This window comes from Ictidomys tridecemlineatus, chromosome 1 (assembly GCF_052094955.1).
Source record: "Ictidomys tridecemlineatus isolate mIctTri1 chromosome 1, mIctTri1.hap1, whole genome shotgun sequence".
NCBI classification, from domain to species: Eukaryota; Metazoa; Chordata; class Mammalia; order Rodentia; family Sciuridae; genus Ictidomys; species Ictidomys tridecemlineatus.
Window position 1 is genome coordinate 203631868 of NC_135477.1, and position 72089 is coordinate 203703956.

Consider the following 72089-nt stretch of genomic DNA (forward strand, 5'->3'; position numbering starts at 1 on the left):
TCATTTAAATTTTCCAAGCCACAGGTGGTGGTGATTTATTCACCTCAGAGTGAGAAACAAATTGTTAATTTCAAAAAGCAGATTGTAGATATTAAGAAATCATAGAGGGGGCTGGGGATGTGGCTCAAGCGGTAGCGCGCTCGCCTGGCATGCGTGCGGCCCGGGTTCGATCCTCAGCACCACATACCAACAAAGATGTTGTGTCCGCCGAGAACTAAAAAATAAATATTAAAAATCCTCTCTCTCTTTTTCTCTCTCTCTCTCTCCACTCTCTCTTTTAAAAAAAAAGAAATAATAGAGGTCAGTCAGGCACAGTTGTCTCATACACCTGTAATCTTAGCTACTAGAGAAGCTAACATGGAAAGAGTGAAAGTTTGAGGCCTGGCTGAGTAACTGAAGGAGATCCTGTCTCAGAATGATAACAAAGGCTGGGGATGTATCTCTGTTCTAAAGTGATTCAGCTTCAATTCCCAGTACTGAAGAAGATACATGAAAATGTAAACAAAGTGACAGTTCCTGAGACATAATACGACTAATAACTCTTTTAAAATTATATTTATTCTTACGTGATTGGTAATATTATGCTAAAAACATAACCCCAAAGAAGGAAAAATGCATGACTGTGGCCCTTTAAACATCTCCCTAATGTAAGAGGATTTTTTTTACATTCTTGTACCAGATCCACTTTATATTTATTTTCTTTTTGAGAAAGGGTCTTACTAAATTTTTCAGGTTGTCCTAGAACTTGAAATTCTTCCATCTCAGTCTCCTGAGTGGATGGGATTACATGCATGGCACACTGTTGCCTGGCTATGGGATTCACTTTAAAATTGTTAGAAGTACATATATTTACCATCTTAAAAGACTACAGTCTACGGTGATTAATTATCCTTTTACTTTCAATGTCATAAACTCTGCATTAGTATTAACTTACGCATATACAAAGTGCTTACCTTTTGCCAGGTGTTATAAAAATATCTATAAGTATGTCATATTCCTTCTCAAATGTGGAATATTTTAAAAAAAACATTACTTTAATGTAGAATAGGAATTATTAGGGACTGGAAAGGCTTCAAGAGAAGTAGAAGAAGAGTGGATGGATGTGACCATTACACTCCATATGTATATATGGAAATATTACATTAATCCCTTCCCAATATGTACTGTTTAATATGTGCCAATAAGTAAATCAATTTTAAAGGCATTACATATGCAAAGATGAATAAAATCCATTATTCCCTCTCCTTTAAGAGCAGGCACAGAATTCTGCAACCCTAGAGCACCACCTAGAAAGAGAACAGGGTTAGGGAATTATTCCCCAGCTTGAAAAGCCTTCAGGAGACCAGATCCCAATCTAGTTTACTGGGGCTGATGAGCAGAATTCTTAAAAGCACAGAAATGATTTCCACATGGATAGGATTGGAGACTTCTGTCTAACCACCTGTCTGGTATTGGCAGCCCCAAGCTGCTGCAGATGAGGTTCTTGTCCCAGTAGATTAGGAGATACAGAAGAACAAAAGGGAAGAAGAACCTGATGGATGCCATATGTGCCCCCAGAGGCTTTCCCACATCCTGTTCCTTCTTTCTTGGTCTCTGAAACCCATTTCTGTTTCTGATCCACTGTTCTGTGCTGCTGTCCACACTCAGGAGCCCTGCAGATTCACACCATCCTGGGTTGGGTTGGAAAGGCACAGGGTGGAGTGGTGCCCAGATCTTGAGCCTGGAATATGCCTTGGACAGGAACAGTTTTCTTTCTGTGCCTTTTCTTTCTAGACATTTAAGAAGTTTTGCAAATTCAATCAACATTATTTGTTCTATTATATATATATATATATATATATATATATATATATATATATAATATTTGTCTTAATTAGTTTTATGGATTGTGAGGGAATATTTCTCAATAACATTCTATCCCCTCTTCAAATAAAGAAAAAAATAAGTCATCATTTCATGAATTTATTCAGTTAGTTGTTAAGTAGGAGAGCAAAACCCTCAGTGAATGGGGCAACAGAAGACCCTTTTTTGTCCATTTGCCTCTAGGTTCAGACTGGACTTTTGCCTTCCTATTCCCTGTTACCAGCACTAGCTTCTTCTTTGGGCCCTGGCTACAATCCTATCCCTATCTTTCAGAATCCATTAGGTGAGTTCACACCACACCTATCATTGAAAGTACATAATTTTTTATGGAAAATTGAGATTTACTCATTCATCTTGTTTTATTTTTTAGAGTGAAAAACTAGAGGGCCATTATGAAAGGCAGAGGTTGGAACATGACAAAAGAGCCCCTCTCAAGAATGAAGAAACTTACTTCCATGCTGAGGATCCAAGGTGGCTGCATCCCTGCTCTATGTATGCCCTGTCCAGTCACCTTTCATTTGCCACTGTGGAGCTCTGGACTGTTCTGATGCTGAATGCCCTTAACTGCCTATGCCCCACCAGAAAATAGCTTGGAGATGTCATTGCCCACTCTTCATAGAAATGGAGGCTAGAAATTGACAATGGGGAAATGTAACAGGGGTTCATTTGATGCTTTCACTATATCCCTTGGGGCTTTGAAACTTACATTTTTTTTTGTCCAACCTTTTTCTCCCTGATCTTCTTTCTAATCTTTTTCCTATCTTTTTTTCCCTGATCTTCACCTTCCTGATCTCTTCTCCCTAATCTCATTTTCTCTGAATCACCTCTATAAAAGCTCCCTGATCCTGCTGATGTGCATAATCACAGCCTTTGGGACAGGAGACCCCTATGTTTCTCCTTTGCTAGCAAAGCAATAAACCTTTTTTTTCCTTTTTATCAATGAAGAAAGGGACTTAATTTTGATTTTTTAATTGAATGCATTTGGATAAATGGACTCTACTATTTTCCTGCCATTAGATGTGAAAAGACAAAGGCTCTTGATCTCCCATTCCTATTTACTGTTCTAGGTTTATTAAAAGGTGTTTTAAAAAATAGAGAAATATATCTAAAGCCAAAGATAATGTAGGAGATAGTGATAAATCATAAAGGGTATCTTTTAATCACTAAAGGCAACTGAAATTAAAATCATGTTGCTCAGACATAAGTTTTCATTGCCTAAAATAAAACTTTATCTCTCAATGACATCAAAACCCCCAAGTATATCCAAATATTTGAATGGGCAGATGTTGGAGCACCAGGGTACCAATGACAAGTGTTTCTAACTGATCCAAAGCAGAAATCGAGAGCTCAGAGTTTTGTTTATACTTCCCTGCATAATGGCACATAGAAATCACAGCTCTTCATACCTCACAAAGCAAAGATCTTCTCTTCCTTTTTCTATAATGGAGGGTGGTGTGCTGCAGCTGCAAACATCAGAATCTGGTTTGTGAAAAGAAAATAGAAAAGGCTTTGCCCTGTAGGCCCAGGTCATGTTGGCTGTGGTTTTTAATCTATTAGTACTGTGTGGTGTGGTTCCTTTCTGGGGGCTTCACCCGAGGGCTGGTTAGAACTGCACTTCTTCCACCTACTGAATCAGAATCTCTTTTTAAAGTATGGGTTGGTGATTCCTTTTTGCATTAGAGTTTGAGGTGCACTTTGCAAATTGGGTCCTGGGAGTTTGGAAACTGTCTGAGGAAAAATAAATATATGGAGAGTTCAACAGCTCAGATTGCTGAATCCAAATGGATGACAATAGACAAACAGTTATACTTGTATGTGCCCCTCCTTCCCAGGCACCTCTAGGCAGGGAGAGGGGCAGCAGTGGAGGTGGCCTGGACATTTAGCTCTGAGTCAATAGAACACATCTTTTTTCATTGTTGCTGCCAGTTTCATAGAGCAGAGGGGCCGAAGGCAGATGTGGGGCTGAGAGAAATGTTCAGGGCTATAGAGGGTGTGAGAGGGAGATGCTAGAGTAGTGGGAGGCTTATCTCAGCTCTGTTTGTCTGCAGATGTGCTAGGCTTTGGCTAGGGCTCAAAGCTGGCTCTGATACCTTCTAACTCTTGGGCACAGACAGTGTGTTTTGTTCTCTTTTTTCTATATTTTTTAGACTTTCTCTGAGGGTCTCTTGACATCTCTTTATCATTAGACCTCCTTCTTTGTTGGGGCCCCATCCTAGGTCTGGATAATGGGCTGGAAACTGGAATTGTAACATATCTTGGAGTAGCACAGCCTGGCTAAATCTGAATATGTATATTCCTGCTTCTGTTCCTATAAATTGCAACACTAGTGTAGGATGAGAGAAGGAAGACTAGCTGCCTTCTCAGTTTGGGTCAAACTATAATTAAATTTATTTTTTCTTTTTATATTGTTTTTTCTTATTTCAGATGCAAAAGCCAAATCCTCTCCATCTGAACACCAGCAAGGCCTCTGCCCTGGGGTGCCAGGAACTGGGAGGTTGAGACAGGAGAATCACAAATTCAGGACCTATATGAAGTGAGATTACATCTCAAAAGCAAAAATAAAATGATGATGACTGAAGACAAAATCACGAAATTTTAGAAAAATAATCTCTACTCTGTTATAATTTAGCAACTTGCCATCAAAGACAATACAAACTCCCAGTGTAAGAATTGTTCTGGAAAATCCACTTTTTCAAGACTGGGATTCTCATCCTGACTGGACACTAGAAGCATTCAAAAGAACTGATGGTATCTGGGCCCTGACCCACCAAAAATTGGTCTGAGGAGGCCAATATATAATTAGGGTTGAAAACACCTGCCGTATACTTCATCTGTTGATTGCAGTAGTATTTCTAGGGGCAAAAATTTGTCCTGGACAGTTTTGCAAAGCACTGCATGTGCAACTTGTCCTTCCAGGGCTGCTTTTCTTCCTTCCTTCCTTTCTTTCTTCTTTCTTATTTTTTGTTTTTGTCGTACTGGTGTTCAAATCCAGGGCCTCGTACATGCTAGGATCCCTTTACCACTGAGCCACATCCCCAGTGCCCAGGGCTTCTTCTGACCAGCTTGTCACTGAGAGATGACAGGAAGTTCATTTGCTTACCTTTATCTCTTCTTCCAGTTCTACTTTCAACACCACCTGCTGAAACTCCCCATTGTATTGTCAGCTCTTTTTTTCTTTTCTTTTTTTTTTTTTTTTTGAGAGAGAGAGAGAGAGAGAGAGAGAGAATTTTTTAAATATTTATTTTTCAGTGTTCAATGGACACAATATCTTTATTTTATATTTTATGTGGTGCTGAGGATCGAACCCAGTGCCCTGTGCATGCCAGGTGAGCATGATACTGCTTGAGCCACATCCCCAGCCCCCCTTTTTTAAAATTAATATTTTTTAGTTTTACATGGGCACAGTATCTTTATTTTGTTTATTTACTTTTATGTGGTGCTGAGGATCAAACCCAGTGTTTTTAAATTTTTTTTCCTTTTATGGCTCTATATCCTTGTGAGTTGGGAAAAAACAGCACCTTCTATTTTATGGAACTGTCTTTTTATTTTTGCATAAAAAACAACCTTCCTTTCTTTGTTGACAATCAGAATTATCTTTGATCATATATAATCAATTTCTCAGCTTACCAGGGATACATGTAGTGAAGTAAACCTCAGAGATGAATGTTTAGAATTATGTTATGACGCTAAAAGCAGTTGATAAGAGACACTTGGAAGAAATTCACGACAATGTGATCATCTTGTATAAATGATTCTTTCCTCCCCTATTTCATGTAAGAATGTCATTAGATGTAGTTAGCAATCTGTTAAATAGACTACCTTGTCAAACCCAAGACTGAGAACTGTTTCTTAGTCATTTTTACAGAAATTTGTACATAAACTGCCTTGCATTTGAGATGGGTTCATCAAATATTTAATTGAATTACTCATATTAATCAAACTGTAGATGAAGAGACACCCAAACCCTAAATTAACTATAAACCCTAAATGACATCCAGGTTCTTAAAGCTATCCAAAAATAGAGTAACATGAGTGTATTATCAAAAGGTAAATTTAACTTCCACAAAGTCTGCCCTTAGGGTGAGCACCATACATGACATCCTAGGGGACTTTCTACAGGATACTTCCCCATTCCTGCACCATTGGTCAAAGTAGAAGGACAGCAAGTTTGGATAAGTTTAGTATGTTATATACCACAGACCTGAATGAGAGACCCATCTAAGAAAACTTTACCTAAATAGACCTGGGGAAGTAAAACATTGGCTTTCCTAAATTGAGAACTTCTTAGAAAACAGGTGCTATATTGAGTTCTTTATAAATAGCAAGCCTCACTATTACCCACCACTTGGAGATGAAGAAAGTTGAGAAAACTGAGGTGTAGAACATTAAGTAACTTCTCCAAGGTCTCCCAGCTCAGGAGTGGTAGTGCTGGAATTTGAACTCAGGCTGTCTGGCTCCAGACTCGTTATCTCTCCACTATGCTACCTCTCCAAATATATTATTAAACTTTCTTTCTCTTATGTAATAAATTAAGACTTTTCCTATTTTTTTTCACTGCCACCTAGAAATCATTTGTCTTGTATTCCATTCCTAGCTCATTGGACAAACTTATTCATAAAACCCATTCTTAAATACTACACTCTGTTGACAAGAATCCTAAATAACAAGAAATAAATAAAGAATCAATAAATAGATAGATTCAAACTGAAGTGTGGTTGAATACAGGAAAACCCCTGGACAATGATTCTTTCCAAGAGTGCATGGGGCTCAATGTTCATAGCAACTCAATTCATGATAGCTAAGACATGAAACCAACCTAGATGCCCTTCCATAGAAGAATGAATTGAGCTTTGTACCGGGTGAGACATAAGGATTTAATTTCATTTGCTACATATGAATTTCCAGTTTTCCCAGAACCATTTGTTGAAGAGACTATCTTTTCTCCACAAATGTTTTTGGTGACTGTGTCTAGTATGAAATAACTGTGCTCATGTGGGTTTGTTTCTGTGTCTCCTATTCTGTACCATTGGCCAACATGTCTGTTATGGTGCCAATACCATGCTGTTTTTGTTACTATGGATTTGTAGTATAGTTTAAGGTCTAATATTGTGATGCCTCCTGCTTCACTCTTCTTGCTAAGAATTGCTTTGGCTCTTCTGGGTCCCTTATTTTTCCAAATGAATTTCATGATTGCTTTTTCTACTTCTATGAAGAATTTCATTGGGATTTTAATAGGAATTGCATTAAATGTGTATAACACTTTTTGTAGTATGGTCATTTTGACTATACTAGTTCTGCCTATCCAAGAATGGGAGATCTTTCCTTCTTCTAAGGTCTTCTTCAATTTCTTTCTTTAGTGTTATATAGTTTTCACTGTAGAGGTCTTTCACCTATTTTGTTGCATTCATTCCCAAATATTTTTTGTGAGTCTATTTCAAATGGGGTAGTTTTCCTAATTTCTCCTTGAGTGGATTCATCACTGATGTATTATGGGTGTTAATTTTTTATCCTCTTACTTTGCTGAATTCATTTATGAGTTCTACAGATTTTCTGGTGGAATTTTTTGTGTCTTCTAAATTTAGAATCATGTCATTGGCAAATAGGGATAGTGAGTTCTTCTTTTCCTATTCATATCTCTTTAATTTCTTTCATCTAATTGCTCTGGCTAGTTTCCTGGACTATGTTGAAGAGAAGTGATTTAAAAAAAAGCATTCTTGTATTGTTATAGTTTTATTTTTAAATACTTTTAAAAAGTTGTAGTTGGACACAATATCTTTATTTTATTTATTTATTTTTATGTGGTGTTGAGGATTGAACCCAGTGCCTCACATGTGCAAGACAAGTGCTCTACCACTGAGCCACAATCCCAGCCCCTTTTTCTGGTTTTTTAGAGGAAATTTTTCAATTATTCTCCATTTAGAATTATGCAGGTCTTGGGTTTAGCATATACAGCTTTTACAAAGTTGAAGTATGTTCCTACTATCCCTAGTTTTTCTAGTGTTTTGAACATGAAGAAGTGCTGTATTTTGTCAAATGCTTTGTCTGCATCTATTGAAATGATCATATGATTCTTGTCTTTAAGTCTGTTGATGTGATGAATTACATTTATTGATATCTGTATGTTGAACCAACCTTGAATCCCTGTGGTGAACCCCACTTGATTGTGATGCACTATCTTTTTACTGTTTTTGTATGCAATTTGCCAGAATTTTACTGAGAATTTTTGCATCTATATCCATCAGAGATATTGGACAGAAGTTTTCTTTCCTCCATGTGCCTTTGTCTGGTTTTGGTATAGGGTGATATTAGCCTCATTTAAAACGAGTTTGGAGTGGTTCTTCTTTTTCTATTTCATGGAATAACTTAAGGAGTATTGGTATTAATTCTTTTTTGAAGATCTTGTAGAACTCAGTTGAGAATCCATCTGGTCCTGGGATTTTCTTGGTTGGTAGGCTTTTGATGGCATATTGTATTTCATTGCTTGAAACTGATCTGTTTAAATTGGGTATGTCCTCCTGATTCAATTTGAATAGGTCATATGTCTCCAGAAATTTGTTGATGTCTTTAAAATTTCTTTTTTTATTTTCTATTTCTATTAAACCCTGAACCTACTAGAAAAAAAAGGAAGGTCCAACTCTTCACCTTGTTGACTTAGAAACTGACTTTCTTAAGAAGACTGCTAAAGTATTAAGAAGTAAAATCAAGAATTAATAAATGTGATGGATTCAAACTAAAAAGCTTTCTCTCAGCAAAGGAAACAATCAGTAACATGAAGAGAAAGCCCACAGAATTAAAGAAAATCTTTACCACATGCACCTCAGATAGAACATAAATCACCAGGATATATAAAGAATTCAAAAAGCTTAACATAAAAAAAAAACCCACACACAAACAACCTAATCAACAAATGGGCTAAGGAATGGAACCAGATGATTCACAGAAGAAAAAATACAATCGATCAAAAAATATAAGAAATAGTGTTCACTATCAGTAGCAGTTAGAGAAATGCAAATCAAAACTAAGATTTCGTCTCACTCTATTCAGAATGACAAGTATTAAGGATAAAAGCAATAATAAATAATGGTGAGGATGTAGGGGAAAAGGTACACTCATACATTGCTGGTGGGAATGCAAATTGGTGGAACCATAATGCAAGGCAGTATGGAGATTTCTCAGAAAACTTGAAATGGAACCACCATTTAACCCATCTATCCTACTCCTCATTATATATCCAAAGTACTTAAAATCAGTATGCTACAATAATACAGCCACATCAATGTTTATAACAGCTCAATTCACAATAGCCAAACTGAGGAACCAACCTAGATGTCCTTCAACAGATGAATGGATAAAGAAAATTTGGTATATATACACAGTAGAATATTACTGAGACTTAAATAAGAATGAATTATGGCATTTGCCAGTAAATGGGTGGCTCTGTAGACTATCATGCTAAGGGAAATAAGCCAGTTTAAAAAAAAAAAACAAAGGTCAAATGTTTTCTCTGATATGTGGATGCTAATTCACAATAAGGGGGTGGGGGCTAGGGAAGATCAGATGAAATTGAGGTTAGACAGAGGAGAGTGAAGGGAGAAGAGGGAATATGGGAGTAGAAATGGTAGTAGAATGAATTAGACATTATTGCCCTGTGTGCATATACAATTACACGACCAGTGCAATTCTATATTGTGTACAACCAGAAGAGGGAGGAGTTCTCCCTTAATGTATGATGTGTCAAAATGTGTTTTACTGTGAAGTATAGCTAATTAAAACAAATAAAATGAAAACAGATGAATGAATGAAGATAATGTGGTATATATACACAATGTAATATTACTCAGCCACAAAGAATGAAATTACGGCATTTGACAGTAAATGGATGGCTCTGTAGAATGCTAAAGGAAATAAACCAATTCCAAAAACAAAAGGCCAAATGTTGTCTCTGATATGTGGATGCTGACTCACAATAAGTGTGAGAATGAGGGAAGGGCTGGAGGTTTATTGCATTGGACAGTGAAGAATGGGGAAAGAGAGGAGGGATGGTAATGGAAAAGATAGTAGAATGAATTAGACATACCTTTCATACGTTCATATATGAACACATGACTAGTGTAACTCTACATTATGTACAATCATAGAATGAGATGTTATACTCCACATTTGTATAATATGTCAAAATACATTCTACTGTCATGTATAACTAAAAAGAACAAATAAAGAATAAAGAGATCAAAAAAATTTTTTAAAGTGCATGTGGAAACACATGACTGACTTAATTCCAATGCAAATTCCTTGAGGCAGAGACCATCTCTACTTTGTACTTTGGTATCTGCAGTTGGCAAGTGGGTGGCACACAGTAGTATCAATATTTTGTGAAGAATAAACAAGATGCCATGGCACATGCATGTAATTTCAATGGCTCAGGAGGCTGAGGCAGGAGGAATGTGAATTCAAAGCCAGCCTCAACAATTTAGCTGGGCTCTAAGTAACTCAGTGAGAAAGGGCTAGGGAGGTGATTCAATTGTTAAACACCCCTGAATTCAATTCCTGGTACCAAAAAAAAAGAGAATTAAACAAATGAATAAATTAGGAAGTGTTTATATAAGCCATTTCTCATGTTTGCCAACTTTAATGAAGAGTGATTTTTCTTCACCATTTGGTTATTCCAAATGTAAACTTATAGAAGAAAAATTTCCCTCATTTCAAAGGATGGTGGTTACTCTAACAGCCCTTAATCAGAAGCCTGTCTTAGTGATTGCAACTGAACTTATTCACACATTTTTCAACCTTATTGGAACATAGAGTGTTTATAGAGTGACAGGAGGCACTGTTTAATCTGAAGATTATGTTGAGTCACCTGAGTTATGCTGCGGGGAGATTGATGGTACCAGAAAATTGAATACAGCACATTTCAAAGTTAGTGTAGAAATTGTGATAGGTTGGTATCAATAAATAATTAGAGGATGACATTTCATTTCATGGGTTTGTGTCAGCAACAAATTATAAAATGTCAACACTTTCTTATTTGGTATTGTAAAACACCAGATGTCAGATTAATAGTTATATAAACATTTTATTCATTTTCCAAAAAAAAATCTTATACTTGAGTCATAAATAATAGACAATACACTTATTTTGTACAACTCAGTCCTTTTTAATAACAAAGAAATTGATGATTTCTTTGATAATTCCAGAATTCAAATTCCACTGTAAGTAGCTGAATCGGATACATTCCGTGATATATTTGTTAGAAATATTTGCATTTCCCATACGTCAGTGCACAGCGCCTAATCATTTGAGCACTCATATCTGACCCCAACATCTAGATAATGTCAGAAACACATGGTAATTAGAGACCCAATACTTCTTATTTAATATATTATATGACTATAGAATTTAATTCAAATATGACTGGATGATCTCTACCCTTTTATTAACTTTTTCATGTAATTTTCCAAATGTTCTCAATTTTTTTTCACCCTTGGTTTATTTTATTTGGATTTAGCCTGACACGGTTTGATGGGACTCTTGATAATTGGGTATCATAGGTAAAAATAATCCAGGTGGCCTAGGACATATTCTAGAGTTACCTGTGCTCTAAATGCACAGGTGAATGAACAGAAGGGGTCCTTCTTAGCATGAGCTGTCACATTCCTTCTTTCTTTCCTCTTCCTAACACCTTTCTTTTTTTTTTTTCCAACAGAGGGATATGGTGACCCGGTGGAGTAAGGGCTTATTGATAAGAAAAATGAAAAGTAGCAGAGTTTGAGGGCTGGGGTTATGCTCAGTGGCAGAGGGCTTCCCTCGCACATGTGAAACAGGGTTCAATCCTCAGCACCACACAGGAAATAAATAAATGCAATAAATATACTGTGTCCATGTATAACTAAAATATATTTTTAAAAGCTATCAGAGTTTGATTTCAGTAGTTAATGAGTAAAGGTATAGCTTTTACAATGTGCTTTTAGTTTATCTATGTAAAAGGCTATATAGATTGAAAATGATGTTCAGTTAATCTAAAAGAGAAAAAAGGAAAAAAGGGCTAGTTTGAAACCATCCTAATGACTCCATGTGACAAACTTACCTTCATTTTTGTCTTACTGTGATTGATTTAGACTTCATCAGTATTACTTTTCAATGAAACTTGAAGCTTCAAGACTTCTACAGACAATAAATTCTATTCAGAAAATAAGTATCTTGGGATGTGCTTGGTCATTTTAAAAATTCTAAAATATCCTTATATACATGTTCTTTGTCCAAAGTATGAAGTAGGGCTGAAGATGCAACTCAGTGGAAGAGTGTTTCCTAGCATGTGCCAGACCATAGTTCAATCCTCAGTATGGCAACAAATAAAATAAGGTAGATTTGATAGATAAATACAGCTTTATAAAAATCATTCTATGGGCCTGAGGATATAGGTCAGTTGGTAGACTGCCTGCTTCACTTGCACAAGGCCCTGCGTTCAATCCCCAGAACCACCAAAAGAAAAAAAAAAGTAAAACTTTCTATGAATGTAAACATCATCAATTAAAACAAAAAGCAGGGCTGGGCTGGGGTTTTGTCTCAGCTATACAGCACTTGCTTAGAAGGTGTGAGGCACTGGGTTTGATTCTTAACACCACATGTAATATAAAATAAAGTTTCATTACCAACTAAAAAATACATTAAGTTATTTATAAAAAGGAATTTGCTTACAAAATTATATTCTACATAATTTTTAAAAGGATACAATAAACATCCTTGGTAAGCATCTACCAGGTAACTCTTCCAGACCATTGCAGACCTGGCCCTGTAAGAATCTGTAAGTTAATAATTCAATCAGTTGCTGTTATTCAGTCAATAAATACTCAGCAAATGTGTATGTGCACAGAGCTTTGATATGTTGTAAGAGAGACAAATAGGAGTGATAATTTAAATATTTTTATAGTTATAGATGGACAGCATAAATTTATTTTATTTATTTATTTTTATGTTGTGCTGAGGATCGAACCCAGTGCCTCACACAGGTGAGGCAAGTTCTCTGCCACTGAGCTCCAGCCCCAGCCTGAGTAATAAATTTTTGACTGTCAAGGAACTTAATCTTAGTAGTAGCTGAGACCCAACATAAACAACCAAAATTACCCTAAAGGCAAAATGACACAGGAAAAGCACAAAACAGATGCAATGGGAGACAGAGGAAGAAGAAAATGACAGTAGACAAGACACAATCACAAAATAAGAGGACCAGAATGAGATGACAACCCATTCACCCTTGGCACTGGGATTTCAGCACCACACTCAAACCAAGGGGAGGAGCTCAGAGCACCTCAGCTAAGTGCTAAGTTCTGTCTTCCACTTAAATCACCTGCCACCTTCATCCTCAAGCTCTCGAAGAGTTTTAGGGGTAAATTAATTGAGATAAGCCATACACTTGCTAATTTCAGGTATCTTGAGTTTATAAAAAAATATTTTTATGTATTGTAATTTAATTGATGCATTTTATTTCTCATCATTTCAGCCAATATGCCTAATAGTATGTCCAGTGTACTTTAAGGAGCTGGCCAAGGACAAGCAGACAGTTGTGATGTATGGAAGACTAGCATTGGAGCAATACAGGCTGGCCACCAATTTGGGGGAAACAGAAAAATAAACGTTTTCCTTCTAGGGACTCCATCTCAGTTAAGTTGTTTTGGTATCCAAGGGACCAAGAGAAAGGAGCAGCAACAATGACATACAGTAGCTATGGCTGTTGATAAGCCATGAATCTCATCCAGAGTACATGCAGACATGCAGCAGGGACCAGTGTTACTAGCACACTCTTTGTTCTCTCCCCTATTTACCCAAGTATTTTCAATGAGATAAATCTTTATCTGCTCAATTTCAGACACTGCTGCAAAATTCCTCTACCCTTGGAGCTCAATTGCGTGTTAAAAAGGAAGATGCAGCTGGGTGTGGTGTAATCCCAGAGGCTCAGGGGTCTGAGGCAGGAGGATTGCAAGTTCAAAGCCAGCCTCAGCAAAAGTGAGGTGCTAAGCAATTCAGTGAGACCTTGTTTCTAAATAAAATACACTAGGGCTGGAAATAGGCCAAGTGCCCCTGAGTTCAGTCTCTGGTCCCCCCTCCAAAAGGAAAATGCAAATGGAATTGACAATTACCAAAATTATTAAAGCCAATGGGTCAAGATGACTAATGTTCTCTTACATAGAAGCAGCAGCAGGGATTAGCAAATCAGTATATCAAGAAATCAACTGTTTTAAAAGAAAAGAGAATCTTCTTTTGTCTCATTTCATGCTTGCATTATTGCTCATTCTATTTTCCTTAAGAGGCTCAAGAACTCTCTTATCATTTTTCCAATGGTGTGTGCATTCTGTGGCAGAATATCAAGACTAAAATCACTTTTTTTCTTTTTTTAATTTATTTTTCGTTGTTGATAGACCTTTGTTTTATTTATTTATATGTGGTGCTGAAAACTGAACTAAGTGCCTCACACATGCCAGAAAAGTTGACTACCACTGATCCCCAGCCCCAGCCCCTGAGATCATTTTATTATATATGTAATACTAAGTAGAATGTCAACTGTATCAATTTATTAAAGGGGAAGTTTTCTGTTTTAAGGTACAAAATTAAATTCAACAAAACATACACAAAGCACCAGATAAGCATTGGGAATTCAGGACCCTTCAGAGTTTTCCCCACTTCTCAAGCACTAACAATTTATTCTCCTTAGCAAGCAGGCTGATCTCTTCCCCAAGCTAGTAAGAAAGTGGTATATTTTATCTGTAGGTAACTCATTTGCAACAAAGATAGCTCACTCATTTCTATTGTAGCTTAACTTGCCACTAACATAGACACAGACATACCATTCTTTACCAGTGTTGCTTCCTTGGAAGGCTCTTAGACAATTGAATTGTTTCCTCCATGAATTACATTATAATTTCATCAATGAGTTCAATGATCATTTTTGAAATGACAACAATTGGAGATTTTAATTTTTTAATTTTATCTATCTATTTATTTGTTTATTTGCAATACTGAGAATTTAACCTAGGCCCTTGCACTTGCTTGCTAGGCAACCACTGTATCACTGAGCTATACTCACAGCCCTATTTTTAAAATTTTTAACTTTTAAAATGCTCTTGCATTCCTCAGAAAAATTGGAATGGGAACTAGCATTTGGCCCTGTTATCCCACTCCATGCTATATACCCAAAGGACTAAAAATCAGCATTATACAATGACACAGCCACATCAATGTTTATAGCAGCTCAGTTTATAACAGTTAGGCTATGGAACCAACCTATCCTTCAACAGATGAATGGATAAAGGAAATGTAGTATACATACACAATGGAATATTCTCAGAAGAATGAAATTATGGTAAATGGATGGCTCTGTAGACTATCATGCTAGGTAAAATAAAGCCAGTTCTAAAAAACCCAAAGTCAAATATTCTCTCTGATCTGCAGATCTAACAATGGGAGCAGCTATGGAAGTTCAGTGGATTATACAAGGAGAATTAAAGGAAAGGAGAATAAGAATAGAAAAGACAATAGAATGAATTGGACATGACTTTCCTAGGTGCATAAATGAATACATGACCAGTGAAACTCCATATCATGTATAACCCACAAAAATGGGATTGTGATTAGTATAAGATGTACCCCATGTTAGTAAAATACGTCAAAATACATCTACCATCATGTATATCTAAAAGAATAAGTTTTAAAAAGAGGAGACAAAATTAAAAAGTAAAATGCTATTGCATTAAGTTGCATACTTATTTACAGGTGATTATATATGTGTATGCAATTTTCTGGTTACTAAGAAGTACATAAAAAAAAGCTGGGCACCATGGCATCTGCCTGTAATCTCAGAAAGTTGAGAGGCTGAGGCAAGAGGATTATAAGTTTGAGGCCAGCCTTAGCACCTTGATAAGCCCCTGTTTCAAAATGAAACATTTTTAAAAAGGGGCTAAGAAGGAAGCTTAGTGGTAAAGCACCCCTGGGTTCAATTCCCAATACTGGGTTGGGGGCACAGAAATAAAAGAAATACTGAAAACAAAAAAAATGTAAATAATATTTTTTCCCTTCAATTGCCCAAAATCTAATTATAGAAAGCCAGACATTCATACTTTAAGCAGTTGATAAACAAGGCAGAAGAAATGATTGAGTGTAGACAATTTACCACATTCACTTAATGGCTTAAAACAGCATGAATGTACTCTCTTAAAGCTCAGGAGGTTAGGGCTAGGGTTGTCACTCAATGGTAGAGCGCTCACCTAGAATGTCCAAGGCCCTGGGTTCAATCCTCAGCACCACAAAAAAATAAATAAATAAAATAAAAAGGTATTGTGTCCAACTACAACTAAAAAATAAATATTAAAAAAAAAGTTAAGGATGTTAGACTGTGAGCTGTCAGGCCTGGTCGATATGCTGTGTGCCACCCCAGTTCCCCTGTCCCACCCAGAATGCCCAGATGAGGCCAAGTGGGTCTGAAAGCCATTAAGAAAAGCTCATCCAAGGTCCTGTCTAGCTCCTAGGCACCATGTCAGACATGATCTGGGTGGGGACCAAAGCCTTCTCTCCCTGGTTGGCAAGAGGAAGTGCAGGGAGAACGTGCCCAAGGGGTCTTTGAAGATATTCTGGGACTGGCTGTACTTGCACTGCTACAAGCCCTGCCGCTCAATTAAGAAGCTGAGCTTTCTGGACAGACCAACCTCTCAGTGCTGCACATATATGTCTGGCTCATCAACCTCTGGCGGTGGCGTCCCCAGACACGCTTTGGCAGGATATCAAAGTCCCCAATCAGTTTAACATTTCCTGTCATGGTGCTAAGCCCTGGAAAGTGGCCCTGCCAGGTGGCAATAGCTGCTTACTGTAACAGTGCTGACAGTATCACTACCAGGCCCATCAGTGTGCTCTTTGTCTGTGTGCTCCATGCTGCTCCACACAGGCCAGTGGGGAAAGCCAGCAGCCTTCCTCCAACAAAGAGAACCTCTCTCCTGCTGACCTCTAGTAGTACACCTGACCAGGGCTGAGGCTGGGAACCCCACAGGTGGACTCATCAACACACCACAGTTGATAAACTAGGCAGAATAAATGATTGACTGCAGACAATACCCTCACAGGTAGGAATTAGAGTCTATTGAAAGAACTAGGGCTTCATCAGGAGCAGCAGGACCTGGCACCCTAGATCCTACACATTCCCATTGTAAAGGTAAAAATTCTAAGCTGATTCCAAGATGCAAGAGCTTGAGTTAAAGTGTAAGGGACTAGGGCATTGTAAAGCTTCTAGGTTACAAGACCTGGGCTAAAAAGTAAAAGACAATTGTTACAATTATAAAAGTCTATTGTTACAATTCCTCTGCTATCTCCTGAACCTATAATATCTGTAAAGTTGTTAGGACAATGCTGGAACTGCCCAGTAAATTATCTCCATTGATTCCCTGGTTGTTTAATAGCTAAGAGCTCTAGGTAGCAAGGCACATAAGCATCTAGGCCCCAGAACCAATCAGTTAAATGTGTACCCCGCTTAGACACGACCAATCACCTCTGCCCTGATTGTTCCCGCCAATGTATGTACTAATCATGTTTTAGAATTGTTGTTAATTTTCCCGCGCCTCATGACGATTTGTTCTGATGTATGCAAAACCCACCGCCCTCTCCAAAAAGTGTACTTAAGCTCCACCTGACCTCCGCTCTGGGCTCTGAGCCACTCTCCCTTCTTGGGTGGGCACAGAGTCCCAACGCGCTGGAACGGATCCCTAATAAATTTCCCCCCTGTGATTGCATGAAGTGAGTCTCTTGTGTGGTCTCTCCTCCAACGCTTCGCTGCACCCCAACACCATCTCTTTAGTTTTTGAGAACCCCAAGAAGGCATCAGCCAACAAGGGTGCTCAAGGCTCAATCTAGCTGTTCTGGGTTCCTGGTTCACTTCCCTTCTATACAGAGGGTCTTCTATAGATCACTGCCAAGCATCAGGACCATCTTCTCTGTCCAGAGTTCTTTAGCAGGATGGTGTCAGCTGGCATCACCGCCTTGTGACAAGGACTGCTCTGCTAACTCTGCCAAGTCTCAAGTCCTCCTCAGTGAAGAGACAAAAGATCCAAAAAAAGAAAAGGCCTCAGGCTGGTGTTCTGGCTCAGGGTAGAACACTTGTCTAGCATGTGTGAGGCACTGGGTTCAATTCTAGACACCACATATAAATAAACAAAATAAAGGTCCCCCCCAAAAAAACATCAATATTTTAAAAAAGAAAAGAAAAGAACCGCTAACTCTAATCAGAGGCAAACAGAAAAAGGGAATACAGAGAAATTTGGGGAGTACAATATTCAATCCCCTGTATTCATCAATACCTTCCTAATCAATGAAGTGGTATCATGGAGGGAAGGCAGGGCCACTATGCCTTCCCAGACCATCTCTCAGCACATTAAGGGATGGCCAGCCACAAGGCCTCAGGCAACAACAGGAAGCCCAGGTCAAAATGCCTCAAAGAAGGCTCACAAGAACCCCCTCCCTTCCCTCAAACAGAGGCCTGCCTCAGGGGCATAACACAAGGGCTACAAGGGGAGATGCCAGCTTCTGTAATCCATAGCCCAAAGTCCCTGACACACAGCAAGTGATGAGGAGTTTCCAACCATTCAGAATAGCTCCATACAGAAACTTCTGTGGGTCCTGAGGTATGTGGGCTGCTGATAAGTAGAGATGGCTGAGAAGCTGATTCTCTTTCTCAGGACAAGTACAACAAAAGGTTTCCTTATAAATGGCCAGAAAGCATATTTGAAAAGACAGGGCTATTGATCAGGAAATAATGCTCTGGTGGAAGTAGCACTCTTTTCAATGAGTAATTAAGATGGCATCACTTGATAGCTACTCCAGGGATCATCCCTCTTTCTGCTCAGTGTCATTAATCTGGTGTCCTGGCAACAGGCTGGCCTTGGGTTCTCCCTCTGGACCTTTCTTGTGCTAATGTGGCAATCTCCTGCCTCTGCACAGGTGTGTACATCCTTGCAGTTCTTGTTCCCTTAGCAGCAGCAGCAGCACTGGGGAACTTACTAGAATCTCAGAATCTCAGACCCCACCACAGCATCACAATCTGACCTGAAATGCCACAAGGCAGGTCTCTACAATCATAATGAAATGAGAAAGAAGCCAATTCCCTGGATACTTTCATTCCTCCTAGTGGGAGTAGATCTAATCCTCAACAGTGTAATAGGGAGAAGTTCATCACAATGTAAGTGAGTCTCCTGACACCGCTTATCCAATTGAACCTTAAAGTCCTGTTCATCCAGAACTCCGAAGTCTATAGACAGTATGTAACTTCCATCTGATGTTTACACTTTTGGTCAGTAATCATATCACCTCTGTCCAAAAGCTGACCCATTGTCTGAGCCAACAATTATTGGGACACCAAATGTGGGAATAATTTTCCAGAGAAGCATCCTAGTATCTCCCTAGCCTTTTCAGTGCAGGTGGGAAAGGCTTCCACCCAGTCAGAGTATGAACACACAAAAACCAAAAGTTATTTATAGCCCCTTGAGGATGTAGTTCAGTGAAGTTTACTTCCAAGTCTTCAAAAGATGCTCCTCCTATAGTTTGGATTTCTGTTGGGAGCTCTGGCCCCTGACAAGGATTGTTGTGAGCACAAACCTCACATTGTTTGCAGATCATCTAGGTGTTGCTTGTGAGCCAGGAAAAATAGAAATGTCAACTCAGAACTGTCTCAAGTGCTGTATGTGAAGCCACGTTTAAAGATAGGTATATAGTGTAGTTAGTAAATCGGGTCTAATATCCAGTAAAATAAAAAAATGAAGGCAATGTTGAGAATGGAGCCCAGGGAAGCAGAACAGCAGTTGGGGAATTTGAAATGTTAACATTCCCAAGGCCCACAGCCCACTCTAAAAAAATGTTAAAGAAGAAGCTCTCAGCCAACTGGGAAGTGCTAATCAAAGGCAGCCCCAGGCCCTTCCTGCTCAGATTACTCCTCTGGCCTGTGTACCCCTCACCTTTAGTCTGCTCACCTACATTCTATCACTTCAAGACAACAGAACAAAGGACAGAAATGTGGGAAAGATGAAAGAAGACTTAGCTATAATCCCTTCCACAGATTCCACCTCTTGGGTACCCTTCTTCCTCCAGGTAGAAGTCTTTTCTGCTGTCCTTAATAAAGTTTCTACTTTCCACTCTAAACTTGCCTGGGTGTGCTTCTCTGGTGTTATACTTCAGCATTGCGGAAGCAAGAACTCATCAGCAGTAATGTAGGTCCAACATGTTTTCCTGCGAAACTGTCTGATAAAGGCTGGGGCTAGAATCTCCGGGATGGCTATTCCAGCCATCAGAAAATCTCCACCATCCACCTAGGAGAAAAGTTTCTTTTTCAGTCTTAAATCGCTTACTTTCATGTTGGGAGTATGTTGGCTCCTATTCTGTTAGCTAGTCAGCCAGACAGAAGGGCAGCATTTAAACCTGGGACTGGATTTTCTTCCCGTTTCTTGCAGATAGATAACCTGGCCTCTCTGTCAACTCTCTGGGTTTAGAGTTCTTAGGACCTAGAAGTGGATACGTGGATTTTCACATATCATGCCCTGATATTTGACCATTTTTTCATTAGCCAACCAATAGTGTCCTTTATATTCTAACAATGTCAAAATTGAATGAGGAACTCTGACAACCAGCTCTTGTCCCATGGCCAGTTTATCAGCCTCCAATACCAGAAGAGCTGTGGCTACAAGGGCCCGTAAACCAGGTGGCCAGTCCTCTGCTACAGAGTCAAGCTGTTTAGACAAATAGGCCACTGGACAGTTCCATGTCCCAGCATCTAAGTCAAAACTCCCATAGCCACTCCAGACCTATCATGGACATACAGAAAGATAGGATTTTTGAGGTCAGGGAGCCCTAATCCAGGTGCACCGGTGAGTGCTTGTTTAATGTCTTCAAAGGCCTTTTGCTTAGTTGGCCCCCATATTAGAGGATCCCATTCTCCACTCTTTGTGGCTTCATAGAGGGGTTTTGTCTTAACTAAAATATGGGGATCCATATATGGCTGAACTCAGTAGCCCCCAAGAATTCTCTAGTCTGATGGCAGGTTGAAGGGACTGGAATTGAGCAGATCTCCTGTTTCTTTTGAGGCCCAGTGGTTGTTCTGTTCTGTTGCTGAGTCAGATGGTGACTAAGGTATTTGACTTTTTCTTGATAGATGTGGACTTTTACGTTAGAGTCCAGTGCTGTCACAAAAATGATGTACTCAAGCACCTGGGAGGAACTGTCAATTAGGGAAGGGAGGCATATATAGAGCCTCTGGCGCTTTAAGATGCAGGATTTTTTGTTGTTGTTGTTGTCTTCCAGCGCAGGATCTTGGCTGCTAGGATTCTCCAACTCATAAATCTAATGTAAATCTTAACAGAGACTGATGATCTGGCACATCATTTGTGTAAAAGCCACTTATGTCAATCTCATCATGGGCTGTCTGCCAAGGATGGAGGGCAGTGGTGTGGTCCCGTGCAGGTCCCAGTGTGGCAGCCACATTGTGCCCACCTAGGTGTTGCTCCTTGACTGTGTGGCTTTCTCCTCCTGCCAGGTGAAAGCCTGCTCTAATTGTCCACAGTAGCTGGCCCGCTTGTGTTTTTGTTCAGTATGCCTGGGTGCATGGGGCTCTGTGGCCCTTCCTGCTGGTGGCTCCCAGCATGTGGCTTGGAGCCAGGGTGGCATGTCCTTTTGGAGTGAGCACCCTAAGGCCCACTATAGGCTGTTAACATGAACATATTCATGGTTCATTTGGAGGCTTGCAGCAGCTGAGCCCTCCTGAGGTTCTGGGTCCTGAGCATCAGATGCAGTTTTGTGTTTATGGGACCCCTGCCATATTCGTCAATCATCAACTTCCAAGCAAGTGGGAAGAAACTGAAAGGAGGGGCTGGGGCCAAAGGCTGAAGGAAAATATTCACTCCTTCTCTGTTCAAGGCTTAGCATTTGAGCATGGCAGTGGGTGCTTGCCTGCTGGGGCCACTGGAGGCTTTCCATTTTTCTGGCCACGCTTTTTTTTCTTATAAACATTTGGACATTTGGCTTTGTTCTAGTGAGACCCCCCCCCTTTGAGTGACCTTGGGTTTGTGGTGAGGGCCATTGTAAGAAGATTCATCCTCCTCTTCATCTTTTTGGTCTGCCTGTCTTTGAGTCTCTGGATCTCAATTGATGAAAACTGTGGTGGCCACCTTAATCAACTCACTGGCACACTTCTCAGTAAAGCCCTCTAGGATGGTATTTTTTGGCAAATGGCTCTCTGAGCCTGTCCCACTAAGGCTGCATTGATCACCTGTTGCTTGCACCTGTGCATTTCTTTACTGACCAACTTGCATTGTGGCTGTTACACTTGTATGTGCCCCTCCTCCCCTAGACACCTCTGGGCAGACGGAGGGGCGGCAGCGGAGGCGGCCTGGACATTTAGCTCTGAGTCAGTTGGGCACATCTCTTTTGATTATTGCTGCCAGAGAAATGTTCAGGGCTATGGAGGGTGCAACAGGGAGATGCTGGAGCAGCGGGAGGCTTATCTCAGCTCTGATTGTCTGCAGATGTGCTGGGCTTAGGCTTGGGCTCAGGGCCCAGACAGTGTGTTTTGTTCTCTTTTTACTTTTCTTTTAGAGTTTCTATGAGGGCTTCTTGACATCTCTTCATTTTTAGACCTTCTTCTCTGTTGAGGCCCTGTCCTAGGTCTGGATAACGGGCTGCATCAGATCAGTCATGGCTCCATGTAGGAGGGAGTATGATTTTTCCAACTTATGAGCTCAGTGGTGGTGAAAGGCTGGCACACAAAACTGCCTTGTCTCCCTCAGACATTTCCCTTCTGGTCAACATGGGTATGTCCTTTAGTCCCTTGCAGGGGCATCTGGAGAGTTCTCATCTGAGTTGTGGCTATGGTATTAGGACAGATTTTCTACCTTCATCTTTGGAGGTGAAAGAATCTTTGGTCCAAGGAAGCCTTTAGCTCTGAGGACATCACAGAGGAAGGAATAGCCAGTATTGGGGGCCATCATTTGTTGCCTTTGAGGACAAGGGGGCTGAAAGGAGAGTCTGTTGTCCCAGTGGTCTTGGCAAAGTTGGGTAGAGTGGCACATAAGGGATTGGCTCGTCTTTTGGCTCACAGGAAAAACTGTTTGCCTTCCCCTTTCCTAGTCATATTTTCTGTTTAGCTGCTTTCCACTGGGTATTAGAGATGCTCCTGGTGAACATCAGCTTGGACTGTCCATCTAGACAGGCTCTCAACCAAGGGGGCTGTTTCTGAACTATCTCTTGCAAGCAATCAATATAAGCAAATTGGTTCAGTTGTTCCAACAACAATCAAAAGGACCTCAGAAATGACTCTCTCTTCTAAACATCCATCTGGTGGCCAGCCCACATCTTGGGTGGGCCATTCTAATTCACAGAGTACACAATATTTGTGGAGTGAGATTCACTCCACACTTACCAGGAAAATTTTCTAAAGGTTTCTAACACATTTCAGAAGGCTCAGTTTCCTTAGTGAGCCTCCCATGTTCCACCCAGCATTGGTGGAGCACACTTAGAACAAAACACACTTAGGAGAAAAGTTGCTTTGTCCATCTCCTGCCGCTCCTCTTATGGGGACTTAGGGCCCTCTTAGCCTTGCAAGTTGGTATCAACCGCTGACCTGGAGCTTTCACCTGGATGTTGGTTGGTGAAATTCCGCCACAGACTGTATGAGGTGCCACGGAACTGCGGATCAGGACTCTGCACTTGCTTTGGCACTTGGGTTGGGTCAGAACCCTTCCCTTTGTCTGTCTCATCCACAAAGTTTCACACACTTTCCCACAGACATATCCAGGACAGAATTTCTATACCGCCCAAATTCCAATAATTCCCAACCAAACAAAAAGGGAGTCATGGTTTTCCCTCTACTCGCTGTCCCTGAACAGAGACTTCTCTGTTAACTCCCCGGGTTCATTTCAGCTTCAACAACTTTGGACAGTACTCTGGACCCAACAGAGGTTGATCTGTTTTAGGGACAAATGAGGCAAGGCACCGAAGATGGCAGGAAACAGTTTTATTTGGCTGTAGCCAGGTTCATAGGATACAGCCTTTGCTGTAATCAATCAATTCCCTGAATCCCAAGTTCAGGGAGTTTCAAAGTTTTATACCCAGCATGTAAGTGGAGAGTCTCAGAAGTTCACAGTCTTCAGAAGTTCACATAAAAGCAGCTTTTTCTTTCACTGTTTTGGGCAAGTCAACTCTTCAAGGACAACACCTGAGAAGGGGAGAGCTTCTTTTTCCCTTTTTTCCTCTCCTTGCCAGTTGTTACCAAGGAACCCAATTGTAACTTATCTTAAAAATATAGACATCTCTGTGAAGCCAAACTCAAGGCCAGAGGCCTCGTCTGCACATTTCTTCAAAGTAGTATATTGAATATGTTTGTGAAAAACTAGTAAGCGGTGTCCAGCACCTGGAGTGCTGCTATCTTCTCTGCCAGTGGACAAGTAAAACAGGGCAACAAGAATATAGGAAGTTTATACATTGAACTCTTTTGCAGAGACTCTTTTGCTGACAGTCCTAAAATCAGCCATGGTAAAGATTTCTGGAGAAGCCCAGTTATGACCTTCCTGTGGAGAGAGGGTGTGCCACTTCAATGCTTCAGGGTCTGAGCTGTGGTCTTATTAGAAAACCTGTGGGTGTTCTGGCTGTTCTGGGAACATCCCGTCTCCCCCTAGATTGTGACCAGTGCTTCAACTCCTGTTTGACTGGATGGCATCTTTGGAAATTTGTATACTATGCTGAGCACTCTCTTCCGGTCCTAGGTGTCTTGTTGCTAAATTTAGCAGCCTGCTCTTTCTTTCCTTTGTCTTTTTTGTCTTTTGAAGGAGAATTAGAATTCTTTGGTTGCCCACTCAACCCCTCCCTACCTCTCCTGATTCTGATTGGTCTGTGGTTCTCTGACCTGTCCTGCTCTGCCCACTGTCTGTTAAGGTATCTGCTTCTATTGCCCTTGCTGTTTGTATTTTTCTGTGGGTGACCCTCAACTGACCTAATGTCTGCAGATTTAATCTCCTCCTTGTTGACCCCTTATAGTTCTTTTTTGCTTTTTGGTATTCGGGATCAAATATGCCTCACACTCTTAGGCAAGCACCCTACCACTGAGCTATGCCCCTAGGACCTTAGTAGAGTTTCTTAATGTTTGTGCCTCTGTATCATTTAGAAAATGAAATAATTTGGGGGCTGGGGTGATGGCTCAGGTGTAGAGTGCTCGCCTAGCATGCATGAGGCACTGGGTTCGATCTTCGGCATCACAAAAAATGAAATAATTTTATTTTACTATATTGTGAAAACAAAGAGTTTATTTTAAAATTCAAGTGATGTAGAAAGATCTCATTAGGAAGTACTCGAGAAAATCATATCTAATGTGATTCTAGTGTTAATATTTTCATAGTTAATTTGAGGATATCACCCTGGATTTGTGTTTACCATGCATATATAACACATAAACTTACCTGAATGAACTCACATTTTGTTCCCTGGTATTTTAAAATTTTGATTCTTTTTTATTTATTTATTGGCACCAGGAATTGAACTCAGGGGCACTTAACCACTGAGCCACATCCCCAGCCAATTTTTAATTTTTTAATTAGAAACAGTGTCTCACCAAGTTGCTAAGGGCCTCATAAGTTGCTGAAACTGGCACTGAATTCTCAGTCCTCCTGCCTCTGCTCCACTAGTGGTTGACCTCCAAACATGAGCCTCTGCTCTTGGCCTGTGAGTGAACTTCTAAGAAGGGCTTCAAAGTCCAGTGTGGAGACAGATGCTGAATCTAGCACAAACTGCAGACCTTTCATTCCCTTGTGAACACAAGGGTGGTGGTACCTGCATCATGTACTTCTTCAGTGGAGTGAAGGGATTATAATTTAAAAATTTTAGCATCAGATTGATCTCTTTTTAGGTGCAAAGGGATGGAAAATATCCTTAGGCCTCAGGGTCTGAGCTGTCTTATTAGAAAACCTGTGGGTGTTCTGGCTGTTCTGAGAACAGTTTCTCTCCCCCTAGATTGTGATCTGTGCTTCAACTCCTGTTGGACTGGGGGGCACCCTGGTAATTTACATTATTTGCATAGAATACTATTCTGAGCACTCCCTTTAGGTCCTCAACAACTTGTTGCTAAATTTAGCAGCCTGCTCTTTCTTTCCTTTGTCTTTTTTGTCTTGTGAAGGAGAATCAAAATTCTTTGGTTGCCCACTCAACCCCTCCCTACCTCTCCTGACTCTGATTGGTCTGTGGTTCTCTGAACTGTCCAGCTCTGCCCACTGTCTGTTAAGGTATCTGCTACTATTGCCCTTTGCTGTTTGGATTTTTCTGTGGGTGACCGTCAACTGACCTAAGGTCTGCAGCTTTAATCTCCTCCTTGTTGGCCCCTTATAGTTCTTTTTTGCTTTTTGGTATTGGGGATCAAATATGACTCATAATCCTAGGCAAGCACCCTACCACTGAGCTATGCCCCTAGGACCTTAGTAGAGTTTCTTAATGTTTGTGCCTCTGTATCATTTAGAAAATGAAATATTTTTATTTTACTAAATTGTGAAAACAGAGTTTATTTTAAATTCAAGTGATGTAGAAATGTCTCATTAGGAAGTAGTCATGGAAATCATAGTCTAATGTGACTTTAGTATTAATATTTTCAAGTTAATTTGAGGTTATCACCCTGAATTTTTGTTTACTATGCACATATAACACATAAATTTACCTGAATGAACTCACATTTTGTTCCCTGGTATTTTAAAATTTTGATTCTTATTTATTCATTTATTGGCACTAATAAATAAATTGGAATTGAACCCAGGGGCACTTAACTACTGAGCCACATCCCCAGCCCATTTTAAAATTTTTATTTAGAGACAGGGTCTTGCAAAGTTGCTTAGGACCTCACTATGTTGCTGAGGCTAGCTTTGAATTTACACTCCTGCAGCCTCAGCTCCAGAGCCATTGGGATTACATGCCTTTGCCTTTGCCATTGCACCTGGCTTGTTTCTTGCTGCCTTAAGGTTTTTCATATCAGTAAATAGAAACATGAATAACTTAAAAAAAGAGTGGAGCATTTTCTTTCTTTTGTATTTATTTATTTACTTTATTTATGTTTAGTTTTGATGGACATAGTACCTTTATTTTATTTATTCATTTCTATGTGGTGCTGAGAATGGAACCCAGTGCCTCATATCATGACAGGAGCGGGAGAGCTCCTTCACTGAGAAGGAAGCCCTGGAGCATTTTCAATATTCACAAAAGTTGAGAGATTGTGCTTTTGCCACTTTTCACCTCTTCAATAGTTCTCCATGCATGGCCAGCAAAACCATTGCATTGAATGTTCTATTGTGTATCTCTCAATGCTAAGTTTTCACAAATAGTTAAGACTATCAACAGTAGTTCATTAGTATTGTGTTTGGTGGTGTTTGGATTTCCTTAGTTGTCTCTCAACATGAAAAGTTTGTTTGTCTCATGGTCTAATAGTTTCCCAAAGGCTGAGTAATATTTTGTTTGGATGCACTCTAATTTACTCCACCCTATTGAGGGAGTGGTGATGCCAGAAGTGTGCCATTAGTGTGCTGAAACTTATCTCCTAGGGGAAGGACCCTTCCACCTTTTGACCCCCGGGGGTGGAGTAAACACCCCAGGATATAGCTGTGGCTATGTAAAGAAAGTTCCAAAGTGATTTTCCCTTTTGTGAGGAGCCCGCAGGAAAGTGTCTTAAGCAATTTGGAAGCAGTCTTCAATCTCCAACTTCTACCCCTGCAAAACGGTAAAAAATAAATGGTTGTTTGCAAGGTAGAGATGCCATGGGGTCTTGTTTTAGAAGCCTGAATGAGCCAAAGCTCTGATATTTCCTCATAGTAGTCTGCTGCTGTTTGTTTAAACTAGTTTTGCTAATGGGGATTGAGCCTAGGACTACTTTATCGCTGAGCTACATCTCCAAAATATATTTTTAGTTGTCATGAATCTTATTTTACTTTTTTATATGTGGTGCTGAGAATTGAACTCCACATCTCACACATGGTAGGCAAGCGCTCTACCACTGAGGCACAATCCCTGCCCCCTCAGTCCATTTTTGTTATTTATTTTACTTTTTATTTTGAGTCAATAGGGTCTCACTGACTTGCTTGAGATTGGCCTAAAATTGGTATCCTCTAGGCTCGTATTTTGGAATACTTGGGATCTACTCAGGCACTAGTTCGCCCACATTATTTGCCCTTATTTAAGCGAGTTTGTGGAATATATTTGTTGAATTGGCCCTAACTCTTCAAAATGAGTTTGTGGAAGTGAAATCGCTGGGTCAGTACCCAAGGTCCAGCAACAGGGTTGTGAGTCTTTGCATTTCTGTGGGTTCGGTAGGTAGACTTCCTTTGCATTTTGTTCAGCACCTGTGTGGTAGAACATTTTTGTCTTTTTTATATTTTGGGGGGTCCTGGGGTTTGAACCCCAGGGAGATTAATTACTGAATCACTTTCCCAGGTGGTTTTTTATATTTTATTTAGAGACAGGGTCTGGCTAAGTTGCTTAGGGCCTTGCTAAATTGCTGAGACTGGCTTTGAATTTCTACTCCTGCCTCAACATCCTGAGCTCTGCTGAGATTATGGAGTGTGTGCCACCTTGCCCAGCCAGTCTTTTCTTATAATTGATTTTGGTTTTTTTTTTTTGGGGGGGCCGGTACTAGGAATTAGAGCCAGAGGTGTTCTACCACTGAGCTTTATCCCTAGCCTTTTTAAATTTTTTAGAGGCAGGCTAGCTTGGAACTTTTCAACCTACTGCCTCACCTCTAAAAGTAGAGTTATTTCATATTTGTTGTTGTTGATTTTTTTTTCTGGAAGAGGGTCTTCCTATGTTGTCCTAAAGTTCGGGGTTCAAGTTGTCCTCCTGCCTCAGCTTTCTGAGCAGCTGAGGCTACAGGCTGGTACTTTCTGGGTCCAGGTTTAGGCGTTTGTTTTTTATTTTCCTTATGATTTTCATGCAAATAGAGGTTTGACTCCAGTTGGGTGAAGTTTTCATCATTTCAGGAAAGTTTTGCAGTTTTATAATTGTAGAGCTTGCATTAGAGTTTATTCCTAAGTGTTTTATTATATATATTTGAGAGAGAGAGAGAGAGAGAGAGAGAGAGAGAGAAAGAGAGAGAGAGAATTTTGTAATATTTATTTTTTACTTCTCGTTGGACACAACATCTTTGTTTGTATGTGGTACTGAGGATCTTACCCGTGCTGCATGCATGCCAGGTAAGCATGCTACCGCTTGAGCCACATCCCCAGCCCAATGTTATATATTTTTAACAATTGCTGATTTCTGTGCTGAGGGTATAGGGTGAATGTTGATCCTGTGTGGAATTCCTGGGGTTTAATGTCTAGTGTTCACCTGCAGCAGCTCTCCAGCCACCCCCAACCCTTCAACCCCTTATTTGTTCCTAATGAGTTTTCCCATTGTATTCTAACTGGTTATTCTTTTTAATAAAGATATTTGCTTTCTAGCATTTTTATGAGCTAATGAATGATAATATACATGCTCTATTTTTGGCAGAACTGGAGATTAAATTGAGAGATGCATAGATGGGTCAGCTTCCCCCCCCCCCCCCCGTTTTGGGGATTTAGAGGTTAATCACAGATATTTTTCTGCTATGGAGATACATCTCAAACCCTTTTACATTTTTTGAGTTTTTTTTCTTTTTTTTTTTTTTTACTTGTAGTTGGACTCACTGCCTGTATAATATTTTTATGTGGTGCTGAGGATGGAACTTGGCATCTCGCACCTGCTAGGCCACAACCCCAGCCCCACTTTTTACTTTTTAAGACAATGTCTCCCTCAGTGGCTGAAGCTGGCTTCAAACTGGGATTCCTGTTTCCTCAGTTTGAAGAGTTGTTGGGATTAAAAGAGTGTACCACTGTAACCAGCTGGACATTAATTCCCTTGTGTGTGTGTGAGTGCATCCTGTGTGTGTGCGTGCATCTTGTGTGTGTCCTGTGTGTGTGAGTGTGTGTGAATGAGTGTGTGTATGTTTGATACTGAGGATTCAAACCATGGGAGTTTAAACATTAAGCTACAGCTATGCATTTTGTTGTTGTTGTTGTTTTTCCCTAGGGATTGAATCCAGAGCTCTTAAGCACTGAGCCACATCTTCAGCCTTTTTGGAATATTTTACTTAGAGACAGAGTCTCACTGAGTTGCTTAGTGCCTTGCTAAGTTGCTGAGGCTGGCTTTGAACTCATAATCCTTCTGCCTCGCCTCTGGAGCCGCTGGTATTACAGGTGTGCACCACCTTGCCTGGTTTAGCCATGACAATTTTCATTGCTTATTTTGGCAGAAGGTCTGAGTTCCCAGGCTGCTCTCTAACTTTTATTCCTCCTGCTTTAGTGCCTTAGTTCCCCTCTCAGAGACTGAGAGGAAATTATAGATGGTCACCTCTATGCCTGGCTCTCACATTTTCTAATGAAGACTTTTCCTTTAAAGTGTTTATGATAATCAATGGTAATCTTATGTATAGTAAGTGTATTGGTGATTGGTGCTGGTAGTAATGTTTCCACAGGAGTGTCACTATTGTACATATATCTTTTGTTTGTTTGCTTTGAGGCTTATCCTGTTGTTTGTGAACTGCTTTATAGTTCTATTATTATTTATTTTTTCTCCAGGAACTAGAAATGGGACCTAGGGGTGATCTACCACTGACCTTTATCCCTGGCCCTTTTTATTTTTTATTTAGAAGCAGGCTACCCTGCAACTTTTCATCCTACTGCCTTACCTCTGAAGTAAAGTTATTTCATATTTATTGTTGTTGTTTGTTTTCTTTTTCTGGAAGAGGGTCTTCCTATGTTGTCCAGTTTAGCCTTAAAGTTCAGGGCTTAAGTTGACCTCATGTCCCAGCTTTCTGAGCAGCTGGGACTACAGGCTGGTACCTTTTGAATCCAGTTTAGGCATTTGTCTTTGTTTTCCTTATGATTTTTATCCAAATAGAGGTTTGACTCCATTTGGGTCGAGTTTTTTATCATTTCAGTAAAGTTTTGCAGTTTTATAACTGTAGAGCTTGCATGAGACTTTATCCGTAGGTGTTACATATTTTTAACAATTGCTGATTTCTGTGCTGAGAGTATAGGGTGAATATTGAGCATGTGTGGAGGCCCATCATTCATCACCCTCCAATCCTTCAACCCCTCACTCATTCCTAATGAGTTTTCCCCCATTGTGTTCTAACTGGTTATTCTTGTTTACAAAGATATTTGTTTTCTAGCCTTCTTATGACTTAATGAATGATAATATGCGTGCTCTATTTTTGGCAGAACTGGGGATTAAATTGAGAGATGCACTGATGGGCTAGCTTTTTTTTTTCTGTTAGGGATATAGGGGTTGATCACAGATATTTTTCTGCTATGGAGATACATCTCAAGGTCTTTTTACGTTTTTTAAGTTTTTTCTTTTTCTTTTTTTCAGTTGTAATTGGACCCACTGCCTTTAATTTAATTTTATTTTTATGTGGTGCTGAGGATGGAATTCAGTGCCTTGCCACAAACCAGCCCCTTTTGTAGTTTTTAAGACAATGTGTCCATCAGTTGCTGAAGCTAGCCTCAAACTGGGATTCCTGTTTCCTCAGTTTGCAGAGTTTTTTGGATTAAAGGAGTGTATCTCTGTAAGCAGGTGGACACTAATTCCCTTGTGTGTGCTTGTGTGTCTGTGTGTGTGTATGTGTGTGTGTGTGTGTGTGTGTGTGTGTGTGTGTGTGTGTGTATTGTGTGTTTTTGACTCTGGGGATTCAAACCAGGGAAATTTCACCATTAAGGTAAAGCTATGCATTTTTGTTTGTTTGTTTGTTTATTGTTATTTTTCCTTAGGAATTGAATCCAGGGCACTTAAGTACTGAGCCGCATTTTCAGCCTTTTTAAAATATTTTATTTAGAGACAGGGTCTCACTAAGTTGTTTAGTGCCTTGCTAAGTTGCTGAGGCTAGCTTAGAACTCACATTCATTCTGCCTCACCCCTGGAGCCCTTGGGGTAACAGGTGTGCACCACCTTGCCTGGTTTAGCCATGACAATTTTTATTGCTTATTTTGGCAAAAGGTCTGAATTCCTAGGCCGCTCTCTAACTTCAGCAACTGAGGGGGGATTATAGATGGTCACCTCTATGCCTGGCTCTCACATTTTATAATGAAGAGTTTTCCTTTTAAAGTGTTTATGATAATCAGTGGTAATCTTATATATAGTAAGCATATTGGTGATTGGTGCTGGTAGTAATGTTTCCATAGGAGTGTTGCTATTGTACATATGTCTTTTGTTTGTTTGTTTTGAGGCCTATCCGGTTGTTTGTGAACTGCTTTATGGTTCGTTTATTTATTTATTTATTTAGGTGCTGGAATTGGACCCAGGGGTGATCTACCACCAAGCTTTATCCCTGGTCTTTTTTTTTTTTTTTTTTTTTTTTAGAGCAGGCTAGTTTGCAACTTTTCATCCTACTGCCTCACCTCTGGAGTAGAGTTATTTCATATTTGTTGTTGTTTGTTTTCTTTTTCTGGAAGAGGGTTTTCCTATATTGTCCAGTGCAGTGTTAAAGTTGGGGGCTCAAGGTGTCCTCCTGTCTCAGCTTTCTGAGAAGCTGGGAGTACAGGCTGGTACATTTTGGGTCCAGTTTTAGGTGTTTGTCTTTTGTTTTCCTCATTTCAGAAAAGTTTTGCAGTTTTATAATTGTAGAGTTTGCATGTGAGTTTATTCCTAGGGGTTATATATTTTTAACAATTGCTGATTTATGTGCTGAGGTATAGGGTGAATGTTGAGCATGTGTGGAGGCCCTGGGTTAAGTGTCTAGTGTTCCCATGCAGGGAGGCACGAACCACCAACATGTCTATTCCTTATGAGTTTTCCCCCATTGTGTTCTAACTGGGTATTCTTGTTTGTAAAGATATTTGTTTTCTAGTATTTTTATAACTCAAACAAGGTCTTTTAATATTTTTTTAGATTATACATAGACACAATACCTCTGTCTTGTTTTTGTATATTTTTATGTGGTGCTGAAGATCAAACCCAGTGCCTCACATATGCTAGGCAAGCACTCTTCCAATGAGTTACAACCCCAGCCCACTTAAGCAATTTAATGAATAATAATATATGTACTCTGTTTTTGGCGGGAGTGAGGGTTGAATTCAGAGCTGCACTCATGGGCCAACATTCCTTTTTTTTTTTTTCTTGTAGGGATTTAGGGGTAGAACACAGATATTCTCTGTAACTAAGCTACATTCAAGTCCTTTTTGCTTTCTATTTATTTTATTTTTAATTTTTTTAAAAAATTATAAGTGAACACAATAACTTTTGTTAGAGTCTGTAAACAAGTCAAAATAACACCTGGCATTTTGCCAGGGGAATGTTAGAGTTCCTAAACAAGTCTGGATGGTGCCTGGCAAAATGCCAGAGGAAGTGGTTTGAGAAGTAACAAAAGCGAGCCATTAAGTGTGGAGATTCCTTATTGGTTGACTGATGTATCTAGTTTATACTAATTAAGATAAGCTGTGCAAAATGGATAAATACCTCTGTTATCCTACAATAAACGGCTTCCAGTCCTGCTGTATCAACTTACACAAGTTGTTCGTCACCCTCCGGTTATTTGGCCGCAGCCAGACTGCAGCAAACTTTATTTTATTTATGTGATGCTGAGGATCGAACCTAGTGCCTCACACATGCCAGGTGAGTGCTCTGCCTCTGAGCCTCAGCCCCAGCCCTTTTTTGCTTTCTATTTTAAGACAGTGTCTCCCTCAGTTGCTAAGACTGGTTTCAAACTTTGATTCCTCCTTCCTCACTTTAGAGAGTTGCTAGAAATGTGTGTACTTCATAAACAAGTTGGAGATTCATTCTCTTGTGGGGTGTGTGTGTGTGTGTGTGTGTGTGTGTGTGTGTGTATGTGTGTGTGTGTGTGTGTGTGTGTGTGTGTGTGTGTGTGTGTTTGACACTGGGGATTGAATCCAGGGGAGTTTTACTACTGAGCTACAGCCATTGAGATTTTTTGTTTTGTTATGTACAGGGCATTGAACTCCTGAGCACTTAAGCACTGAATCACATCCCCAACCCTTTTTAAATATTTTTTTTACAGATGGTCTCACTGATTTTCTAACTGACTAGTTAAATGGGTGAAACTGGCTTTGAATTGTTAATCCTCCTGCCTCAGCTTCTGGAGCCAACTGGCACTTAGGTTTGTACTACCTCACCTGGCTGAGCGATAGCAGGTTTTATTGCTTATTCTGGCAATAGGCCTAAATTTCCCAGACTGCTCACTAACTTTCTGTCTTTCTTCCTTATTCTCCCAGTGTCTGAGAGGGAATTACAGATGGTTACCACTGTGCCTAGCTTTAATGTTTTTTTGTTTGTTTTTAGTATATATTTATTTGTGAACGGACATTTTTAAAAATTTATTTATTTATATGTGATGCTAAGAATCCAACCCAGTACCTCACCTGCCACGCAAGCTCACTATCACTGAGCCACAACCCCAGCCTTTTCCTGTTTTTAATTAAGACTTTTCAAGTGTTTAGGATAATCAGTGGTGATCTCTGTATAATAAGATGTATTGGTGATCCTTGCTGGTAGAAATGTTTTCACAGGAGTGTCGCTATTGTATGTATATCTTTGTTTGTTTGATTGGTTTTGGTACTGGAGATTGAACCCAGAGAAACTGCATCACATCCCCAGCCAGTTTCTTATATTTTATTTAGAGACAGGACTTTGGTGAGTTGCTTAGGGTCTCAGTGAGTTGCTTAAGGCTTTTGTGAGTTGCTGAGGCTGGGTTTGAACTTGCATTCCTCTTGCCTCAGCATTCCATGTTGCTGGAATTACAAGGGTCAGGGGTTTTCCATTTTTTTAATGATTTTATAGCTTGCTAAATAACTTTGGTTTTTGTCTCTGTTTTACGGGTTTAGTAAGCAATTGAAGCTTTTATTTAAGCAAGGTATTAAAGCATTTGATAGAGACTGTGGCAGTAGGACTATAAAGAATGTGGAAATTTCATTATCAGCCCATGAGTATGTTAATTTTTCTTGTGAGATATATACCTTCACAACACTCAGTTGTTTGAGTTTTCATAAAAGGCAGTGTGTATTCTTGAGATCTTAAACATGAAAAGATACTTGTAAAATGCATACATAAGCCTTTTCTGAGATGTAGACAGGTCCTATTTGAACCATCTGTGTGATCTGAAATTGTTTGTCTTTAATTTACTAGGTGTAGATAGTGGATATCTTCATACCTTAATTTTCTGGACTGGGGGTATATGGGTGCTGTACTAAGGAACTATAGCCCCAGTTATTTTAAATTTGCTTTTGAGACAGGGTCTCACTAAGTTTCCTAGCTGGCCTCAAACTTGTGATCCTCCTGCCTCAGATTCCCACCTCACTGGGATTGCATGCACATACCACCCTTCCTGGCTTCCAACCTATTGTTTTATGTATACCATATATTTAAAATTGGTAACTTAGTTGGGTGTCGTGGTGCATGCCCATAAACTCAGCAGCTCAAGGGCCTAAAGCAGTAGGATCATGACTTCAAAGCCATCCTCTGCAACTTAGCAATGTCCTAAATAACTGGTGAAACCCCATCTCTAAATAAAACACAAAGTAGGGCTGGGGATGTGGCTCAGTGATTGAGTTCCTCTAGGTTAAACTCCTGTTACCTAAATATATAAGTAATTAAAATTTTCTAGCTTGTTAGGATAGAGAATAGTTTCAAAATTTCAAAATGAAAAGACTAAGAATAGTAATTTACTCATTTACCTTTATATACTTACTGGTCAAAAAAAACAAAAAAAAACAATTATGCCATCATCTTAAGGTACTGAGTAGTGCATATATCACAAGTTATAGTGAAAACAGCTTTATGCTACTCAACTAATTTGACAGAAGTGTTTGTGAGCATGGCACAGAATTCTTATAGTTTGTGCCAGTTTTATGAATTATTCCCAGGTCATCAAATTTGAAAATTCAGTGGAATATTAAGCATGAAGAAGAATGCTATGCAATTTCTATTCTCTATGCTTTCATTGAAATTAAAATTTGAACCTTGTTATATCATTTACCTCTATGGATAATGAAATCCTGCTGGCAGCCAGTTGTTGTATATGACAGAAATGAGGAGATGATTTGCTGAATCAGAGTTTATTGAAATAGAATGAGAATTGTTGTGTAGGTTTACATGCTCAGAGGGGAGAGAATAATGTAAAAAATCTTTATAGAATACAGCAGATAGATGAAGTACTTTAACCACATATGAATTGTTTCCAAAATTCTTAAAGCCCACCTGTTTAATTAATATGGAAACAGGCTTTGTGAAAAGTAAAGTGTCCTTGAAGCTGAGATTTTCCTGTACAGGAGCAGTTCTTGGAGAAGCCAGCTTGACCACCTTGGTGGACAGTCAGGATAACAGGTAAGGCCTCTAATTGCTAGTTGATAGCAGGTGGTATTGGTGGATGAGGCTTCTGAGATTAATTCGCAGCTGATGAGCCTTGTCACTTCTTGGCTCTAGGCTTTCAGAGAAATATCATGGTCTTTCACATGACAGAGGTGGCCCTACCTTAACCTAAGCTCTCAGGGTGTATGACAAAACTCTGAAGTTGAGATATTTTCTGAAGCTCAGCAGTTTAGATCAGTGGCTGACACATGGGGAGTCTGATGGGACATATAAGGTCTGGCAACACATCATGCTCTAGCAAGGAGGGAAAACTCTCCCAAACATCAAACTTTTAGAAGTATTTAAAAATATTTCATAGTTACATAACATATGGCCTAGCACCAAAAGCAAGCCACCCTCTGCCCTGGTTCCAGGCTCAACCCATGAACAGGTGGACAGAAGATGCCATTATTCCAAGCCTTTGTAATTCTGGAGTCTGAAAAGGCTACCCAGGAGCTTTAAAGGAGTAAGAGGGTGGAGAAAATGATTTCTTAGAAGAAGAACCTGACTGGCCTGGTGGCCCATGCCTATAATTCTAGTGACTGGGAAGGCTTAAGCAGCAGGTTTGCAAGTAGGAAGCCAGCCTCAGCAACTTACAAAATGCTGTTCGAAATTAAAATGGCCACATTGTTGCTCCATGATAGAGTGACCCTGGGTTCCATCCCCAGCACTGCCCTCACCACACCTCTCTAACCAAAAAAAGTGTGGTTGCTCCTGCCTACAGGACTGTGGTGTCCAGAAATAGACAAAGTATTCACTCTGGCTTCCTACATATCACAGCAAGTCATTAGAAGTTTGGTCTCCTTCCCCATACCTCTTTAAATATATTTTCCAACAACTTTATCTTACTCCCAAAGTTTGTGATATTGATTAAAATTAACATTCATTATGACATCTTGTTTCCAAAATTAATGTTTTTTTGACCCATGCAGGGCATGTGGTCCCTGCAGTCACCACATGTGCCCCTTACTGAAGTTTGGCTCTGCATATTTTTTTTAGTATTTAGTTTTTAGGTGTAGATGGATACAACAAAATGCCTTATTTTTTTTTATGTGGTGCTGAGATTAAACCCGGGTTCTGCTGCTGCTAGGCAAGTGCGCTACTACTGAGCCACAATCCCAGCCCCGATCTGCATACTTTTTATGTTGTTTGTTCCTGAGGATTTAAATATTTTATGTCTGTTGTGAAAGGGAGACTTTTTTTTTTTTTTTTTTTTTTTGGTGGTGGTGCTGGGAAATGAACCCAAAGCAGTGTGCTTTCTTTCTTTCTTTCTTTCTTTCTTTCTTTCTTTCTTTCTTTCTTTCTTTCTTTCTTTCTTTCTTTCTTTCTTTCTTCCTTTCTTCCTTTCTTCCTTTCTTCCTTCCTTCCTTCCTTCTTTCTTTGTGTAATTGGTGCAGGTATCATCAGGTAGTAGAAATGTTCTTCAGTACTGTTGTCTGGTCCCTGAAAGCTTGTGTCCTTTAGCTCCGCCATGAGGCTGGTTATAAAATTCAGTTGTACCTGTGTTAAACTCTTAAGTGGGTGTTGACCTTACAAGATATGTTCCTGAGGCTATGAGGTCGATATTAGATTCAGGATAGATTCAGGTTCTTTTTTTTTTTTTTTATAGAAAGAGAGAGAGAGAGAATTTTTTAATATTTATTTTTTAGTTTTCGGTAGACACAACATCTTTGTTTGTATGTGGTGCTGAGGATCGAACCCGGGCCGCACGCATGCCAGGCGAGCGCGCTACCGCTTGAGCCACATCCTCAGCCCCAGATTCAGGTTCTTAATGTTTACATTTGTGGTCTTGTCTCTAGCTGACAATGTGGCCTCTTTTATTTATTTATTTATTTTTTAGTTACTGAGGATTGAACCCAGTGGTGCTTAACTACCAAGTCACCTACCCAACACTTTTTTAATATTTTACATAGATACAGGGGTCTCATTAAATTGCTTAGGGCTTTGATAAGTTTTGAGGCTGGCATTGAACTCACAATCCTCCTGCCTTAGCTTCCTGAGCTGCTGGAATTACAGGTAGGAGCCACCACTCCCAGCCTGGGGCATTATTTTCAGGTTTTTGTGTCACTGTTAGACTTGTTAAAACCTCTGCCATTGTTGTTTCTGTTTGACCAATCCACCCAACCCAATCATGGCATTTTTCTGTGTACTTGAACTTTACTTCATTTAGGAAATAGTTATTTTGTGCATCAAATTTGGCCTGCCACATGTTTTTCTAAGTAAGGTTTCACTGGAACACAGTCATGGCTGCTTTCTTGGCACAGGAGCAGAGTTGAGCAGTGGAGCATACTGGATGACCTACAAGGCAGAATTATTTACTGGTTGGCCCTCCAAGGAGGCATTTTCTAGTCTGTGCATTCCTGTATCTTTCACCTCCCCTAGACAAGGCTTGTGGCCTGTGTTAGTCAGGTTTTTATCACTAACTAGTAAGTATATGACAAGAGAACTAGTTTCAGAGGTTCAGTACATGGTGAACGTACTCCATTGCTCTGGGCCCAAAATGAGGCAGAATGTCATGGTGGAAGGGCATGATGGAGGAGTGCTGCCCCATTGATTGTTGGCCAGGAGACAGAAAGAGGGGAAGGGGAAGAGGCCATAGAGAATATGGACCCATTCCAGATAGGTACCCAGTGACCCACTTCCTTCAATCATACCCCACCTGTGTATGATTACCACCCAATTACTCTATTCAAAATAAGATGAACTGATTTAGGTCACAGCTCTAAGTTTAATCATTTTACTTTTGAATAGTTCTGCATTAACAGTTTTCACTTTATGTCCAAATCATAACATGATCTTTTTCAATTAGACTGCAGAGACCTTGCTTCAGTATTTTCCTTATCAGGAAAAATGCTGCCCTTAACAGGGTATATGTTCTAGTGGGGGAGAGATTGGCAATAGGAAAGAAATTAGTAGATGATGCAGTAAATTACAAAGTTGAGGAGGATTAAGAGGAAGCAGTGGATAGTACATTTGATATTGAGATTCTTCCCATCCATGAGCTCTTGCATTTGTCCTTCAGCTTTGACCCTTCAAGTGAAACTGGACTTTTCACACCTCCTTCCTGCATCTCCCCAGCTGCAGCCAGTGCCTTTCCTGGTCTCTAAAAACTGTGAGTACTGAGGTGAAGAAGCTGCTGGACAAAGTCCTAGGGTCAGTGCTGCTGAAAATGCACACAGGGCTGTGTGGATGGGTGCAAAGTGGGTCTGGAAGAGGGAATTAGAAGGGAAGTGGTGTTAGGTGTCCTGGCCCACTGAGCTGCAACCAGGTGGACCCTCTTTCTTGTTTCAGGCCCCTTGGTGGGTTTCTTGGTAGTCTGTCTTGCTTTGGAGTTTGAACTTGACCTGTGGGCATTGACCACATGATATTGATATGGGAGTTATAAATATTTTGGTAATTTGTGTGTTTTCAAAAATGATAAAATAATGGACCCATGTGAGGAGTGTAATGGAAATTCAGTAGAAGTTATTTGTAATGTCTGGCACATGGTTAAGTACCAGCAACATTTGCGAAATGAAGTAAAATAGTTGTATTCCATATAGTTATAGTGCTTAGGAACTTTGGTTTTTATGCTTAAGTGTTAGTAATAGTTGAGTGTTATCTTCTATAAGATGGAAAGGAATGATCAACTTTAGTTTCCATTGACTATTAACTCAAATGATTGAATATAGGTTTTCCAAGAAAAATGAAGATATGATGTACTTAAGGAATACATTTGTTATTGGTTCATGTTTTTAGCCACTTGGTGGACATTTTCTTACCGGGAGGAACATTTATATTTTCAGTATAAACATTTCATAGAAAAATAAGCCAAGTGCCTTTATTTTAAAATTAATGGTAATTCCAGTTATGTATTTAAAAAATTAAAATACTTTTGTATTGATACTTGTCATCAAGTTCCTATAGCTTGAAGCCTCCAGGATATTAATTGTGAGAAACACAGTCTCAGGCAAGTGGTACATTTCTGGTGTTGTATCTAATAATTTTATTAAGTCAATATTTGTGATTATATGATTGAGGTTTTATATATTTGATAAAAATTTTTAAGAATAACTTCAGGGCTAAGGTTGTGGCTCAGCGGCAGAGTGCTTGCCTAGCATGTGTGAGGCACTGGGTTTGATTCTCAGCACCACATATCAATAATTAAAATAAAGGTCCATTGACAAGTAAAAAAATTTCTAAAAAAGATATAAAGATGCTATGTCAGTTTTTCATGGCTGTGATCAAAATAACCTAAACAAGAACAACTTGGAGAAAGAACAGTTTATTTTGGTTCATGGATTCAGTGGATTCGGTCATGGTCAATTAGCCCAATTGATCTGGCACCCAAATGAGGCAGAATATCATGGCAGAGGGTATGGTAGAGAAAGCTGCTGCCCCTTGTTGGTGGAATTAGAAGACTAAAGCTCTAGGACTTGTTTTGTTCTTGTGATTAAAAACCAGGGCCTGGTACAAGCTAGGCAAGCAATCACTGATTGACACTCCCAGCTTTAGGCAGCAGGCTGTAAAATTTTAGGCAGCTTTTCTACCTTAGCCTCTCTTTGGAGCACAATAGACAATTTTAATTGTAAGGCATATAAGTAAGAGTAATTTATATAAAGGAACAAAATGATGCTTGTTCACAGGCATACACTTAAGGTATTGCTCTATGATGTAATGTTTTCTGACAAATGCATCCTGAGGTAATTTTGTCTATATGCAAACATCAGAGTATGTACCCACATAAAGTAAGATGGCTACATCACTATGCGATCTAGTCTGATGGGACCAACTTATAAACTGATCTTCATTGACTGAAATGTTATGTCATTTGTGACTGTAACTGGGATCACAGAGGTAAACCTTTTGTCAACAGTTCAGTATTTTTTATGGGTTTCCATGATTCTCACACAAACAAACTGCGGTTTGAGCAGAAGACTTGCTCCTGGATGTCTCCTATATCAGACTTCCAGGAAGGGCCAGTTTGACCCATTCCTAGCCAGTACCTGATGTGTGAGAATCATGTCACTGAAATGACTAGGAAGAAGCCCTTTCCATTTTGAGGGGCTATACTGGTGGCCAAGCCGGATGTCCCTGCTTCAGATGGTAAGTCTCCTTCCTTCATATAGTGGTGGGGTGGGGTGGGGGTAGGGGGTTGCCTAGAACTTTTGGTTTCCTGAGATTGGATTGCCATGGGACAGCTGGGCTCCTGTCACACCTGGGGCTGAACACTGGACACAGCAACAGAGCTGGAAACATCACAGGCAATCAGGCCTCTCAGCTCTACCATGCAAGTGTGAGAAATAGGGTTATGAGGAAACGCCATAGGTGCACAGTAGGTATGTGTGCAGGAAATAAGATCCAGCTGAACAGTGCCAGTGTAGGCACTGAATATGGGAATTTGGCTGGGCAATGCAAGTGTTGTGGCCTTTTTTGAGGGAAGCTGCAGATAGATACTCCATTCCCCTCCCATGCCCAGCATCTCTTCCTTTTGGTGTTACTGGCTCTTTACACTTGTTACCTAGATGTCTTGCTTTGGACCCATTTAAATTCCTTTTTAATATTCCCTGCACCAGTCCTGTGCCATTATCCCATTCCCACATGTTTACTGCCTGGTCGTAAAAACTTGGCCTCACAAAATTACGATTTTATTGTGTACAACTTCCATGGCCATAGATTCCCATACTTGTCTAGGTTTCAAGACCCTTTCCTTAAATACATAGTTCTGAAACAGTGCCTGAGACCCTTAGTAGGGATCATTAAGACATCCTTTTTCTCAGACCTGTGACCATGCTCCAGGACCCCAGACAGCCTGAGGTGGACCTGGGCCTTGAGCCTTCCTCCCCCCTGTGCCACCTGCTCCACTGTCTCCACTCCCTTCCTCCCATCCCCTGGGACTGATGGGGGGCGTGGTAACTGGCTTTCCAGACCTGGGCCTGGCTCCTGGCTATAGTCCCAGACCACTAATCTCCAGGACCCTGGCCCTGTCCCCATCTCTGGATCTCAGGCCCCTTGCTGGTGCCTGCACTTGAACCTCCCCTCTTTTGCCCTGGTGCTGTGGGATTTCTGCACTTCCTAGAACCTCCAATCAACCTGATTCTCCCCAGCCTGGGCTCCCCCATGAGTCCCGGGTCCCTACCCACCCAGACACCAAGGTTCATGCTGGCGCTGGCATCCTTTCCACACCCAGGGCCCTCCTTTGGCCCTGCTTGGCTCCAGGTCCCTGTCTGGAGGATCTACTCCCCTTGATTGCAGAGGAGTGCAATGGGCTGGCCTCTGAGCCCTCGAGGCTCCCTAGGGGAAACACAGCCCTGCCCCTCGCCTGGGCCCCCTTGGCTGCCCACAGCCTGACACCTGGCAGTGGATGTGGGCGCTGCGCTGACCTTGGCCTGCGGGATCCCCTCCCTTCCCTCCCCTGCCCTCTTGCCTTGCGGGCTGTTCCTAACCCAAGCCAGCCCTCCCTAACCATGGAGCTTTAAGCTCCAGTCCTGGGGCCTGGTTCCTGTGCCGGGCCCCTGTGCACGTGTTCGTCGTCTTGTCTCGTGGCGTGCTGTGGGGTCGGGTGGTGCTGTGGGGTCGGGTTGCGTTGCTCTGGGTCGTCGGGTCAAACCGGGGGCCCCTTGCTTGGGCCCCCTACCGCACGCACTCTTCTCGGTGCCCCTTGCGCCCCCCCACCCCACCCCACTCTTTCCTCCTTCTCCAGTGTTTGCCAGTGTTTCTGATTTGCAAAGGAAGGGAGCATCCAGGAGGGAATAGACATGGGGTTGGGAGTGTTGTGTGGCTCAAATGGAGGCAAATGTAACTGGGGCTTTCCCTCAGTGTCATTCATCTACAGATCACCTTTTATACCTCTTAGGGCAGCTGGGAGAAATTTTCAGAGAAGGAACCTTAGGATTTTTCCCTGACTGTAGCTCAGGCCAGAAATTCCTCATGTTGTTCCATACTCCTTCATCCACTTCCACACATCCAAGGAAGATCGGGACTAGGGACACTGTATACTCAAGCCAATTGCTCTCTGAGCCTGGACAGAAGAGTAGGAAGAGGCTTCAGCAGACCCCAACATACCTGCTCTGTGTTTAACAGGTGATTAACAGCTGCCTAGGCCAGAAACCTTTCACCCTAGTCTTGAAGAGTGGTGGCTGTACTAACTGCATTTAAATAGCCGACAGGTACCCATCATCCTCCAAAATAAGAGAAAGAAAGATGTACCTCAAACTGATGTGGGATGTATGGAGAGGAGCTTACCTCAGTATAGAGGTAAGCTCCTCAAAATATGAACCTCCAAATATGATATCGCTGGTTATTGGTGAAGACTGCTGCTTCTGCACATGTTGAAGTTTGAACATTAGAGAAGCAGGCCAAGGCAAGCAAATGAAGCAGGGTTTATTTAAAAGACTACTCTTGCGAGGGAGAAAGGGGGCATAGCTGCTATCCTGGTATTCCAAGAAGTCAGGTGTTCTGCCCTTTTTATATGTCCTAGGCTTCCTTTGATGTTCTCCTTCCCTCCTTATTTTTCTTGTTCCTGTGGTCATGACTAGGCCCAGGAATGCTTGGTGGGATGGCCAAAAGTTGAGAAATAGGTAGGCTTAAGGCAGAAGGGCAGGATGGAGTAGAGGAAAAACACCCTAATAACCTTATAGCTCCTTGTAGGGCAGAGATTTTCCTGAGACTGGTTACTTTGACAACAGGTTGGAGCAGGGCAGGTTCCTGATAAGATCCCTCAGGGAAAGTCTCCCACTTCCCAGACTCACTCAAAATTGGCCTCCTAGATGTGACCTGACTTTATTTACTTATCTATACTGATGCCTGTCTAATTCTGGTTTCCACACCCTTAGAAAATTGTTCTTTAACTCCCAGAGTGCTCCCCAAACTCTAATACCAAAAAAAAATCACCTGCTCATACTTCAACAGGAGATTCTGATTCAGTAGGTCTGTGGGGAGCCTGAGAGTGCAGTTCCAGCCTGCTCTCAGGTGAAGGCCTCCCAGCAGGGAACAGCTCACAGCCATCAGTAGACTACAATCCACAGCCAATGGGACCCAGGCCCACAGGGCAGAAAGTGGGAAGGCTAAGACAGCCTTATCTGTTTTTCATTCACAAACAGGACCCTGTTGCTGGCTGCTGCAGCACACCTACCACCACTGAAAAGAACAGAAGTGAATATATTTGCTTGGTGAGGTGTGAATAGGCGTGGTTGGAATGAACCATTAGGCAGGCAAGACAACACAACCTCTGCCTCTTGATTCTGCTTTGGATCAGTGAGACACACTGGTCTTCAGCGCCCTGATGCTCCAACATCCACCCTTTCAAATGTTAGGATATACTCTGGGGTATTGATGTTGCTGGGAAAGAAAGTTTTATTTTAGGTAGTTAAATTTTTTTTAAATCTCAGTAACATTGTTTTCATTTCAGTGGCCTTTAGTGATTAATAAGTACACTCTACGATTTGTCAGGATCTCTTAAGCAATGAGTTAAGATATTTTTTCTATTTTCTAAAAACTTTTTCATAAACCTAGAACATTAATAAACAATGGGAGATCAAGAGTCTGTCTTCTTATATCTAATGACAGTAAAAGAAGTGTGCAGATCATTTATCCAAACACTTCTAATAGTTAATCAAATTTAAGTTCCTTCCTTTTTAAAAAAAACTTTTAGTTGCAGATGGACACAATAGCTTTATTTTATTCATTTATTTTTTATGTGGTACTGAGAATCCAACCCAGTGCCTCACACATGGTAGGCAAGCCCCCTACCACTGAACTACAACCCCTGCCAGTTCCTTCATTCTTGAGAGGAGACCATCTTTTTCATATTTTACCCTTTGCCTTTCATATTTCCCTCTAGTTTTCTCACTCTGAATAAAACAAGATAAAAGAGAAAATGGCAATTTTTCATAAGAAATGATATGCTTTCTATGATAGATGTAATGATAACTCACTTATAAAATTGTGAATGATAGGAGTAGCATAGTAGCCAGGGCCCAAGTCAGAAGCTGGTGCTGGTAAGAGGTTAAGTTTGAAAATGGCAAGACAATAGTTGGGGCTTAAACTAAAGGCAAATGTCAGAAGAAGGGGCTTTTGTTTTGCCATTCACTGAGGGTTTTGCTCTTCTGCTTTACAACTAACTGATTAAATTCATGAAATAACTACTTACTTTTTTTCTCTTATTTAAAGAGGGGATAAAATGTCATTTAGAAAAATTCCCTGGGCTGAAGCTATACCTCAGTGGTAAAGTGCTTGCTTCACACGTGTGATGCACTGGGTTTAATCCTCTGTACCACATAAAAATACATAGATACTGTGTGTGCATCTACAACTAAATGAATATTTTTAGAAAATCCCTCACAATTACTATAATCCATTAATACAAATCTCATTATGTTATTATAGACCAAAAGAGGCTGATTTAATCTGAAAATCTTCCTAAAGGTCTAGAATATGAAGGGCACAGATGGAAAATGTGCCTGCACCAAGACACTACTATAGCTGGATATTCCAGGTTCAGTTTGGGCACCACTCCACCTTGTACCTTCCAACCCAAACAAGGAAGGTGTGAATCTGCAGGGCTCCTGTGTGGGGCTGGTGGCCTGGGGAAGCAGATCTGAAATAGAAATAAGTTTCAGAGACCAAAAAAGCTGTGGGAATGCCCCTGGGAGACATATGTGGTGTCCAACAGGCTCATCTTCCCTTCTGTACTTTTGCATGCACTGATCTCTTGGGACTAGGACCTCATCTGCAGTAGCTTGGGGATGCCAAGACCTAATAGGTGCTTATACAGAAGCCTCCAATTCTATCCATAAAGGAAGTAATTTCTGTGACTTTAAGGATCCTGCTCAGCAACCCTCAGGTAAGTGGATTGGTTCTTGCGTGCTCAAGGCTTTCCCAAGGTGGGAAATTTCCCATATTGTGGTCCCTTTCCAGGTATAACGCAAGGACTACAGAATTCTGCACCTGCTCCCACAGGAGAGAAAAGAATTAGTTTTCTTCATGTTCATTTTTTGTATTGTTTAAAAATGTATCTATTGACATATTTACAACAAACATTGAAGGGGTTCATGTTATATCTTCATTCATACCAAGGGCATTGGTGACTTCCACCAACTTGTCTTCTATCTTCTCCTCAATTCTTCCTAGACCCTAATAATCCTTACTCTACATTCAAGTAAACTTTTTGTTTATAAAATTCTACATTAGAGAGAGAACATGCCATACATGTAGCTCTTTTCATAACAACTTGCTGAAATATGCGTGATTGAATAATATGCTTGATTGAATAATAATGCAGAGTTGATTACATTGAAGGGATCATTAAACAGGGGGGCCGGTGTTTCTATAAGATGTAAATATATGTGTGCTTCTGATAATTTTTTAATAACCAATTTCTGGTAACCTTGCAACAGTGGGCCATACCTGTAATCACACCTATTAAGGAGCCTGAGGTGGGAGGACTTCAAGATTTAGAAAACCTGGGACATTTAGGAAGGCTCTGTGGCTGAAAGAAAATACCAATAAAGGGGCTCTGGTAGTAAAACATGAAAAATTATTTTACATTAGGGAGATGTTTTAAAGGGCCACAGTTTTGTTCTTCATTGGGTTTATGCTTCTAAGATAATAAGCAGTATGATCATGTAAGAATGATCAAACCTTTACAAAGGTTATTTGTTGTACTATGTTTCAGGAACTGTTGTTACATTGCTCATATTTCCTTTTTTCTTCTTCAGTACTGGGAATTGAAGCAAGGTCCCTTGAACAAAGCTACATTTCCAGACTTTTTATAATTTTGAGAGAGAGTCTCCTTTAGTCCCTCACCTGACTTCAGACTTTCATTCCTTCTACCTCAGCTTCCTAGTTGCTGTGATGACAAGTGTGTGACACAACTATGCTGGACTGACCTATGGTTTTTAGAATCCTAAGACATAAGTTTCAAAATTAAGAATTTTGTTCTCACTTCACAGATTGAATAATGTCCACCAGCTGTGACTTAAAAATTTTAAATTTATAATTACATTTTTATCTATTAAATGTTGAGATAAGAATTTAAGTCTGAACCATATTTTTTTTATATATGAAGAGTATAGCTTTCCATTCCCCCACCCCACCTCTCTATTCCCCTTAGTCCTTATAATTTAGGAATTCATCAGTAGAGAAAAAAAACAGGTAGCTGAGAATTTCAATCAAGAGTGGAGAATTGATTTCCATCTTTTCTCCTAACAGGACTCTCTACAGAGGACTCGGTTGCAGCATTGCCTTTGGTGTGATTTTGGATAATGAATTAAGCCTTTGTAGAAGCAAAGGTACATGCCCTGAAGAAGTGCTGTAATCATGGGATTTCACATACACAAAGGAAAAAGAGAATCTGGTGTTTCATAATGAGTAAGCCTTTGTGAAATATTTTAACCTTAATCTACTTAATCTAATGAATTAATTACTTAATCTAATGAATTACTCATGCCAATTAGATTTATTATAATTGCATCCAAGATGATTTCTCTTCTTTTTTTCTTTTTTTTTTAATTTTTTCTTTCTAGATATACAGGACAGTAAAGATGATTGCTTTTCTACTGAAGTTCATCGGACCCAACCTTGTGACGCAATTTACTGCCAAGAATACTATCATCATCTAACATAATGAACTCAACCTTGAAATTGTTCATTCCAGTAGGCCATCAATAAAAAACAAATGCTGAGCAGCCACTCAATTCTTTCTCTCCTTTTTTCAGCCCTGCCACTGCTTCTTCTTATCTAGAGGCCAAAGTCATGGACCAATCACTCCTGTGTCAAGCAGGCTCTGGAATCTACAGAGTGACAGTAAGATCCCAGTTCCCTTTGTCACTGAGCTTAGAAGATTCTGGGAAGTGGTTCTCCTTTCTGTCCTCAGCTGGGAGAACCCAGGTGGGAAAACCTAAAATATAGGCCATGGGGGCTGCTATATTTGGTCTCCTTCCACCCAGACACTTGCCTAGCACCCATACACCATAGAACCATCCCTAGTTCTACCTGCCTGCCTTTCCAGAACCCTATGCCTATGACATCAAAGAACTCAAATTCATCCTCAGGAGAGTGCCATGCTGCAAAGCAAGCAGACAGTCGCCTGACCTGGCAGCTTCTTTTGGTGAAATCCCTATAGTCCGAGAAACAGGCTCCCCAGAGACATGCAGACTTTTAACCCTGATCCATGACCACTGAGTTCTAGGAGTACTGAATGTTCAGATTGGTAGATTTTGTTTTTACTTCTGTTCCAGAAAAATGTAAGATGTATCACTTACCAAAGTCTCCTTGTTTACTTTCTAATAGGCAATTGATGTTGTTGTACAGGCTCTCATGAATATTTGGTTCTCTTGATCAACAGGAGACAAAATGAAGAGAGAAGAGAGGATGGAAGAGTGCTGCAAGCCGTAGGAGACAGAGCTCTGATTCTGAGCTGTGCTGTGGACTTGTCATCAGAGCCTTAGAGATGGTCTCCTTTGGTGGACAGAGATATGGAAGGTATCCAGGGAGGGTGATGCAAAGGAGCCCCAAATTTTAGCCTCAAACAAATATATCCAAGTATAGGAAACAAAGTGTGGGATGGTAGGAGTTTCTTAGCTGAGAAATGTGTCTCTTTGCACAATATCTGTATCCTGCATCTACCTAAGGAAGGGCCTGGAGTCTTCAGTGTCTAAGATAGCCACAAGGCTGTCCCTGACCAGCACAGCTTCTCTCAGACACTAGCATCTCTCAGAATGGTGTCACTGAGATCCAGTTTAATACCAACCAGGGAGAGAAGGTCCTGGAAGGCAGAATGTCTGCCTCTGGTCCCTGGATCCCTGTGGTAATGAGTTAAACTATATAGAAAATGTACAAATGTCTCTATTTAAACAATGTATTTATTGATTGAAAGGCTTACACAGAAGAAAACCTATAGAGTATCTAGATGAAATTTTGAAAGACATGTTTTCTTTTACCTGTATATTTTCTCAAAGAAAAAATTATATAAAACTAACCTTATAAAAACATCCTAAAATCAAAAATATTTTAAATATTCTTTTTATGGGGAATATGTATTTTTAAATATTTTTTCTCAGTTGTAGATGAACACAATACCTTTATTTATTTCTCTTTATGTGGTGCTAAGAATCAAACCCAGGGCCCCACACATGTTAGGTGAGCACTGTATCTCTGAGTCACAACCCCAGCCCAACAGGAAATGTATTATTTTCTGTATCCATTATACTGGGGTTATCAAAAACGGAAGAGATTATAATAAGCTCAAGCCACAAAGTCTAATATAATAGTACGATTGTATTCCTTCTTTCTTTAGGAACCCACACTGAACCCACACAGTTTATGCACAAGTGATAAAGAAAATTAGCAATCTGATCAAAAAGCAAAAGCAGATTTCAGACTGAATATCAGAGAATGTCTCTCAAAAATTACACAGCAATTGGCCCATAGAGAGAGCTTCAGAAATTAGAAAAGACTAGACAGGTAGCCATCAGCACCAGAGCAAACCTCTACAGAGCCACAAAGCCCCTGGCAAATGTCAGAATACTGGGTCATTCCAACTGTTTTGGGGGAATATGTGCATGCATTACTGCACATCACTATTGGAAAATAAATGTTGCACCCTAAAGAACAATCTGTCAATTATCAGTAAAATTAAGGTCATTCACTTTTTATGAAACAGTTTTATTAATCGTCACCTGTTCTAGAGAAATTTTCCCACAGGTTGATAGAGACAATTATGTGTGGTTATGGAGACAGAAGCAATATGAATGTCCACTGCAGGACAATGGAAAGTTGGGGTGTGCTAATGCACATCAGAGGCTACTATGTCAGAATTTGAAGCAGCAGATGAAATGTACATAAAAAGATCTTAATAAGTTGCAGATGGGGACTTTGAGTGCAGATTAGTGGTAGAGTGCTTGCCAGCATGCATGAAGTCCTAGAGTCAATACCCAGTGATACTTAAAAAAAAAGTCGAAGGAAAGAAAAAGAAAAAAAAAGGAAATGTTAAAATTTCTTCTAAATACAATTGAGTATGTCCCCTGAAACTTTTACATCAATTAAAAATATAATCTCCTGAAGAATGAATCAATCCTCTTCCTATAACTTGTTAGAGGTTATGTGTGAAAATGGTTGACTATTGTGTTGATACAAAAAGCTCCACAAAATCTTGCAAATCAAGAGGTTCAAATATTTGTGTTCACTTTTGAAACATAGCAAAACTGTCAAGGCCATCAAGGGTATGCATATCCATGGTCTTAAGAGTATGATCCAGCACCACTGAGTCTGGTCTCTAAAACCAGCCAGTCCATATGCGGAGAAGTAGCTAGGTGTAGTGACCCTTGCAGGCAATCCCAAAGAAGCAAGAGACTGAGGGAAGAAATACAGATGTTTGAGGCCATCCTAGGCAAGATAGCCAGATCTGGTCTCAAACACAAGATAAAAAAGGCTGACAGAAAGCTCAGTGGTAAAGCCTAATATTCAATCATGAGAATCATCGAAAAACAAACAAAAATTAAGTGCAGAATTAGACCAGTGATTTTGAATTTTTTTTTGTATTATATTTAGAAACAGAGTCTCACTGAGTTGCTTTGCACCTTGCCCTTGCTAAGGCTGGCTTTGAATTCAACATTCTCCTGCCTTGACCTCCCAAGCCGCTGGGATTACAGAGGTGCACCACCATGCCTGGTTAATTTGTCTATGTTTATTTGAAATAGAGAAAGAATTTTTGGAGTGAATTGAAACTTGAAAAAACTAGAGGCTCGCTTCTATCCTACCTCATCCACACATCCTTTCCCTCATTCAATCAAAACCAAGGAATTTCCAAAATGCCTTCAGGATTGGTCCACTTGCACCTTAATCCTATGAGGTTCTTCAATCAATGTATGATACAAATGAATGTCCCTCCCACATGATTGGGTGTTGCTTCTGAGGTCAACTACTGGACAGAACACTATGAAAAGCTTCAGTCCATACCAGACTGAATGAGTTGGTCCTTTTCCTAGGCCAGGTACACACACACCTTGGCATGGTAGGGAAGCTGAAGCTATGGCAGTCTGTCAGTCAACCTGGAGATCATTTACTCTTAAGAGATCTTGTCCAGAGCTCTGCATTCCCCTAGGCCTGAACCCAGATAATTTTCCTTCACTGAGCTGCCACTCCTGCCAGTGCCTCCAGAGCTCCAGAGATGTGAATTTTCCAGTAAGCCCACTGCCTCACTGGGCTTACACAGAGCAGGGAGCTGTCTTTGGGGAACTGAGGTCGTGCACTAACAGTACGTGTTGTTACACAGGAGAACGGAGTTGAGATAGACCAGCACGGAGTTCAAGACCATCCAGCAGTCAATGACTGAAACCTCTCAGGAGCTCTAGTCACCTCAAATATATGCAAACACTATGGTCAGTGGGACCAATGGGTCCTGAACTTCCCAGGAGGTGTTAGTGCCTGGACAATTGGACAAACCCACACTCAGGCCTTCTCTTGGAGCCCAGGATGTCCCCAGAAGCTGCTGAAAACTGAGGCTCACATCTCAGAGGAACCCAGAAAGGAAAGCAATCTCATCTTGAGGATGCCTTGCAGTACAATGCCCTTCAGCCAAAGCCCTAGAAGGAACCTGAAATACACCACTGGGGACCCTCATACTGCCCCTGTGGACTCATGCACTGGGACTATGCCCTGAATGCCTAGGCACTTTGAAGTCTTGGCTATGGTGATCATCCCTCATTTTGTTCTTTCTCTCTGAAATGATTTAAAGGTTCTTGAATAAACAAAAATTCTTTGTGTAATTAATTTGTTAAAGAACTCTTCTTTTAGATGAACTGAAAATTCTTCTAGTTTCTAATGTGATTGAATTTTTCATGATGAGCCATTCCTTTATTCACTGCTTGTCGATTGATGTGGAGGGGATGAGTAAAGGGTCAGGATTGGAATCTATATAGGTAGGTCTGGGGCAGGAAGGAGCCAATTACCCAGCTCAGATCTGTGGCTGAACTCAATGCCATCTCTGGAGATATGAGGGTAGTGTGCTAACAGAATGTATAGTTGGGTGGCCACTTGATGGCGTCTCCTCAAAACTGAATGTGACCTTCTGGAAGAGGAGAGAGAATAAGCATCAATAAATATCCTTTAAATGTTCTACAGTTAATTTCTCATTAACTAAGAAGGACATCAAAATGAAATCTCTAGTCTTGGGACTTCTGAGTTGTCAATCATGGGATCCAAGACATCAGCTCTAGGTCAGACATGTCCAGACGGTGACAGAATCCTGCTCTGGTGGGCTATGTCCAGGTTGAGAAACTTTACAGATTTTCTTTTGAGATCCACCAAAACTGAAGGCTTTTGGGTGGGGTCATATGCCTAATGTCAGTTGGCTCAGATAGCTTTAGCAAACTATCATCAGCAGGGTGCCGTGTTGTTTACTAGTAGTCCAAGGTACACAGGAGGCTCATGCAGGAGCATTGCTTGGGCCCAGGATTTTGAAGCCTCCCTGGACAATAGAACAAAATCCTGTCTCAAAAAATAAAAAGATAAATTATACATTGGGCTTAGCTTGAAGGGATGTAATGCCTTCATTAGCATGGACATGGACTTTTAAACTTTTCTGTTCCCTGAAACCTGGTAGGTTTTAGTTTGAGGGGATTTGGATTTAGAGAGGTTAGGTGCTAGGTCTTACTGAACAGTGAGATCAGACCTGTTTGCCTTGCTTTTCTCATCAGCTAAATTGAGTGTCAATTGTCTATGGCATGGAATGGAAGTAGAGGTCAAGGAGAAGTTGGAGTATTTTTGTGGTTCAGATATACAGACAGGATTCCAATAGGATCATCCTTTTTTTAAAAAAATTAAAATCTAAATCAGCTTTTCTTCCTCTACCTCTCATGGATTTTCTTGAACCTTGGGGACAACTAGAGGATTAGCCTCCACAATAAACAAAGGAAGCTAGGTGCAGAGGCCAAGGCCTGTAATCTCAGGGATTTGGAGTCTGAAGCAGGAGGAAAACAAGTTCAAGGCCAGAGACAGCAAAATTAAAAGTCCTTCTCTCTCTCTCTCTCTCTCTCTCTCTCTCTCTCTCTCTCTCTCTCTCTCTCTCTCACACACACACACACACACACACACCCACACACACACACATACACACACACAGGAGATGTAGTTTGGTATAGAGATGTATGAAGCTCTTGGTTGAATCACCTGCACCACCAAGGGGGAAAAAAACACCTATAGCGTGTCATGACCACATATGTCACTGTGCAAAAAAAGATTTCAGACCTTGTGAGATGATATATTTTACAAATGTAATAGTACTAAAGGACATCTTCATTTTTGAGAACCTTTCATTGCTTTACACACACATACACCATGCCTACCAAAATTGAGCATTCTAATAATGTACTTTCCTTTGGTTAAATTTACATAAAACAAAATTAGAAGTCTCTAAAAATCTTTATACAACTATGCTTTCAGTATTGAAAATGATGAGAAGAAATACATAGCATAGCACATTATAATTTTTTTGTTACACATGACAGTACAATGACTTTGACATATAATACATTTGAATCAGATGGGATATAATTTCTGATTTCCTGAGTATTCAGATTGCAGAATCCAAATTTTAATATGGGCAAAATAAAATAATAGATAACAAAAGAATGAAAAACCTGACATTTAAAAGTTTTTCCCCCACTCCTTGCAACTTGGGATTGAACTTGGGGCACTTTAACACCAAGCTACATCTCCTGCTGTTTTTATATTTGAAGAGAGAGTCTCACTATGTTGCTTGTGTGTTTATGATCCTCTTGCTTGAGCCTCCTTAGTAGCTTGAATTAAAGACACTTTAGAGGTTGATAATGGGCAACATTAATAATCAAATATCATTATTGATAATGGGCAACATCAATATTGCGTAGAGGTAATACACAACTACCTCTATGGCTGACTTTCTCAATCACAATTTCAAAGTTCGTTTTGATAAATGGTGATTTTTTTTTAAATTTAGGGCAGGACACTCTTCAGATTATGTTCACATTCATTTTCTATATGGTATTATTATTCTGAAATATAATCAAAGTCTCATGATCTTGAATTAAAACTTATCCATGAAAAATCTCTGTGGCATATGTTTGAGAGAAAGAAGTTACAGTGGTTTTTACTGTCATATTTTTGTCACAATGATCCAAGGAGAAGTAGTTATCATTAGGAGCTCTAAGAACATCCATAAAACTATAGACTCCTTCACAAACTTGCTTCTTAACAATTTATTTGGGCCAAGCAAACTCTGCTTTGTAGTGGGTTTATAACTTGGCCCTCGAGAGTCGGAGCCTTAGCTGCTACTAACTTAAATCAGTAAGATTCCAGGCAGGGCTCACCCATCCACAGTGCAAAGTGACTAGAGCCTTAAAATACATTATGGTCTTACAAAATTGTTTTAATTTCTTTTGAAACTGAAAGAAAAAAAATAATTATCATGCATATATAATATCAGCATATTTTATAAAACCATAGTGTTTGACAATAATTTTTAATTTAATGTATTGATTAAGTTTTTAGTTTAGGAATGAGTACCTTAAGGCAAAAGAATGCCAAAGGATCAGGTGGGTTTCTGCTAGGCGCAGAGGGCCACAGTATGTGTTCTAATTCCCCAGGCTGAGGAAGGCTCAGTCTTTGACAAGCAGCACAGAGGGAGGCCACTTGCTTTGGTCTAAGCTGGTGAATGCACCAGGAAGAGGAGTTATCTCCTGACTTGACCTCCACTTAACTGTACTATGACACATTTACTTGTCTTAAGTAATGTTTGTATTATTTAAAAGTTTGTCATTGAATAATCTTTAGTAACTTTTACATCCATCCATAATTTCATAAAGTTCTTATATAATTATCTTTGATATCATTTGCATCCATTTTGCAAACTAAAATCTCATAATATTTTTGTAGTTTTTGCGAGTCTTACTAAATACTTTGCTCAAATATTCATTACTCAAATTTCATTTCACTAGAATAATTTCCAGTAGTACAGGAAAGAGAATGAAAGTGGAAGATATGAAATTAGAGAATGATTTTATCAAATATTTTTTATTAAAGGTCCTACACAAAATATATAAAATTGTGTAGCATTATTATCTTTGTTTAGAGATATAAAATGTCTATGATTCCATATCAAAAGGGAGCCATGTTTTCAATACCATAAAAATTTACATATATATATATAATTCCTTAATGCTCTCTACCTCTTGGAATTATAAGGGCATTTAATATGTCCTAGAACCTCTATGCTATCTATTCCCTTTGAGATTTTAAGGGTTGCCTTATTTCTAACTAAGTGGATCATTTTTATCTGTTACTATGAAAGAACACTATTTTTTCCTTAATAGAGTTTCTTTTTTTCTGTGAATGAATCTGCACAATAAATTCCTAAAAGTGGAATTCCTATATAAAAACAGTATATTTAAAATTGTTAAAACACATGGCTATTTGCATACCAAATTCATTCAAACACCAATATTGAGGAACATATTTCTGCCAACATTATTTAAAAATGTTTATTTAAAATGGTTTTCTTAGTTGCACAAGGACATAATATCTTTATTTTGTTTATTTTCAGAACCCTGTGCTTCACATGTGCAAGGCAAGTGCTCTGACATTGAGCCACACCCAGTCCTTTGCCTATTTTTTAACAATATGGATTATAATGAACGTTCCTTCTCCTATTTTATATAGCAGGAATCAAATCCTTGAACTCATTCATGCTAGGCAAGTGCTTCACCACTGACCTACATCCCTGGACCCTGTGATGAAAGTTTTTAACTCTTTCTAATATATCATTTAAATGTGTGTTTCTTTTAATTTTCTGGTGTCTAACATTGGCTAGGCTCAATATTGCTACTGAAAAGCTAGTAATGTTATGTGTTTGTCTGTGGGACACACTTCACCTCGAAACATCTCTTCATGGCTTCACTTTGCACCATAACAGCCAAGAACTCTGGATACCCAGTGTCATCTGAACTCTCCTTTCGAGATTCCAGGTTCACACTGCCCCCAAGCACCATTACTTTTTGCTCCAGGAAAAAAACTCATGTAGTTTTAAGGTAAGAACACATCAGCAGTCAGATTGGGTAAAACGTGGTGGAGGAGGACATCATTGAATAGAGCTCTAGAATTCCAGGAGAAGAGGTAGCAGGAGAAAAGATTCAGGAACAAAAACTCCCTAGAGGTCCAGGAATAAGCTAGTGTCTGGAGCTGCATTGGCCATAGAAGTCACAGAGGTCATCCTGGAGCTTGGGATCTATCAAAGTTGTGTGCAGTATCTGAAAAATAGAGAAAAGAACGAAGAAAGAAAGAGGGGATGGAGGGAGAGGAAAGGAAAGAGAAGGTGGCAGAAAGGAAGTGCTTTGGTATGAAACAAGAATGCCAAACTAAGATTGCATGCAAAAAACTCAGGGTGAAATTTCACCCCAGGAGACCAATACCAAGAATAAACACAAACATAACTGTCAATCCAATGGATTAGCCTTTTATACTTGGACTTAAAAACCTAGGGAACTGCCATCTCATGTGTTGATTCAAAATAAAACTGCTTCATTCTCTTATATACTATGGGGTGTAAAGTTTCTGATGCAATTTGAAGTCATCCCTCACTTTTTTTCTTAATCAAATAGATGCTATAAATACACAACTTATTGAATCCACTTTCTTCCCAGAATTATATACTAGAAGACCTTAGCATATTCTAGCATAACAGAATTATTTGGTATATGTTCATTACAATTAATTTATGCACTGTTTTGTTTTTTTTCCAGTTATTTCACTGGAGCAAAAAAGTAGCTACATTTTGATATTTTGTATAATATCACTGAGCAACAGTTCTCTGGCTCCCTGAATAATAAATTGATTGTAAAGATAAATCCTGCCAGGTGGTCAGGATAGTACTGGCTTGTAATCTTAGTGACCTAGAAGGCTGACACAAGAGAACTACAAATTCAAGACAAGGCACGCAGGGTGGCACATACCTGTAATCCCAGTGGCTATGGAGGCTTAGAAAGGAGGATTGTGATGTCTAAGCCAGCCACAGCAACAATGAGGTGCTAGACAACTCAGTGAGACCCTGTCTGTAAATAAAATAAAAAATAACAAAATAGGGCTGGGTATGTGGTTCAGTGGTTGAGTACCCCTAAGTTCAATTCTGGTATTAAAAAAAAAAGAAATTCAAGTGGCTGGGATTGTGGCTCAATGATAGAGCACTTGACTAGCATGTGTGAGGCACTAGATTTGGTTCTCAGCACCACATACAAACAAATAAAATAAAAAGTTTATAAACACCTAATAAAAATACTTTAAAAAAATTCAAAAAACTGTTTAGCAACTTCATTAAACCATGTCTCAAAACAAAAAATAAAATTATTGGAGATACATCTTGTAAGGATGTCAAAAACCAAAGATCCATGATTTCAATTTCAAAATATAAAAACGCTAGTCAAAGTTGGGTTCAAGAAGGCCATCTTTAGTAGAGTTCTTTCCAGGACCCCGGGCAGCAGAACACTCAGGGTGGAGACTTCTGGAGGATCTATGCCAATGCGAGAATACCAAGGCCTAGAGTTTGGAGGTCTAGCTATTGAGGTCTGTTGAATGGCCTCACAGTGAGAACAGTCAAGGGTATAGTGGCAGCTGTGACCCAAAGTGGGCAGATTGCCTGCCCTTCCTTGGATGGACTTGATTTTCTTCTCAGGCTTCTTGAGTCCTTTGAATCTTTGTTTAATACATTTTATTTATTTATTTATTTATTTATTTATTTATTTATTTATTTATTTATTTGTGGTGCTGAGGATCAAACCCAGAGCCTCACACATGCTAGGCCAGTGCTCTACCATTGAGCCACAACCCCAGCTCCACTCCATTGAATCTTGACTGCCTGGGCAGACTGTGAGTCCCAAGAATCAGAAGATTGTAGGTGGGTTTGAAAGGAAGACATGCAGAGGTAGCAGTTAGTCAACTACAAGGTGTGAATGCACCTCTTAAATAGTCTTGGGGGAACTAGATGGCAGGGTAACACAGGAAGATCATTTCTCATCTGGGTTCTCAAGGCTGCTGTGTATCTACTTGGGGATGCAGTGCGTGTACAATACCCAATACACCAGTGCTCTGGATACCTGGAGACACCACCAAATCATGCTGCCAATAAACAGAGAAAGACAATGAGGGAGGGCCCCCTTAGGTTTACAATTGACCCCCTTAGATCTGGACATGGTCTCTCACCACCCAGTGGTCTGAGCCTCCTCTTTCCCCAACATCCCCAACAGGAGTATACTACAACCAAGAATTTCACATTGACACAATTTTTTAAAAAAACAGAAGAAAAAATTCACAAGAGCTCTGAAGCCTCCATGTTGGACTAGCAAACACAAACGTTACTTCTAGATGATCCCTTCCAAAACCCTTCTCCAAACATGGTTGTAGGAGAAATCTCAGTGCTCCTGGGTCTCAAAGGTTGCAGACTCAAGCTGACTCAGGGAGTCTTGTGCAGAAGAGCCTGGATCCACTCCCAGCAGCCTTGGCTTGTCTCCTGGCTGATGATCGGAGCAGAGGAAAGAGGACTTTTACAAGAGTCACCACCAGAGGTCTTGGGCTCTAGACATCCCTCACCCGCACTCCTGGAACACAAGAAAACCCCAGCAGGTGGTCGATGGCGAGACACTTTGAAGACCCCTGACTTTCCTGGGGGCGCCTGGGGCTTCTTCTGGATTGCAGACACAGAGTCCTGGACATGAAGCTCTGTGCCATGGCACAAGGTGCTGTGTGCCCACGGAAAGTCATCTTTCCATGACCAATGCCAGAGAAGATGCGTTTGGGGTGTGGGATGCAGGTTGCAGTGCAAGTCTTGGTAGTCATAGGAAATATCTGGCGGTTGGATATAGAAGGGCAATGGCAAGGACCCAGGACATATTAAGCTCAGGGTTGGAGGCCTCTGTAGCCCTGGTGCCTGGTCTGCAGAATGCGAAGCCTGTGGCACACAACAGGGAAAGTGCTGCTCCATGGCATTGTGGGCCTCACACCAGGTACCACCAAGCATGTGGGACTTGGCAGGCAGCAGCTTTGGTGTTCTGAAACTCCTCTGGCCTCCAGTGAGTGTTCAACCACACTGGGAACCTGGGTGTTGCTTGCTTTAATCCTGAAAGGAAATCCCATTACAAAGCTCACTTAATGAGATTAACAACAGCAACAATTATCTGTTAGTCTGTGTAATAGGAAGTCTTGCTTCATACAAGACACTGAAAACTGGACATTTTTCTTCTGGCTTCAGCAAGGTTGTTAGCACAATACCTAGACTATCACAACTTGGTTTGGTTGCAACCCTTTTTCTTCCTGAACTCTGCCTGTGTGGTAAAAAACTTGTCACTAGGAATACTTCCAAAAAGAAATTTAAAATGGCAAATGAGTCTTGGGTTTCAGATCTGATGCTATAAGCTTATTGATCTATCACCTCATCCCAAACTCCATCCAATTCATAACTTGAAAAATGAAACCCCAATATGATAATCGGAGAACTTTGGGCTCTTTAGAGTAAATGAGGCCATAATACCCCATGAAATGATTTTATGTCCCATACTGGAGATTTTTTCAGCAAAATATTTTACACACATTAGTATCTTCTAAACCCTCAATAGAATAAAGCTAGAAATCCATAATAAAAAAGAAGTGAAAGTTCACAAATTTGTCAAAAGCAAAAAAGCATATAAAATAATATTCTGATCAAGGAAAAAAGTATAAGATAGAGGAGAAAATACATAGATAACTAATAATTATGAGAACACATTATACCAAAATTTCTGGCATGAAGCAGAAACATTGACCAGGAAGGTGTATTATTCAGGGTTCTGCAGAGGAACAGAATCAACAGGAAGTATGATTATAAAAAGGGATTGGTTAGATTGGCTTACTTGACCAGAAGCTGGATAGTCCCCAATGGCCATCTGCAGGCTGTAAGCTGGAGGAACAAGTAGCTGCACAAGTGACTGAAGCCCTGAAACAAGAGAGATCAATAGTGCTCTCGATCTGAAACAGAAGGCTTTGAGAAACTCCTTAGACGATTACTGGCAGAGCTCACTTTGCAGGAATGAAGAAGCAGGAGTCTGATATTCTCAAGTGATGGCAGCAGCAATTAAGAACCCTTCCTAAAAGAATCACACTTGCATCTGCTTCTGCTTCCTTGTCCTCCCACCTTTTATTCCATCCAAGTCACCATGCTATTGGATGGTGCTGACCCACTTTAGGGAGGGTCTCCACTTCAGGTGTTATCCCACATGTCAATCATTTCTAAACACACCCTTACTGACACACTCAAAATCTCTTAATCTTTGATATGTCTTAATCCCATCAAGTTGAATGAATGCTAACATTAACAAAATCTAGCAAGACTGAATCAACAGGAACACCAGAACAATGCTACAACAATGACTGGGATTAAATCACTAATCAAATATGAGGTGAGGCTGAGGATGTAGCTCATTGGTACAGAACACTTGCAGGATACCCTTCCTGGGTTCAGTGTCCACCACTGCAGGATAAAAATCTATCCCAGTAGGTGACAGCTGTGGACATAATGGCTTCATCCATGAATTCTATGAAAGATTTAGACAAGCAGTTAGAGAAACACTACCAATTACTCTGAGTCGCATTCAAAAAAAAATGAAGAGGAATAGTGAAAACTATTGTGGACCTGAAGCCAGATTTAAAGATAGGTAATTAGTGTAGTTAGGTAAATAAGGTCTAATATGGAGTGAGATAAATAAAATGGAGACCATTTTTGAGAATGGAATGCAGGAAACCAGTGCAGCACTTGGGGAAATTGAAATGTTAATGTCCCCAATGTCCCAAGCCTATTCCAAGGAAATATTAAAGAAGAAACTCCAGTAAACTCCAAGATGCTAATACAAAAGCCACCCCAGGTCCTTCCTACCTAGATTACTTCTCCAGTCCACCTATCTCCCACCTTTTGGGCCCCCCCACCTGTATTCTATCACTGCAAGATAAGGGACAACAAAGGACAGGAATGTGGGAAAGCTGAAAAAAGACCTTAGCTATAAAAAAGGGAAGACCTGGCCCTACCTTGGATTCCACCTTTTGGGTCCCCTTCTTCCTCCAGGGAGAAGTCTTTTCTGGTGTCCTTTAATAAAGCTTCTTCTTTCCACTCTATACTTGCCTTGGCATACTTCTCTGGTGTTATACTTCAGCATTCTGGGAAGCAAAGACTTGTCACTGGTAAACAGCAGTAACAGAACTCTATTCCTAATTCTACCTGTGATTATTTGCAAGTGGGTTCAGAGAGAACTGTCAGTGTGTGAATTAAAGGAATATTTCAATTGTACCAATCTTTCACATTTTTGTCTATAATGTATTTTGCAATTGATGGTGTAAATGTTGAACATGAAATAAAGTATTAACTTAGGGGCTGCCCTTCATTGCTGTTTTTCCCTGATTACATTTTTACTATTCAACTCAAAAAAGTAAAAATACAAATAAAAAGGAAAGTAGAAAATTGAAGTACTTCCTTAAGGGTGCATCAACATCTCTAACACACATATCTGGATTATCAGTTTCTCTGGGAATACTCTGCTTATCATGTTTTGCCTTTCCTGGAAAACTCTTTTTGAATCTGACAAAGTAAAATTTCTCCCTGTGGTCTCTCAAAAGTTTAAAAGTAAGACTTCTGGAATTCACTCTAAGAAATGGAGGAAAGGGTTCTGATGTTTAGAGAACTCGGATTAATCTGCATGGCTGTTTGGCCCCAGAACTACTACATAAGTGAAATGAGTTTAAGAGTACTTGTAATTAACATTGACCACACATTTATACCTGGCAGAATTAACAGAGAAGTGAGAACCTTGTCTGACCTCTGGGAAAAGGGGATCGAGGACCCAACCCATATCCAGCAAAGATACCCACACAGGACACATACTGGCACCCAGGAAACCCACCCTCCCTTTCTCAATCTCCAAAACAAACACACAAGTGAAAAAAACAATTTTTTCTATAATTTTATTATACATGGGACAGAAAATTCATGAAAATCCAAGAAAGCATAAATTTCTCACATGATTACTAAATTGAGAAACTTTTAAAAAATTATTTATTTATTTAATACCTTTATTTTTTCTATTCCTATGTGGTGCTGAGGATTTCACCCAGGCCCTGGCATGTGCTAAAGGAGCGCTCTGCTGCTGGGCCACAACCCCAGCTCTGAGAAATGTTTTTTTTTAATACCATTTCTTCACAGAGGATCTTCCATTGCAGTGTGTTGGCAGAGACCTCATGGATCTCAACCCAAAGGAAGGCAGTGAGGAATCCAGAGCCCCCATTATTTTAAATTCACTGAGCATGATTGGAAACCTCAGGCAGCATCCTACAGACATGGGATGGTATTTCTTGGCACTCACAGAGGGAGACTCTTGAAAGAGCATGGGCAGTCTCAGGATTCCTTGATCATAGGGGCAGGCTGGACGCTGGTCAGCCGGGTTTCTCAGAGGCATCCTTCTCTCCTGGGGGTACTTGGGGCTACTGCTGGGTCTCACACATCTGTCCTGGACAGGCAGGCGGCTGTGGGCTGTGTTTCTCTTCTCATGGTGCTGTGTGATCTGGGTCCACGGAAGGGTCAGGACCAGCTGAGAAACTCACAAGGTGTAGAAGGTATTACACAGTTGAAGTCCTGGGGATCCCAAGAAAGGAAGTCCAGTCTGAGATAGAAAAGAAGAGGCCAGGGCCCAGAATCTGCTTCCTTTAGGGCTTGGCAGCCCCTGGGTCCCTGGAGCCTCACCTTCCACACAGCAGGGCAAATATTTGTCCATAGCTGCAGTGTCTCAGAGGAGAAAAAGTCTCCAGGGACCGTTTGCCTGATCATTTCTACTCTTCTGGGCTCCTCTTGATCAGAAGCACAGTGTCTAAAGTTGAGTGGAGATAGGATCTCAGGGGGTATTTCTTCAGAAGGTAGGATCTCCTAATTCTAGAGGCAGATCCAATCATCCTGGGAGTGTTGTAGGAACAGACAAGCAGGGTTCTAAAGATAGCAGAAAACAATTTTATTTGGCTGTAGCCAGGTTCAGAGGTACAAATTTCACTGTAATCAATTAATTCTCTGAACTCTGATTCAGGTAGTTTCAGAACTTTATACCCAGTATGTAAGGGGAGGGGCTCAGAAGTTCACAGTCTGCAGAAGCTCAAATAAAAGCAGCTTTTTCTTTCACTGTTTGGGAAAGTTAACTCTTCAAGGACAAGGCACAGGATGGGGGCTTACTCTATGGAGACACAGCCTCAGTGGGAGGCAAAGTCTAAGGGTCAGAGGTCAGGAGTTAGAGGCTGCCCAACAAATTCACCCACAGGTCTAGCCCCTAGAAATACTATTTTCAGCCCCAGGCTCCCTACTGGGCCCCTCCCTACCTCCAAGGCCTGGCTTTTCCAGGTAGCAGCCCACAGCTGAGAGGAGCAGGTCCAAGGGACAGCTAACTGTTATCTGAGCAGTAGAAATAGAGTGGTTTAAAAATGGAAAAGGCAGACAGACTTTTTTGACATTTCACAGATTGTCACCATAAGTTATGTGAAATCAGTATAGAGGGTTTGTATAACAAGATAAGCTCCCCCCTACTTTAATTCATAAAAAGTAAATTGTAATCCATCTTTAGGGAAGAATGTACAAAAACATGTATACTTGTTAAAAAAAAGTTTAAAAACATTCTTATTTCATGAGCAGAGAATAGGGCTTTCCCTGGTCAGGAACAAGGGCAGCTTTAGTGATGGGGCAAGTCTTCTCTGGGATCCTAACTTCAGATCATTTCATTGTTGAGATTTGCTTTCCAGTGTTTGGGTAAGGTGGGCTTGCCTACTGTTTCCCATTATTTCTAAACTATTAATTTTTGTACCAGCATTGAACCCAGGGGAGATTAATCATTGAGACAAAAATCTAGCCTATTTATTTGTTCATTTACGTAAACTGGGAATTGAACCTGGGTGCTTAACCACTGAGCCACATATCAGCTTTTTTTAGGTTTTATTTTGAGACAGAGAATCACTAAAGTATTAAGGGTTTAGCTAAATTGCTGAGGCTGGCTTTGAACTCACCATCCTCCTGCCTTAGCCTTCTGAGTCACTGGCATTACAGGCATGTGCAACCATGCCCAGCCCTTTTGTTTTTTATTTTGAAACAAGGTCTTCTTAAGTTGTTTAAGAACTCCCTAAGTCACTGAGGCTGGTCTTGAATTTGCCATCCATCTTCCTCAGCATCCCAAGTCCCCAGGATTACAGATGTGGGCCACTTAGCCCAGCTGTTTTTTGTTTGTTTATTTTTGTAGTTGGACACAATACCTTTATTTTATTGTAGTGCTGAAGATTAAACCCAGTGCGTCACACATTCTAGGCAAGGGCTCTACTACTGAGCCACAACACCAGCACCTAGCCCAGATGTTATTGCTCTACTTTTTGCTTAAAGAACTAGGCCAAAAAGAAGTCAGGCACTCTGAGGGGTATAATCATTGGTGTCACTACCTCTAGATACTAGAAGTGATAACTGTGGGTCCACCTCCCTTTAAAGCATAATTTCCTCCTCAAAAATGTGGAATTCCGGTTTTAAAAGCATTCTCACACACATAAAGTATCCACAGTGAAATGCTGAATCGGTGTTGTTTCATTGGGTTTCTCTTCCACTCTCTCCCTCAGCTCTCAACACCTTGTGTTCTGTGGCTCTGGGGATCAGAACCAGAGCCTACAGCCCACTAGAAAAATATTCAACCTAGGAGCTAGACCCTCAGCTCCCATATTTGCTTTCAAATGATCTTATCTTATGTATTTCTACCAACTGTTTGAAAGTCAATAAGATATGACTATGTACCTACTTACCTACTTTGGAGAGAAGGTAGATGTTTAGATTGTGACAAAATATTAATGAACATTTTACCTCACTTTTGAAATTTGAATTTCTATGATGTTAGTGACTCACACATCCTTTTGCTCTTGCTCAGGTCACAGTTCCAACCCTGCTATTTCCTCTCTTGACTTCAATACCACACAAAATTTGAATTCCAAAGGTGAAAGGAAAAGGCTTTAATCATGTTGTAAATTTTAATAAAAGAAAAACCACAATTATGAATAGATCAAAAGGTACACAGAATATGATAATTAGCCACAGAATTGGATAAATTTAAAAAGAAGATTTATCTCACTGAAAGTGTTCAGTCATTTATGAGAGGAAGAGAGAGGAAGGAGTGGTGGGCACTGCAGAGACCTCAGGCCCCAAATGTCCAGGTGCTGGGATCAAAATTTTACAAAGAAAGTGGCAAAAAGTACCAATATCCATTTTCCATTTGGGAAAAACAGAACCAGGAGGAAGTTGTGAGGTGAGACCACCCGAAGCTCTCCACTCTCACTCTCTCCCCTTCTAGTTCCTGTGTCTTCTCATGTTTTAAGAGACCTGCAACTTTGAGAAGCATGAGGGCTTTCTGCTGCTCAGCACGATAAGTAGAGCAGAGACACTGCACCCCCTGTTCACTAGACTTAAGAAGTACACAGCTTCATCTGGGGTCCTAGCAAGTTCTTCCCAAGAATTCTTTTCTCCAGAGTAAATGGAGCCATCTTTGGCCACTGAGTCCTCATCCTATATAATCAATGAGTTTATACATTTGTTCCTATAATAATGTCTTAGCAATGTGTTAATGTTCCACCCTGGAGACATGGAAGAATCTTACATAAAATAGTTGAAATGAGATCCCTGGCTTTTCCTGTTAGCCAAGTACAATGTTGTTTATTAAACACAGGATTTAAAGTGATATGAAAGTAATTCTCCAACAAGGGCTGAATCAGGTATCAGGATCTTTAAGCTACAGTCAAGGCCTTAGGTCTGCCAAGCTGGGTTTGGCTCTAGACTTCGAGGTAAGTCAGAGAAGGTCTCAGAGTTCAGGTCCTTCTAGTTCCTTCTTTCTCTTTCTCCTCTCCCAGCTCCTCTTTGACACTCATATCTTTTAAAATTCCAAGATACCCTTCTGAGACTCACCACTCCAGTAGGCGTGTATTCAGATTTTGTGGAGGGGGAAGTTCTAGTAGTAGGGTGAGGGCTAGCGAAATCTATTTAAGGAAGACTGAAAAACCTCAAGTATCCAAGTTACATGACTAGGGACCTTCTCAGAAGCTCTGAGGGTACATTAGCTTTATGAGATTGGTGAATTTTATAGTAAACCTTCTCCTACTGCATTCTCTAATTCTTAAACTATCTGAATGTTCATTTCCCATTCATGGTCAGAGGCCTAGTCTTTTTTAAGATTAGGGGTGAGTTCTGGTGCCTTGGGGAAGGCTTGGACAACTCCCCTGGAGTGCGGGTGGCAGAAAATGCCAAGCTGATATGAGAAACACGCTTGCACTTGGGGGGATAAAGGAACTGATGGAGATTAGGAAGGCAACTATTTTAAGACCCCTCAGAACTTTGTTTCAGTTGGAAACTGCCATAAGGCTACTTGATATGGACCCTACTTAGCAAAGACTCACTCCCCTTGTGCTTCATCCCCCTCACACTGCCTCTGGCCTCGAGGTTCTTGAATCTTGCTGCCCACTAGGTGGTGCCAGAAGGTCGAAAACCCCTGGATTCCTTTTAGGAAAAAACCCCAAGCATGCCTAAAGGAGTGCTGTCGCGACCCCCTTGCCCACAAGGAAGATGCGACTCAGGAATCTTCTTTCAGCAGTTTATTCAGGCCCTTGATATTCTTCTAATAATTCTTCTACTACTCTCTCGGATGCCCCTCCCAGCCTTAATAAAGCACCGCGAACCCCAATGTGAAGCTGCCACGTGTACCCTTCTCACAGGGTGCTAGAAAATGACACGCCAACTTTCTCTGATAAGGAGCTGGGAACATGCCAACTCTCTTTGATATGGAGTTGTCCTTCACAGACCACAACGGAGCCAGCGCCATCATGTAATGGCGACCACAGTCCGCAGGAACGGCTCACCACAGAGTGCTTCCTCTTTTTTTTCTTTAGCTACTGAAGGGTGCTGCTGAAGCCTCCTTGGGCCCCTGTGGAGAGAAAACCCAATTGCACCAGGCATCAGAGGGGTCGACAGGTAAACTGAGGCAAGAGAAACTGGAGAACAAGCTTAAAAGAGCTGTGCTTAGGACGGTGGTGGGAGCAGGGATAAAGCCCTCTCTGCTGCCCAGGCTTACACCTGAAGACCCAGGGCCTCCAGGCAGTCATCACAGGCGCACACCCTGAGCATAGTCCCTTCACCTCTTGGGGCCTCTGTATGGGAAAGGCGGGTTTCAGCTTCTCTGGGATGGAACTCCTCTTAGTGTGATTGGGCTCCCCATTCACCGGGAGGACTTCTGCTCCTTTATTAGGGCCACCCACCTGGTTACCCAATACCTGCACTGCTAGCAAAGTGTCCAGGTGCATCCACTCCTGCCTGGTCAGAGGAAGCAGGAGTAAAGTACCTCACTGGCTTCCCAGATGCCAAACATAGTCTCTCAGCTGAACCTGCTTAGAAGTCATGAAATCTGTAGAAGTCATTGGATTCACTATTCGGGGACCTCAAAAACAAAATGACAGGGCTGGGGATGTGGCTCAAGCGGTAGCGCCCTCGCCTGGCATGCGTGCGGCCCGGGTTTGATCCTCAGCACCACATACCAACAAAGATGTTGTGTCCGCCGAGAACTAAAAAATAAATATTAAAAATTCTCTCTCTCTCTCCTCTCTCACTCGCTCTTAAAAAAAAAAAAAAACAAGATGACAGCATTGTCACCACTGAGGGTAAGAAGTAGATGTCAGGGTTCAAGTCTTTTCTTCTCTCCAACTTATGCAAGCATGTGACAGAGCGGGAGCTCACGGGAGGTAATTGCTGGTAAATGAGCCAGTGTTAAACCTATATAACAGCACAACCCTGTTTCAAGTGTTGGACTCAGGCGGTGCGCTAGCATAGGAAAAACAGAACCATAACTGAATGTGAGATCGTCCTTGCCTGTGCTATCATCTAATCCTCATTGGGAATAAGTCTATTATCCTAATGTATCAAGTCAGAAAATGTGCTTACAGAAGTTGATTAAAATTTACCAAAAATACTACAACATACACCCCAACCAATGTCTTAATCTTTCAACTTGGTTTCTGGGGCTTCTTGTGTGTGTGTGTGTGGAGTCAGGGAAGGGGGAGACATTTCTCCCCATATGATTCTGTTGCTGGGACAGGCTGAGAACACCACTCCAAGAAAATAGAGTGAGTTCTGAGTCTCTTACCCCCAACATGTTTCCCAACGTTTTCCTTTTATACCATTGTTTCCTATGTTTCTTTTCCTAGAAGTTCCCACAATTCTCCTACAAGGTTAGCTTCTCTTCCTATGTTCCTATGTTAAAGACCCCCGTCCAATGAAAGACCCCCGGTATCCCTGTCCAAGGAGAATCACACGAAACACTGGCTGCAAAAGCAAGAGGTTTGTTTATTGGGACACAGGCGCCTGCGGGTGCCCAGCAGAACCTCAGCTTTGGTGAACTGGCACACCAGGCTTGGGGATACAGAGATTTTTATAGGGTTTGGGACAGGTTTCACGTGTGCGGGAAGCAACAGGTTTCTTATTGGTTTGTTTAAATCTAGCATATAGGCCACCTAGGGGGTACAGGTCTGCATTCCAAAAACCACAGGTCTGCATTCTATTCTTTATGTTCCTGCTTATCTGTTCCTGTTTATTCATTCATGCCTTAGGATGCGGGTGCTCTGTTCTTCAACCGGTTGTCCGGAAAGCATGCCTGGTGCCTGAACCTGTTTATGGCGTGCCTGGTATCTTGGTTTCATATCTTGGCATTAGGTAACTGGGCTAACTGGGCTAGGGTCTTTCACCTAAACATCCAGGCTGGAGACAGGCCTGGAGCTAAGACAACACCAGTCCCTGACTGCCTCCCCCACTCCATCCCTACCCATCCTCAGAAGGCTTAATTAGGACACCCCCCCCACACACACACACACATACAGACACCTGTCAGGATGACCAAGGACTGGGAGAAGAGGGCTGATCTCAGCTCCCAACTTGCTTTTGCATCTCAGCTCACTCCCCTATCTTTTTCTTGGTAAAGAATAAAAAGCTGCTACAGCTGAGTTCTGATCACTAGAACCACAGACCTAATGACCTCATTTAAATCCAGGGCCTCACCTCATTCCCAGGTTCTTTCCTTCCTTGGTTTTGTATTAAAAATAAGATAATTAATGGGGAGCCAGGTAGTGTAATTTACAACAAGAATCCTTGGCATATCATCCACTGCTTCCAATGGCACCATCAGAAACAAAGACTCTAAAAGGGCATCCTGATCCCTCCCAGGAAATTAATGATATTTCAAGGGATGATGGTGGTTAGGCTGTAGCAGTCTGAAAGCAGAACTCTTTGTCTAATGATATTCCATTTTTTTCCTAGAAGTTATCACAGTGCGGTTATATGACTTGTTAGTGTGTGGGAACCAATGGATACAGATGATCCTCATAAGAGAACTGAAAGGCTCATTTTTGACTCTCAGCAATTTGAAAAGCCCATGGTATACTGGCCATGCTGAACATTTTGGTTTTACTGGTTTGTGTCACAAGATTGCAGATACAACAAGAGTCAGAGATGTTCCTTAGAATGAAGGGAAAATACGTAGATGTGAATTATGTAAAAGAAATTGATATGGATGGGTACAGTGGCACACCAGCTTGTTATTCTAGCTGTTGGCAAGAATGAGGCAGAATCATGGCAAGTTCCTGGCCAGCCTGGAACTTGCCTCAAAATTAAAAGGGGCAGCAGCTATATGTGTGGCTCAGTGTTAGAGCACAACTGAGTCCAATTCCCAGTACTACAAATACATATAAAGACAAGTGGTCAGGGTTCAGGTTATGGCTCATCAGTAGAGCGCTTACCTAGCATGTGTGAGGCCCTGGGTTCGATCCTCAGAACCACATAAAAATAAATAAATACAATAAAGGTATTGTGTCTGAATACAACTAAGAAATCAATATTTTTTAAAAAAAAACAGAACAATTGGTCCTATAATAATTTTTAATAACATAAAGGTGACTACTGTCACTTGAATATGAAGCAACAAGGAAGATGGGTATAGAAGGAAACTCCAGTGGGCTGCAGAGCCTCAAAGCTGGAAGGAAGCCAGCTTTGAGTTGATAGTCAGCCAATTTGGGATAATGAATTAAGCCTTTGTAAGAGCAGAGATACATGCCCTGAAGAAGTGCTATGAACATGGGATATCACATATGTAAAGGAAGCAGAGAGACTGGCATTTCATGATAAGTAAGCTATTGTTAAAGATTTTAACCATAATCTAATTAACAACTGATAACAATTGGATTTATTATAATTGCAACCAGGCCAACCAAGGGACGTGTGAATCTGCAGGGCTCCTTTGTGGGGCTGGTGGGACAGGGCAGTGGATCTGAAATAGAAATGGGTTTCAGGGACCAAGAAAGCAGAAGCAGGCTGTGGGAATGCTCCTGGGGGATACATGTGGCCTCCAGCAGGCTCTTCTTCCCTTCTGTACTTTTGCATGCACTGATCTCCTGGGACTAGGACCTCATCTGCAGTAGCTTGGGGCTGCCAAGACCTGATAGGTGCTTATACAGAAGTCTCCAATCCTATCCATAAAGAAAGTCATTTCTGTGACTTTAAGGATCCTGCTCAGCAACTCTCAGGTAAGTGGATTGGTTCTTGCCTGCTCACAGCTTTCCCAAGGTGGGGAATTTCCCCTTACATTGTGGTCCCTTTCCAGGTAGAACTCAAGGACTACAGAATTCTGCACCTGCTCCCAAAGGAAAGGAAAAAATTAGTTTTATTCATCTTTATTGTTGTTGTTGTTATTATTGTTGTAGTGCTTTGAAAATTCATTTTTTGACACATATTTACAACAATCATTGAATGGGGTTCATGTTATATCCTTGTTCAAACAGAGTGCATTGGTCACTTCCAACAACTAGTCTTCCACCCTTCCTAGACTCTAAGAATTCCCACTATGCATTCAAGTAATCTTTGTTGTTATAAAATTCCACATTTGAGAGAGAAAATGTCATGCTTGTAGCTCTTTTCATAATGACTGGCCCAGGTAAGCACTTATATATGCTTAAGTAAATAATAATGCAGAGTTGATGACACTGAAGGTAAAAGAATCATTAAACAGAATAGACTGTGTTCCTATAAGATGTAAATATAAGTATGCTTCTGACAATTTTTTAATAACCAATTTCTGATAACCAGAAAACAGTGGATCATACCTACAATCACACCTATTTGGGAGCCTGAGGTGGGAGGATTTCAAGTAGTAGAAAGCCTGGGAAATTTAGGAAGACCCTGTTTCAAAAAGAAAACACCAATAAAGTGGCTCTGGTAGAAGAAGGTGAAAAATCCTTTTAGGTTAGGGAGATTTTTAAAGGGCTACATTTATGCATTTATCCTTCATTGGGGTTATGCTTCTGGGATAATAACTTACAAAGGTTTTTTGTTGTATTATGTCTCAGGAATTGTAGTTACTTTGCTCCTATTTTCCTTTTTCTTCTTCAGTTGGGAATTGAAGCCAGGTCTCTAGAACAAAGCTACATCTCCAGCCTCTTTTATCATTTTGTGACAGGGTCTCTTTCAGTTACTCAGCTTCCTCATTGCTGGGATTACAGGTGTGTGTGACAACTGTGCCTGACTGACCCACACATACTTAACATCCTGAAACCTACTTATTAAAATGAACAATTTTGTTCTCACTTCACAGATTGAACAATGACTATCAGCTGTGGCTTAGAAAATTTAAATGACACTTCAACCTATTAAAAGTTGAGATAAGAATTTCAATCTGAAACATATGTGTTTATTTCATATTTAAAGTCTA

The 72089-nt window shown here is 40.5% G+C and overlaps 1 long non-coding RNA gene across 7 annotated transcripts; it reads left to right on the top strand.

Annotated features, from left to right (window-relative positions):
• Window positions 1–27547: 27547 nt before the first annotated feature.
• LOC144364915 (uncharacterized) lies at window positions 27548–52019 on the top strand. 7 transcript variants are annotated; one of them, XR_013423054.1, is made up of 9 exons: window positions 27548–27622; window positions 36195–36249; window positions 39296–43335; window positions 43415–45799; window positions 45975–46096; window positions 47464–47622; window positions 47778–48057; window positions 48599–48735; window positions 51527–52019. It is a non-coding gene; the product is annotated as an uncharacterized LOC144364915 (long non-coding RNA). The 7 variants fall into 7 exon arrangements; XR_013423052.1 differs by having other exon boundaries at window positions 36147–36249; window positions 43415–46096; XR_013423053.1 differs by having other exon boundaries at window positions 43415–46096; window positions 50952–52019.
• The last annotated feature ends 20070 nt before the right edge of the window (window positions 52020–72089 follow it).